Here is a 72,089-nt window from a genome sequence, read left to right as displayed (position 1 = left end):
TTATTTTGAGGTTTGTAGCAACTTTTACTAATTTCTTTCGCATTATTTTGAGGTTTGTAGCAACACTTACTACATGACTGTCAGCATCACTTTGAGTTTATTCGAAAGTTTCACTCCATTACTGTTAGCATCATTTTGAGTTCACTAGCAATTCTTACTACATCACTGTCGCATCATTTTCAGATCAATAGCAATTCTTCCGACATCACTGTCGAATTATTTTGAGGTTCGTAGCAACTCTTAGTACATGACTGTCAGCATCACTTTGAGGTTATTCGAAACGTTCACTCCATGACTGTTAGCATCATTTTGAGTTCAGTAGCAATTCTTACTAAATCACTGTCGCAATATTTTGAGGTTCGTAGCAACTTTTACTACATTACTGTCGCATTATATTGAGTTTCGTGGCAACTCTTACGACATTATTGTTGTATTATTTTAAGGTTCGTAGCAACTCTTACTACATTACTGTCAGCATCACTTTGAGGTTATTCGAAACACTTACTACATTACTGTTAGCATCATGTTGAGTTCATTAGCAATTCTTACGACATCACTGTCCCATCAGTTTGAGATCGTTACCAATTATTCTGACATCATTGTCGCATTATTTTGAGGTTCAAAGCAACTCTTACTATATAACTGTAAGCATCACTGAGTTTATTAGCATCTATCACTACGTTACTGTTAGCATCATTTTGATATCATTACCAATTCTTCTGACATCACTGTCGCATCATTTTGAGATCTTTAGCAATTCTTCTGACATCACTGTCGTATTATTTTGAGGTTCGTAGCAACTCTTACTACATGAGTGTCAGCATCACTTTGAGGTTGTTCGAAACACTTACTACATGACTGGAAGCATCACTTACTTGATTAGCAACTATCACTACATTACTGTTAGCGTCATTTTGAGTTCATTAGCAATTCTTACTCCATCACTGTCACATTATTTTGAGGTTCGTAGCAACTCTTACTACATTATTTTTGCATTATTTTAAGGTTCGAAGCAACTCTTACTACATGACTGTCAGCATCACTTTGAGTTTATTAGCAAATATCACTACATTACTGTTAGCATCATTTTGAGTTCATTAGCAATTCTTCCGACATCACTGTCGCAATATTTTGAGATTTGTAGCAACTTTTACTACATTTCTTTCGCATTATTTTGAGGTTTGTAGCAACACTTACTAGATGACTTTCAGCATCACTTTGAGGTTTTCGAAAGTTTCACTCCATTACTGTTAGCATCATTTTGAGTTCATTAGCAATTCTTACTACATCACTGTCGCATCATTTTCAGATCATTAGCAATTCTTCCGACATCACTGTCGAATTATTTTGAGGTTCGTAGCAACTCTTAGTACATGACTGTCAGCATCATTTTGAGGTTATTCGAAACGTTCACTCCATTACTGTTAGCATCATTTTGAGTTCATTAGCAATTCTTACTAAATCACTGTCGCATCATTTTGAGATCTTTAGCAATTCTTCTGACATCACTGTCGGATTATTTTGAGGTTCGTAGCAACTCTTACTACATGACTGTCACCATCACTTTGAGGTTATTCGAAACACTTACTACATTACTGTTAGCATCACTGAGTTGATTAGCAACTATCACTACATTACTGTGAGCATTATTTTGAGGTTCAAAGCAACTCTTACTAGATGACTTTCAGCATCACTTTGAGGTTTTCGAAAGTTTCACTCCATTACTCTTAGCATCATTTTGAGTTCATTAGCAATTCTTACGACATCACTGTCGCATCATTTTCAGATCATTAGCAATTCTTCCGACATCACTGTTGAATTATTTTGAGGTTCGTAGCAACTCTTAGTCCATGACTGTCAGCATCACTTTGAGGTTATTCGAAACGTTCACTCCATTACTGTTAGCATCATTTTGAGTTCATTAGCAATTCTTACGAAATCACTGTCGCATCATTTTGAGATCTTTAGCAATTCTTCTGACATCACTGTCGGATTATTTTGAGGTTCGTAGCAACTCTTACTACATGACTGTCACCATCACTTTGAGGTTATTCGAAACACTTACTACATTACTGTTAGCATCACTGAGTTTATTAGCATCTATCACTTCATTACTGTTAGCATCATCTTGAGTTCATTCGCGATTCTTCCGACATCACTGTCGCAATATTTTGAGGTTCTTAATAACTTTCACTCCATTACTGTCGCATTATTTCGAGGTTCGTCGCAACTTTTACTACATTACTTTCGCATTATTTTGAGGTTTGTAGCAACACTTACTACATGACTGTCAGCATCACTTTGAGGTTATTCGAAAGTTTCACTCCATTACTGTTAGCATCATTTTGAGTTCATTAGCAATTCTTACTAAATCACTGTCACCATCACTTTGAGGTTATTCGAAACACTTAGTACATTTCTGTTAGCATCATTTTAAGTTCATTAGCAATTCTTCCGACATCACTGTCGCAATATTTTAAGGTTTGTAGCAACTTTTACTACATTACTGTCGCATTATATCGAGTTTCGTGGCAACTCTTACTACATTATTGTTGCATTATTTTAAGGTTCGTAGCAACTCTTACTACATTACTGTCAGCATCACTGAGTTTCTTCGCAACTTTCACTACATTACTGTTAGCATCATCTTGAGTTCATTCGCAATTCTTCCGACATCACTCTCGCATTATTTTGAGGTTCGTAGCAACTCTTAGTACATGACTGTCAGCATCACTTTGAGGTTATTCGAAACTTTCACTCCATTACTGTGAGCATCATTTTGAGTTCATTAGCAATTCTTCCGACATCACTGTCGCAATATTTTGAGGTTCGTAGCAACTCTTACGACATGACTGTCAGCATCACTTTGAGGTTATTCGAAACGTTCACTCCATTACTGTTAGCATCATTTTGAGTTCATTAGCAAATCTTACTAAATCACTGTCGAATCATTTTGAGATCATTCGCAATTCTTCTGACTTCACTGTCACATTATTTTGAGGTTCGTAGCAACTCTTAGTACATGACTGTCAGCATCACTGTGAGTTTATTAGCAACTATCACTACATTACTGTTAGCATCATTTTGAGTTTATGAGCAATTCTCACGACATCACTGTAGCATCATTTCTGAGTTCATTAGCAATTCTTATTAAATCACTGTCGCATCATTTTGAGATCTTTAGTAATTCTTCTGACATCACTGTCGCATTATTTTGAGGTTCGTAGCAACTCTTAGTACATGACTGTCAGCATCACTTTGAGGTTTTCCGAAACACTTACTACATTACTGTTAGCATCATGTTGAGTTCATTAGCAATTCTTACGACATCACTGTCCCATCAGTTTGAGATCATTACCAAGTCTTCTGACATCACTGTCGCATTATTTTGAGGTTCAAAGCAACTCTTACTACATGACTGTCATCATCACTTTGAGGTTGTTCGAAACACTTACTACATTACTGTAAGCATCACTGAGTTTATTAGCATCTATCACTACGTTACTGTTAGCATCATTTTGAGATCATTACCATTTCTTCTGACATCACTGTCGCATCATTTTGAGATCTTTAGCAATTCTTCTGACATCACTGTCGCATTATTTTGAGGTTAGTAGCAACCCTTACTACATTAGTGTCAGCATCACTTTTAGGTTGTTCGAAACACTTACTACATTAATGGAAGCATCACTGACTTTATTAGCAACTATCATTACATTACTGTTAGCATCATTTTGAGTTCATTAGCAATTCTTACTACATCACTGTCGCATCATTTTTAGATCATTAGCAATTCTTCTGACATCACTGTCACATTATTTTGAGGTTCGTAGCAACTCTTACTACATTATTGTTGCATTATTTTAAGGTTCGTAGCAACTCTTACTACATTACTGTCAGCATCACTTTGAGTTTATTAGCAACTATCAGTACATTACTGTTAGCATCATTTTGAGTTCATGAGCAATTCTCACGACATCACTGTAGCATTGAATTGAGGTCATTAGCAACTCTCACTAAATGACTGTCAGCATAACTTTGAGGTTGTTCGAAACTCTTACTACATTACTGTAAGCATCACTGAGTTTCTTGGCAACTAACATGACATTACTGTTAGCATCTTCTTGAGTTCATTAGCAATTCTTCCGACATCACTGTCGCAATATTTTGAGATTTGTCGCAACTTTTACGACATTTCTTTCGAAATATTTTGAGGTTTGTAGCAACACTTACTACATGACTGTCAGCATCACGTTGAGGTTATTCGAAATTTTCACTCCATTACTGTTAGCATCATTTTGAGTTCATTAGCAATTCTTACGACATCACTGTCGCATCATTTTCAGATCATTAGCAATTCTTCCGACATCACTGTCGAATTATTTTTAGGTTCGTAGCAACTCTTAGTACATGACTGTCACCATCACTTTGAGGTTATTCGAAACACTTACTACGTTACTGTTAGCATCATTTTAAGTTCATTAGCAATTCTTCCGACATCACTGTCGCAATATTTTGAGGTTCGTAGCAACTTTTACTACATTACTGTCGCATTATATTGAGTTTCGTGGCAACTCTTACTCCATTATTGTTGCATTATTTTAAGGTTCGTAGCAACTCTTACTACATTACTGTCACCATCACTGAGTTTCTTCGCAACTATCACTACATTACTGTTAGCATCATCTTGAGTTCATTCACAATTCTTCCGACATCACTGTCGCATTATTTTGAGGTTCGTAGCAACTCTTAGTACATGACTGTCAGCATCACATTGAGGTTGTTCGAAACACTTACTACATTACTGTTAGCATCATGTTGAGTTCATTAGCAATTCTTCTGACATCACTGTCGCATTATTTTGAGGTTCAAAGCAACTCTTACGACATTACTGTAAGCATCACTGAGTTTATTAGCATCTATCACGCCGTTACTGTTAGCATCATTTTGAGATCATTACCAATTCTTCTGACATCACTGTCGCATCATTTTGAGATCTTTAGCAATTCTTCTGACATCACTGTCGCATTATTTTGAGGTTCGTAGCAACTCTTACTACATGAGTGTCAGCATCACTTTGAGGTTGTTAGAAACACTTACTACATTACTGTTAGCATCATGTTGAGTTCATCAGCAATTCTTAAGACATCACTGTCCCATCAGTTTGAGATCATTACCAAGTCTTCTGACATCACTGTCGCATTATTTTGAGGTTCAAAGCAACTCTTACTACATGACTGTCATCATCACTTTGAGGTTGTTCGAAACACTTACTACATTACTGTAAGCATCACTGAGTTTATTAGCATCTATCACTACGTTACTGTTAGCATCATTTTGAGATCATTACCAATTCTTCTGACATCACTGTCGCATCATTTTCAGATCTTTAGCAATTCTTCTGACATTACTGTCGCATTATTTCGAGGTTCGTAGCAACTTTTACTACATTACTTTCGCATTATTTTAAGGTTCGTAGCAACTCTTACTACATGACTGTAAGCATCACTGAGTTTATTAGCATCTATCACTACGTTACTGTTAGCATCATTTTGAGATCATTACCAATTCTTCTGACATCACTGTCGCATCATTTTGAGATCTTTAGCAATTCTTCTAACATAACTGTCTCATTATTTTGAGGTTCGTAGCAACTCTTACTACATTACTGTAAGCATCACTGAGTTTATTAGCATCTATCACTACGTTACTGTTAGCATCATTTTGATAACATTACCAATTCTTCTGACATCACTGTCGCATCATTTTGAGATCTTTAGCAATTCTTCTAACATCACTGTCTCATTATTTTGAGGTTCGTAGCAACTCTTACTACATTACTGTCAGCATCACTGAGTTTATTAGCATCTATCACTACGTTACTGTTAGCATCATTTTGATAACATTACCAATTCTTCTGACATCACTGTCGCATCATTTTGAGATCTTTAGCAATTCTTCTGACATCACTGTCGCATTATTTTGAGGTTCGTAGCAACTCTTACTACATGAGTGTCAGCATCACTTTGAGGTTGTTAGAAACACTTACTACATTACTGGAAGCATCACTGAGTTGATTAGCAACTATCACTAAATTACTGTTCGCATCATTTTAAGTTCATTAGCAATTCTTCCGACATCACTGTCGCAATATTTTAAGGTTTGTAGCAACTTTTACTACATTACTGTCGCATTATATCGAGTTTCGTGGCAACTCTTACTACATTATTGTTGCATTATTTTAAGGTTCGTAGCAACTCTTACTACATGACTGTCAGCATCACTGAGTTTCTTCGCAACTATCACGACATTACTGTTAGCATCATCTTGAGTTCATTCGCAATTCTTCCGACATCACTGTCGCAATATTTTGAGGTTCGTAGCAACTCTTACTACATGACTGTCAGCATCACTTTGAGGTTATTCGAAAGTTTCACTCCATTACTGTTAGCATCATTTTGAGTTCATTAGCAATTCTTACTAAATGACTGTCAGCATCACTTTGAGGTTGTTCGAAACTCTTACTACATTACTGTCAGCATCACTGAGTTGATTAGCAACTATCACTACATTACTGTTAGCATCATCTTGAGTTCATTAGCAATTATTCAGACATCACTGTCGCAATATTTTGAGGTTCGTAGCAACTTTTACTACATTACTGTCGCATTATTTTGAGGTTTGTAGCAACACTTACTACATGACTGTCAGCATCACTTTGAGGTTATTCGAAAGTTTCACTCCATTACTGTTAGCATCATTTTGAGTTCATTAGCAATTCTTACTAAATCACTGTCGCATCATTTTCATATCATTAGCAATTCTTCCGACATCACTGTCGCAATATTTTGAGGTTCGTAGCAACTTTTGCTACATTACTGTCGCATTATATTTAGTTTCGTAGCAACTCTTACTACATTATTGTTGCATTATTTTAAGGTTCGTAGCAACTCTTACTACATTACTGTCAGCATCACTGAGTTTCTTAGCAACGATCACTACATTACTGTTAGCATCATCTTGAGTTCATTAGCAATTCTTCCGACATCACTGTCGCAATATTTTTAGGTTCGTAGCAATTCTTCTGACATCACTGTCGCATTATTTTGAGGTTCGTAGCAACTCTTAGTACATGACTGTCAGCATCACTTTGAGGTTATTCGAAACGTTCACTCCATTACTGTTAGCATCATTTTGAGTTCATTAGCAATTCTTAATAAATCACTGTCGCATCATTTTGAGATCTTTAGCAATTCTTCTGACATCACTGTCGCATTATTTTGAGGTTCGTAGCAACTCTTACTACATTATTGTTGCATTATTTTAAGGTTCGTAGCAACTCTTACTACATGACTGTCAGCATCACTTTGAGGTTGTTCGAAACTCTTACTACATTACTGTAAGCATCACTGAGTTAATGAGCAACTATCACTACATTACTGTTAGCGTCATTTTGAGTTCATTAGCAATTCTTCCGACATCACTGTCGCAATATTTTGAGGTTCGTAGCAACTCTTACTACATGACTGTCAGCATCACTTTGAGGTTATTCGAAACTTTCACTCCATTACTGTTAGCATCATTTTGAGTTCATTTGCAATTCTTACTACATCACTGTCGCATCATTTTGAGATCATTAGCAATTCTTCTGACATCACTGTCACATTATTTTGAGCTTCGTAGCAACTCTTACTACATGACTGTCAGCATCACTTTGAGGTTGTTCGAAACACTTACTACATTATTCTAAGTATCACTGAGTTAATTAGCAACTATCACTACATTACTGTTAGCATCATTTTGAGTTCATTAGCAATTCTTACGACATCACTGTCGCATTATTTTGAGGTTCGAAGCAACTTTTACTACTTTACTGTTGCATTATTTTGAGGTTCATAGCAACTCCTACTACATGACTGTCAGCATCACTGAGTTTATTAGAAACTATCACTACATTACTGTTAGCATCATTTTGAGGTTAGAAGCAACTGTCACTACATCAGTGTCAGCATCACTTTGAGCTTGTTCGAAACTCTTACTACATTACTGTAAGCATCACTGAGTTAATTAGCAACTATCACTCCATTACTGTTAGCATCATTTTGAGTTCATGAGCAATTCTTCCGACATCACTGTCGCAATATTTTGAGTTTCGTAGCAACTCTTACTACATTATTGTTGCATTATTTTAAGGTTCGTTGCAACTCTTCCTACATTACTGTCAGCATCACTTTGAGTTTATTCGCAACTATCACTACATTACTGTTAGCATCATTTTGAGTTTATTACCAATTCTTACGACATCACTGAAGCATTAAATTGAGTTCATTAGCAACTCTTACTAAATGACTGTCAGCATCACTATGAGGTTGTTCGAAACTCTTACTACATTACTGTAAGCATCACTGAGTTGATTAGCAACTATCACTACATTACTGTTAGCATCATGTTGAGTTCATTAGCAATTCTTCTGACATCACTGTTGCATTATTTTGAGGTTCAAAGCAACTCTTACTACTTTACTGTTGCATTATTTTAAGTTTCGTAGCAACACTTACTACATTACTGTCAGCATCACTTTGAGGTTATTTGAAAGTTTCACTCCATTACTGTTAGCATCATTTTGAGTTCATTAGCAATTCTTACTAAATCACTGTCGCATCATTTGCAGATCATTAGCAATTCTTCCGACATCACTGTCGCATTATTTTGAGGTTCGTAGCAACTCTTACTACATGACTGTCACCATCCCTTTGAGGTTTTTCGAAACACTTACTACATTACTGTTAGCATCATTTTAAGTTCATTCGCAATTCTTCCGACATCACTGTCGCAATATTTTGAGGTTCGTAGCAACTTTTACTACATTACTGTCGCATTATATTGAGTTTCGTAGCAACTCTTACTACATTATTGTTGCATTATTTTAAGGTTCGTAGCAACTCTTACTACATCACTGTCAGCATCACTGAGTTTCTTCGCAACTATCACTACATTACTGTTCGCATCATCTTGAGTTCATTAGCCATTCTTCCGACATCACTGTCGCAATATTTTTAGGTTCGTAGCAACTTTTATTACATTACTGTCGCATTATTTTGAGGTTCGTAGCAACTCTTAGTACATGACTGTCAGCATCACTTTTAGGTTATTCGAAACGTTCGCTCCATTACTGTTAGCATCATTTTGAGTTCATTAGCAATTCTTACTACATCACTGTCGCATCATTTTGAGATCTTTAGCAATTCTTCTGACATCACTGTCGCATTATTTTGAGGTTCGTAGCAACTCTGACTACATGACTGTCAGCATCACTTTGAGGTTATTCGAAACTTTCACTCCATGACTGTTAGCATAATTTTGAGTTCATTAGCAATTCTTACTACGTCACTGTCGCATCATTTTGAGATCATTAGCAATTCTTCTGACATCACTGTCACATTATTTTGAGGTTCGTAGCAACTCTTACTACATTATTGTTGCATTATTTTAAGGTTCGTAGCAACTCTTACTACATGACTGTCAGCATCACTTTGAGGTTGTTCGAAACACTTACTACATTGCTGTTAGCATCACTGAGTTAATGAGCAACTATCACTACATTACTGTTAGCATCACTGAGTTAATGAGCAACTATCACTACATTACTGTTAGCATCATTTTGAGTTCATTAGCAATTCTTCCGACATCACTGTCGCAATATTTTGAGGTTCATTAGCAACTCTTACTACATGATTGTCAGCATCACTTTGAGGTTGTTCGAAACACTTACTACATTACTGTAAGCATCACTGAGTTAATTAGCAACTATCACTACATTACTGTTAGCATCATTTTGAGTTCATTAGCAATTCTTACGACATCACTGTCCCATCAGTTTGAGATCATTACCAATTCTTCTGACATCACTGTCACATTATTTTGAGGTTCGAAACAACTTTTACTACTTTACTGTTGCATTATTTTGAGGTTCATAGCAACTCCTACTACATGACTTTCAGCATCACTTTAGGTTGTTCGAAACTCTTACTACATTACTGTCAGCATCACTGAGTTTATTAGAAACTATCACTACATTACTGTTAGCATCATTTTGAGGTTAGAAGCAACTGTCACGACATGAGTGTCAGCATCACTTTGAGGTTGTTCGAAACTCTTACTACATGACTGTCAGCATCACTGAGTTTATTAGCAACTATCACTACATTACTGTTAGCATCATTTTGAGTTCATTAGCAATTCTTCCGACATCACTTTCGCAATATTTTGAGGTTCGTAGCAACTTTTACTACATTACTGTCGCATTATTTTGAGGTTCGTAGCAACACTTAATACATGACTGTCAGCATCACTTTGAGGTTATTCGAAAGTTTCACTCCATTACTGTTAGCATCATTTTGAGTTCATTAGCAATTCTTACTAAATCACTGTCGCATCATTTTCATATCATTAGCAATTCTTCCGACATCACTGTCGCATTATTTTGAGGTTCGTAGCAACTCTTACTACATGACTTTCACCATCCCTTTGAGGTTATTCGAAACACTTACTACATTACTGTTAGCATCATTTTAAGTTCATTAGCAATTCTTCCGACATCACTGTCGCAATATTTTGAGGTTCGTAGCAACTTTTGCTACATTACTGTCGCATTATATTTAGTTTCGTAGCAACTCTTACTACATTATTGTTGCATTATTTTAAGGTTCGTAGCAACTCTTACTACATTACTGTCAGCATCACTGAGTTTCTTAGCAACTATCACTACATTACTGTTAGCATCATCTTGAGTTCATTAGCAATTCTTCCGACATCACTGTCGCAATATTTTTAGGTTCGTAGCAATTCTTCTGACATCACTGTCGCATTATTTTGAGGTTCGTAGCAACTCTTAGTACATGACTGTCAGCATCACTTTGAGGTTATTCGAAACGTTCACTCCATTACTGTTAGCATCATTTTGAGTTCATTAGCAATTCTTAATAAATCACTGTCGCATCATTTTGAGATCTTTAGCAATTCTTCTGACATCACTGTCGCATTATTTTGAGGTTCGTAGCAACTCTTACTACATTACTGTTGCATTATTTTAAGGTTCGTTGCAACTCTTCCTACATTACTGTCAGCATCACTTTGAGTTTATTAGCAACTATCACTACATTACTGTTAGCATCATTTTGAGTTTATTAGCAATTCTTACGACATCACTGTAGCATTAAATTGAGTTCATTAGCAACTCTTACTAAATGACTGTCAGCATCACTATGAGCTGGTTCGAAACTCTTACTACATTACTGTAAGCATCACTGAGTTGATTAGCAACTATCACTACATTACTGTTAGCATCATGTTGAGTTCATTAGCAATTCTTCTGACATCACTGTCGCATTATTTTGAGGTTCAAAGCAACTCTTACTACTTTACTGTTGCATTATTTTAAGTTTCGTAGCAACACTTACTACATTACTGTCAGCATCACTTTGAGGTTATTTGAAAGTTTCACTCCATTACTGTTAGCATCATTTTAAGTTCATTAGCAATTCTTACTAAATCACTGTCGCATCATTTGCAGATCATTAGCAATTCTTCCGACATCACTGTCGCATTATTTTGAGGTTCGTAGCAACTCTTACTACATGACTGTCACCATCCCTTTGAGGTTTTTCGAAACACTTACTACATTACTGTTAGCATCATTTTAAGTTCATTAGCAATTCTTCCGACATCACTGTCGCAATATTTTGAGGTTCGTAGCAACTTTTACTACATTACTGTCGCATTATATTGAGTTTCGTAGCAACTCTTATTACATTATTGTTGCATTATTTTAAGGTTCGTAGCAACTCTTACTACATCACTGTCAGCATCACTGAGTTTCTTCGCAACTATCACTACATTACTGTTCGCATCATCTTGAGTTCATTCGCAATTCTTCCGACATCACTGTCGCAATATTTTTAGGTTCGTAGCAACTTTTATTACATTACTGTCGCATTATTTTGAGGTTCGTAGCAACTCTTAGTACATGACTGTCAGCATCACTTTTAGGTTATTCGAAACGTTCGCTCCATTACTGTTAGCATCATTTTGAGTTCATTAGCAATTCTTACTACATCACTGTCGCATCATTTTGAGATCTTTAGCAATTCTTCTGACATCACTGTCGCATTATTTTGAGGTTCGTAGCAACTCTTACTACATGACTGTCAGCATCACTTTGAGGTTATTCGAAACTTTCACTCCATGACTGTTAGCATAATTTTGAGTTCATTAGCAATTCTTACTACGTCACTGTCGCATCATTTTGAGATCATTAGCAATTCTTCCGACATCACTGTCGCAATATTTTGAGGTTCATCGCGACTTTTACTACATTACTGTCGCATTATATTGAGGTTCGAAGCAACGCTTACTACATGACTGTCAGCATCACTTTGAGGTTATTCGAAAGTTTCACTCCATTACTGTTAGCATCATTTTGAGTTCATTAGCAATTCTTTCTACATCACTGTCGCAATATTTTGAGGTTCGTAGCAACTTTTACTACATTACTGTCGCATTATTTTTAGGTTCGTAGCAACTCTTAGTACATGACTGTCAGCATTACTTTGAGGTTATTCGAAACGTTCACTCCATTACTTTTAGCATCATTTTGAGTTCATTAGCAATTCTTACTAAATCACTGTCGCATCATTTTGAGATCATTAGCAATTCTTCCGACATCACTGTCACATTATTTTGAGGTTCGTAGCAACTCTTACTACATTATTGTTGCATTATTTTAAGGTTCGTAGCAACTCTTACTACATTATTGTTGCATTATTTTAAGGTTCGTAGCAACTCTTACTACATGACTGTCAGCATCACTTTGAGGTTATTCGAAACACTTACTACATTACTGTAAGCATCACTGAGTTTATTAGCAACTATCACTCCATTACTGTTAGCATCATTTTGAGTTCATGAGCAATTCTTCCGACATGACTGTCGCAATATTTTGAGGTTCGTAGCAACTTTTACTACATCAATGTCACATTATTTTGAGGTTCGTAGCAACTCTTACTACATTACTGTCAGCATCACTTTGAGGTTATTCGAAAGTTTCACTCCATTACTGTTAGCATCATTTTGAGTTCATTAGCAATTCTTACGACATCAGTGTCGCATCATTTTGAGATCATTAGCAATTCTTCCGACATCACTTTCACATTATTTTGAGGTTCGTAGCAACTCTTCCTACATGACTGTCAGTATCACTTTGAGGTTATTCAAAACACTTACTATATTACTGTAAGCATCACTGAGTTGATTTGCAACTACCACTACATTACTGTTAGCATCATTTTAAGTTCATTAGCAATTCTTCCGACATCACTGTCGCAATATTTTGAGGTTCGTAGCGACTTTTACTACATTACTGTCGCATTATATTGAGGTTCGAAGCAACGCTTACTACATGACTGTCAGCATCACTTTGAGGTTATTTGAAACACTTACTACATTACTGTAAGCATCACTGAGTTTCTTAGCAACTATCACTACATTACTGTTAGCATCATTTTGAGTTCATTAGCAATTCTTCCGACATCACTGTCGCAATATTTTGAGGTTCGTAGCAACTTTTACTACATTACTGTCGCATTATTTTGAGTTTCGTAGCAACTCTTACTACATGACTGTCAGCATCACTTTGAGGTTATTCGAAACTTTCACTCCATTACTGTTAGCATCATTTTGAGTTCATTAGCAATTCTTACTACATCACTGTCGCATCATTTTGAGATCATTAGCAATTCTTCTGACATCACTGTCACATTATTTTGAGGTTTGTAGCAACTCTTACTACATTACTGTCAGCATCACTTTGAGTTTTTTAGCAACTATCACTACATTACTGTTAGCATCATTTTGAGTTCATTTGCAATTCTTCCGACATCACTGTCGCAATATTTTGAGGTTCGTAGCAACTTTTACTACATTACTGTCGCATTATTTTGAGTTTCGTAGCAACTCTTACTAAATGACTGTCAGCATCACTTTGAGGTTGTTCGAAACTCTTACTACATTACTGTAAGCATCACTGAGTTTCTTAGCAACTATCACTACATTACTGTTCGCATCATCTTGAGTTCATTAGCAATTCTTCCGACATCACTGTCGCATTATTTTGAGGTTCGTAGCAACACTTACTACATGACTGTCAGCATCACTTTGAGGTTATTAGAAAGTTTCACTCCATTACTGTTAGCATTATTTTGAGTTGTTGAGCAATTCTCACGACATCACTGTAGCATTAAATTGAGTTCATTAGCAACTTTACTAAATGACTGACAGCATCACTTTTAGGTTGTTCGAAACACTTACTACATTACTTTAAGCATCACTGAGTTTCTGAGCAACTATCACTACATTACTGTTAGCATCATCTTGAGTTCATGAGCAATTCTTCCGACATCACTGTCGCAATATTTTGACGTTCGTAGCAACTTTTACTACATTACTGTCGCAATATTTTGACGTTCGTAGCAACTTTTACTACATTACTGTCGCATTATTTTGAGGTTCGTAGCAACTCTTACGACACAACTGTCAGCATCACTTTGAGGTTATTCGAAATTTTCACTCCATTACTGTTAGCATCATTTTGAGTTCATTAGCAATTCTTACTACATCACTGTCGCATCATTTTGAGATCATTAGCAATTCTTCTGACATCACTGTTAAATTATTTTGAGGTTCGTAGCAACTCTTAGTACATTGCTGTCAGCATCACTTTGAGTTTTTCAGCAATTATTACTACATTACTGTTCGCATCATTTTGAGTTTATGAGCAATTCTCACGACATCACTGTAGAATCATTTTGAGTTCATGAGCAATTCTTACGACATCACTGTCGCATCATTTTGAGATCATTAGCAATTCTTCCGACATCACTGTCGCATTTTATTGAGGTTCGTAGCAACTCTTACGACACAACTGTCAGCATCACTTTGAGGTTATTCGAAACACTTACTACATGACTGTAAGCATCACTGACTTGATTAGCAACTATCACTCCATTACTGTTAGCATCATCTTGAGTTCTTTAGCAATTCTTCCGACATCACTGTCGCAATATTTTGACGTTCGTAGCAACTTTTACTACATTACTGTCGCAATATTTTGACGTTCGTAGCAACTTTTACTACATTACTGTCGCATTATTTTGAGGTTCGTAGCAACTCTTACGACACAACTGTCAGCATCACTTTGAGGTTATTCGAAATTTTCACTCCATTACTGTTAGCATCATTTTGAGTTCATTAGCAATTCTTACTACATCACTGTCGCATCATTTTGAGATCATTAGCAATTCTTCTGACATCACTGTTAAATTATTTTGAGGTTCGTAGCAACTCTTAGTACATTGCTGTCAGCATCACTTTGAGTTTTTCAGCAATTATTACTACATTACTGTTCGCATCATTTTGAGTTTATGAGCAATTCTCACGACATCACTGTAGAATCATTTTGAGTTCATGAGCAATTCTTACGACATCACTGTCGCATCATTTTGAGATCATTAGCAATTCTTCCGACATCACTGTCGCATTTTATTGAGGTTCGTAGCAACTCTTACGACACAACTGTCAGCATCACTTTGAGGTTATTCGAAACACTTACTACATTACTGTAAGCATCACTGACTTGATTAGCAACTATCACTACATTACTTTTTGCATCATTTTGAGTTCATTAGCAATTCTTCTGACATCACTGTCGCAATATTTTGAGGTTCGTAGCAATTTTTACTCCATTACTGTCGCATTATTTTGAGGTTCGTAGCAACTCTTACTACATGACTGTCAGCATCACTTTGAGGTTATTCGAAACTTTCACTCCATTACTGTTAGCATCATTTTGAGTTCATTAGCAATTCTTACTACATCACTGTCGCATCATTTTGAGATCATTAGCAATTCTTCTGACATCACTGTCGCATTATTTTGAGGTTCGTAGAAACTCTTACTACATTACTGTCGCATTATTTTGAGGTTCGTAGCAACTCTTAGTACATGACTGTCACCATCACTTTGAGGTTATTCGAAACGTTCACTCCATTACTGTTAGCATCATTTTGAGTTCATGAGCAATTCTTACTACATCACTGTCGCATCATTTTGAGATCTTTAGCAATTCCTCCGACATCACTGTCGCACTATTTTGAGGTTCGTAGCAACTCTTCCTACATGACTGTCAGCATCACTTTCAGTTCATTAGCAACTATCACGACATTACTGTCAGCATCACTTTGAGGTTGTTCGAAACACTTACTACATTACTGTAAGCATCACTGACTTGATTAGGAACTATCACTACATTACTGTTCGCATCATTTTGAGTTCATTAGCAATTCTTCCGACATCACTGTCGCAATATTTTGAGGTTCGTAGCAACTTTTACTACATTACTGTCGCATTATTTTGAGGTTCGTAGCAACACTTACTACATGACTGTCAGCATCACTTTGAGGTTATTCGAAACAATTACGACATTACTGTTAGCATCATCTTTAGTTCATCAGCAATTCTTACTACATCACTGTCGCATCATTTTGAGTTCATTAGCAATTCTTACTACATCACTGTCTCATCATTTTGAGATCATTAGCAATTCTTCGGACATCACTGTCACATTATTTTGAGGTTCGTAGCAACTCTTACTACATTATTGTTGCATTATTTTAAGGTTCGTAGCAACTCTTACTACATTACTGTCAGCATCACTTTGAGTTTATTAGCAGCTATCACTACATTACTGTTAGCATCATTTTGAGTTGTTGAGCAATTCTCACAACATCACTTTAGCATTAAATTGAGTTCATGAGCAACTCTTACTAAATGACTGACAGCATCAGTTTTAGGTTGTTCGAAACACTTTCTACATTACTGTAAGCATCACTGAGTTAATTAGCAACTATCACTACATTACTGTTAGCATCATTTTGAGTTCATTAGCAATTCTTCCGACATCACTGTCGCAATATTTTGAGGTTCGTAGCAACACTTACTACATGACTGTCAGCATCACTTTGAGGTTATTCGAAACATTCACTCCATTACTGTTAGCATCATTCAGAGTTCATGAGCAATTCTCACGACATCACTGCAGCATTAAATTCAGTTCATTAGCAACTCTTACTAAATGACCGTCAGCATCACTTTGAGGTTGTTCGAAACTCTGCCTACATTACTTTTAGCATCACTGAGTTTCTTAGCAACTATCACTACATTACTGTTAGCATCATTTTGAGATCCTTAGCAATTCTTCCGACATCACTGTCGCAATATTTTGATGTTCGAAGCAACTTTTACAACATTACTGTCGCATTATTTTGAGGTTCGTTGCAACTCTTACTACATGACTGTCAGCATCACTTTGAGGTTATTCGAAATTTTCACTCCATTACTGTTAGCATCATTTTGAGTTCATTAGCAATTCTTACTACATCACTGTCGCATCATTTTGAGATCATTAGCAATTCTTCTGACATCACTGTCACATTATTTTGAGGTTCGTAGCAACTCTTACTACATTACTGTCAGCATCACTTTGAGTTTTTTAGCAACTATCACTACATTACTGTTCGCATTATTTTGATTTGTTGAGCAATTCTCATGACATCACTGTAGCATTAAATTGAGTTCATTAGCAACTCTTACTAAATGACTGACAGCATCACTTTTAGGTTGTTCGAAACACTTACTACATGACTGTAAGCATCACTGAGTTAATTAGCAACTATCACTACATTACTGTTAGCATCATTTTGAGTTCATTAGCAATTCTTACTACATCACTGTCGCATCATTTTGAGATCATTAGCAATTCTTCTGACATCACTGTCACATTATTTTGAGGTTCGTAGCAACTCTTACTACAGTACTGTCAGCATCACTTTGAGTTTTTTAGCAACTATCACTACATTACTGTTAGCATCATTTTGAGTTCATTTGCAATTCTTCCGACATCACTGTCGCAATATTTTGAGGTTCGTAGCAACTTTTACTACATTACTGTCGCATTATTTTGAGTTTCGTAGCAACTCTTACTAAATGACTGTCAGCATCACTTTGAGGTTGTTCGAAACTCTTACTACATTACTGTAAGCATCACTGAGTTTCTTAGCAACTATCACTACATTACTGTTCGCATCATCTTGAGTTCATTAGCAATTCTTCCGACATCACTGTCGCATTATTTTGAGGTTCGTAGCAACTTTTACGACAATACTGTCGCATTATTTTGAGGTTCGTAGCAACACTTACTACATGACTGTCAGCATCACTTTGAGGTTATTAGAAAGTTTCACTCCATTACTGTTAGCATTATTTTGAGTTGTTGAGCAATTCTCACGACATCACTGTAGCATTAAATTGAGTTCATTAGCAACTTTACTAAATGACTGACAGCATCACTTTTAGGTTGTTCGAAACACTTACTACATTACTTTAAGCATCACTGAGTTTCTGAGCAACTATCACTACATTACTGTTAGCATCATCTTGAGTTCATTAGCAATTCTTCCGACATCACTGTCGCAATATTTTGACGTTCGTAGCAACTTTTACTACATTACTGTCGCAATATTTTGACGTTCGTAGCAACTTTTACTACATTACTGTCGCATTATTTTGAGGTTCGTAGCAACTCTTACGACACAACTGTCAGCATCACTTTGAGGTTATTCGAAATTTTCACTCCATTACTGTGAGCATCATTTTGAGTTCATTAGCAATTCTTACTACATCACTGTCGCATCATTTTGAGATCATTAGCAATTCTTCTGACATCACTGTTAAATTATTTTGAGGTTCGTAGCAACTCTTAGTACATTGCTGTCAGCATCACTTTGAGTTTTTCAGCAATTATCACTACATTACTGTTCGCATAATTTTGAGTTTATGAGCAATTCTCACGACATCACTGTAGAATCATTTTGAGTTCATGAGCAATTCTTACGACATCACTGTCGCATCATTTTGAGATCATTAGCAATTCTTCCGACATCACTGTCGCATTTTATTGAGGTTCGTAGCAACTCTTACGACACAACTGTCAGCATCACTTTGAGGTTATTCGAAACACTTACTACATTACTGTAAGCATCACTGACTTGATTAGCAACTATCACTACATTACTTTTTGCATCATTTTGAGTTCATTAGCAATTCTTCTGACATCACTGTCGCAATATTTTGAGGTTCGTAGCAATTTTTACTACATTACTGTCGCATTATTTTGAGGTTCGTAGCAACTCTTACTACATGACTGTCAGCATCACTTTGAGGTTATTCGAAACTTTCACTCCATTACTGTTAGCATCATTTTGAGTTCATGAGCAATTCTTACTACATCACTGTCGCATCATTTTGAGATCATTAGCAATTCTTCTGACATCACTGTCGCATTATTTTGAGGTTCGTAGAAACTCTTACTACATTACTGTCGCATTATTTTGAGGTTCGTAGCAACTCTTAGTACATGACTGTCACCATCACTTTGAGGTTATTCGAAACGTTCACTCCATTACTGTTAGCATCATTTTGAGTTCATGAGCAATTCTTACTACATCACTGTCGCATCATTTTGAGATCTTTAGCAATTCCTCCGACATCACTGTCGCACTATTTTGAGGTTCGTAGCAACTCTTCCTACATTACTGTCAGCATCACTTTGAGGTTATTCGAAACACTTACTACATTACTGTAAGCATCACTGACTTGATTAGGAACTATCACTACATTACTGTTCGCATCATTTTGAGTTCATTAGCAATTCTTCCGACATCACTGTCGCAATATTTTGAGGTTCGTAGCAACTTTTACTACATTACTGTCGCATTATTTTGAGGTTCGTAGCAACACTTACTACATGACTGTCAGCATCACTTTGAGGTTATTCGAAACAATTACGACATTACTGTTAGCATCATCTTTAGTTCATCAGCAATTCTTACTACATCACTGTCGCATCATTTTGAGTTCATTAGCAATTCTTACTACATCACTGTCTCATCATTTTGAGATCATTAGCAATTCTTCGGACATCACTGTCACATTATTTTGAGGTTCGTAGCAACTCTTACTACATTATTGTTGCATTATTTTAAGGTTCGTAGCAACTCTTACTACATTACTGTCAGCATCACTTTGAGTTTTTTAGCAACTATCACTACATTACTGTTAGCATCATTTTGAGTTGTTGAGCAATTCTCACAACATCACTTTAGCATTAAATTGAGTTCATGAGCAACTCTTACTAAATGACTGACAGCATCAGTTTTAGGTTGTTCGAAACACTTTCTACATTACTGTAAGCATCACTGAGTTAATTAGCAACTATCACTACATTACTGTTAGCATCATTTTGAGTTCATTAGCAATTCTTCCGACATCACTGTCGCAATATTTTGAGGTTCGTAGCAACACTTACTACATGACTGTCAGCATCACTTTGAGGTTATTCGAAACATTCACTCCATTACTGTTAGCATCATTTTGAGTTCATGAGCAATTCTCACGACATCACTGCAGCATTAAATTGAGTTCATTAGCAACTCTTACTAAATGACCGTCAGCATCACTTTGAGGTTGTTCGAAACTCTGCCTACATTACTTTTAGCATCACTGAGTTTCTTAGCAACTATCACTACATTACTGTTCGCATCATTTTGAGATCCTTAGCAATTCTTCCGACATCACTGTCGCAATATTTTGATGTTCGTAGCAACTTTTACTACATTACTGTCGCATTATTTTGAGGTTCGTTGCAACTCTTACTACATGACTGTCAGCATCACTTTGAGGTTATTCGAAATTTTCACTCCATTACTGTTAGCATCATTTTGAGTTCATTAGCAATTCTTACTACATCACTGTCGCATCATTTTGAGATCATTAGCAATTCTTCTGACATCACTGTCACATTATTTTGAGGTTCGTAGCAACTCTTACTACATTACTGTCAGCATCACTTTGAGTTTTTTAGCAACTATCACTACATTACTGTTAGCATCATTTTGATTTGTTGAGCAATTCTCATGACATCACTGTAGCATTAAATTGAGTTCATTAGCAACTCTTACTAAATGACTGACAGCATCACTTTTAGGTTTTTCGAAACACTTACTACATGACTGTAAGCATCACTGAGTTAATTAGCAACTATCACTACATTACTGTTAGCATCATTTTGAGTTCATTAGCAATTCTTCCGACATCACTGTCGCAATATTTTGAGGTTCGTAGCAACTTTTACTACATTACTGTCGCATTATTTTGAGTTTCGTAGCAACTCTTACTAAATGACTGTCAGCATCACTTTGAGGTTGTTCGAAACTCTTACTACATTACTGTAAGCATCACTGAGTTTCTTAGCAACTATCACTACATAACTGTTAGCATCATCTTGAGTTCATTAGCAATTCTTCCGACATCACTGTCGCAATATTTTGAGGTTCGTAGCAACTTTTACTACATTACTGTCGCATTATTTTGAGATTCGTAGCAACACTTACTACATGACTGTCAGCATCACTTTGAGGTTATTAGAAAGTTTCACTCCATTACTGTTAGCATTATTTTTAGTTGTTGAGAAATTCTCATGACATCACTGTAGCATTAAATTGAGTTCATTCGCTACTCTTACTAAATGACTGACAGCATCACTTTTAGGTTTTTCGAAACACTTACTACATTACTTTAAGCATCACTGAGTTTCTTAGCAACTATCACTACATTACTGTTAGCATCATCTTGAGTTCATTAGCAATTCTTCCGACATCACTGTCGCAATATTTTGACGTTCGTAGCAACTTTTACTACATTACTGTCGCATTATTTTGAGGTTCGTAGCATCTCTTACGACATGACTGTCAGCATCACTTTGAGGTTATTCGAAACTTTCACTCCATTACATTTAGCATCATCTTGAGTTCATTAGCAATTCTTCCGACATCACTGTCGGAATATTTTGAGGTTCGTAGCAACTTTTACTACATTACTTTCGCAATATTTTGACGTTCGTAGCAACTTTTACTACATTACTGTCGCAATATTTTGAGGTTCGTAGCAACTCTTACTACATGACTGTCAGCATCACTTTGAGGTTATTCGAAATTTTCACTCCATTACTGTTAGCATCATTTTGAGTTCATTAGCAATTCTTACTACATCAATGTCGCATCATTTTGAGATCATTAGCAATTCTTCTGACATCACTGTCGCATTATTTTGAGGTTCGTAGCAACTCTTAGTACATTACTGTCTGCATCACTTTGAGTTTTTTAGCAACTATCACTACATTACTGTTCGCATCATTTTGAGTTAATGAGCAATTCTCACGACATCACTGTAGCATCATTTTGAGTTCATTAGCAATTCTTACGACATCACTGTCGCATCATTTTGAGATCATTAGCAATTCTTCCAACATCACTGTCGCATTTTATTGAGGTTCGTAGCAACTCTTACGACACAACTGTCAGCATCACTTTGAGGTTATACATTACTGTAAGCATCACTGACTTGATTAGCAACTATCACTACATTACTTTTTGCATCATTTTGAGTTCATTAGCAATTCTTCCGACATCACTGTCGCAATATTTTGAGGTTCGTAGCAACTCTCACTTCATCACTTTCAGCATCATTTTGAGGATAGTAGCAACTCTCACGACATCACTGTAAGCATCATTTTTAGGTTAGTAGCAACTCTCACGACATCACTCTTGCATCATTTTGAGGTCGGTAACAACTCTCACCACATCACTGTAGCATCATTTCTTAGGTACATAGCAACTTTCACAACATCAGTTTAGCATCATTTTGAGATTAGGAGCAACTATCACTACATCACAGTGGCATCATTTCTTAGGTTTTTAGCAACTCTCACCACATCACTGTAGCATCATTTTGAGGTTCGTAGAAACTCTCACGACATCACTTTCAGCATCATTTTGAGATTAGTAGCAACTCTCACCATATAACTTTAGCATCATTTTGAGGATAGTAGCAACTCTCACGACATTACTGGAGCCTCATTTTTAGGTTTTTAGCAACTATCACTACATCACTGTGGCATCATTTCTTAGGTTTGTAGCAACTCTCATTACATCACTTTAGCATCATTTTGAGGTTCGAAGAAACTCTCACGACATCACTGTCAGTATCATTTTAAGGTTAGCAGCAAGTCTCACTACATGACTGTCACCATCATTTTGAGGTTAGTAGCAACTCTCACCACATCACTGTAGCATCATTTCTTAGGTTAGTAGCAACTCTCACTACATCACTTTAGCATCATTTTGAGATTAGTAGCAACTCTCACCCCATTACTGTGGCATCATTTCTTAGGTTAGTAGCAACTCTCATTACATCACTGTAGCATCATTTTTTTAGGTTAGTAGCAACTCTCACCACATCACTGTGGCATCATTTTAAGGTTTTAAGCAACTCTTACTGCATCACTGGAGGATCATTTTGAGATTTGAAGCAACTCTCAACACATCACTTTAGCATCATTTCTTAGATTAGTAGCAACTCTCACTACATCACTGCAGCATCATTTTGAGGTTTTTCGCAACTCTTCCTACATCACTGTAGCATCATTTTGAGGATAGTAGCAAATCTCACTTCATGACTGTCAGCATCATTTTGAGGTTCGTAGCAACTCTTACTACATCACTGGAGCATCATTTAGAGTTTTTTGAAACTATTACCACATCACTGTCACATCATTTTGAGATTTTTAGCAACTGTAACGACATCACTGTAGCATCATTTGGAGGATAGTAGCAACTGTCACTACATGACTGTCAGCATCATTTTTAAAGGTTTTAAGCAACTCTTACTGCATCACTGGAGCATCATTTTGAGGTTTTTAGTCAACCGAATACATTACTGTAGGCTCATTTTGAGGATCGTAGCAACTCTCACTACATCACTGTAGCATCATTTTGAGGTTTTTAGCAACCTAATACATTACTGTAGCATCATTTTGAGGATCATAGCAACTCTCTCTACATCACTGTAGAATCATTTTGAGGTTCGTAGCAACTCTCACCACATCACTGTAGCATCATTTTGAGGTTCTTAACAACTGTCACTACATTACTGTCAGCATCATTTTGAGGTTTTAAGCAACTCTTACTGCATCACTGGAGCATCATTTTGAGGTCCGTAGCAACTCTTACTACATCACTGTCGCATCATTTTGAGATTTTAAGCAACTCTCACAACATCACTGTAGCATCATTTGGAGGATAGTAGCAACTCTCACCATATCACTGTCGCATCATTTTAAGATTTTAAGAAACTCTCACCACATCACTGTAGCATCATTTTGAGATTTGAAGCAACTCTCACTACATCACTTCAGCATCATTTCTTCGATGAGTAGCAACTCTCACTGTATCACTGTAGCATCATTTTGAGGTTTTTAGCAACTCTCACTCCATCACTGTAGCATCATTTTGAGGGTCGCAGCAACTCTCACTACATTACTGACAGCATCATTTTGATTTTTTTTTTCAACTCTCACCACATCACTTTAGCATCATTTTGAGATTTTTAGCAACTCTTACCACATTACTGTCGCATCATTTTTAGGTTCGGAGCAACTCTCACTACATTACTGGTGCATCATTTTGAGGTTCGTGGCAACTCTCACTACATAACTGTAGCATCATTTTGAGGATTTTAGCAACTCTCACCACATCACTTTAGCATCATTTTGAGATTTTTAGCAACACTTACAACATTACTGTAGCATTATTGAGGTTCGTAGCAACTCTCACTACATCACTGTAGCATCATTTTGAGGTTTTAGCAACCTAATACCTTACTGTAGCATCATTTTGAGGATCGTAGCAACTCTCTCTACATCACTGTTGCATCATTTGAGATTTTAAGCAACTCTCACTACATCACTGTAGCATCATTTGGAGGATAGTAGCAACTCTCACCACATCACTGGAGCATCATTTTGAGGTTCGTAGCAACTCTCACTATATCACTTTAGCATCATTTTGAGATTTTTAGCAACTCTCACCACATTACTGTCAGCATCATTTTGAGGTCTTTCGCAACTCTTACCACATCACTGTCGCATCATTTTGAGATTTTAAGAAACTCTCACCACATCACTGTAGAATCATTTTGAGGTTTTAAGCAACTCTTACTGCATCACTGGAGCATCATTTTCAGATCCGTAGCAACTCTCACTACATCACTGTAGCATCATTTTGAGGTTTTAAGCAACTCTCACCACATTACTGTTGCATCATTTTGAGCTTCGTAGCAACTCTCACTACATTACTGAAGCATCATTTTGAGGTTCGTGGCAACTCTCACTACATCCTGTAGCATCATTTTGAGGATTTTAGCAACTCTCCCCCCATCACTTCAGCATCATTTTTAGATTTTTAGTAACTCCTACTACATTACTGTAGTATCATTTTGAGGTTCGTAGCAACTCTCACTACATCACTGGAGCATCATTTTGAGGTTCGTAGCAACTCTCACTACATTACTGACAGCATCATTTGAGGTTTTGAGCAACTCTCATCACATCACTTTCGCATCATTATGAGATTTTTAGCAATTCTCACCACATCACTGTAGCATCATTTTGAGGATAGTAGCAAATCTCACTTCATGACTGTCAGCATCATTTGAGGTTCGTAGCAACTCTGACTACATCACTGGAGCATCATTTTGAGTTTTTTGAAACTATTACCACATCACTGTCACATCATTTTGAGATTTTAAGCAACTCTCACTACATCATTGTAGCATCATTTGAAGGATAGTAGCAACTCTCACCACATCACTGTCGCATCATTTTGAGATTTTAAGCAACTCTCACTACATGACTGTCAGCATCATTTTAAGGTTTTAAGCAACTCTTACTGCATCACTTTAGCATCATTTTGAGATTAGTAGCAACTCTCACCCCATCACTGTGGCATCATTTCTTAGGTTAGTAGCAACTCTCATTACATCACTGTCAGCATCATTTTGAGGTTTTTAGCAACTCTCACTACATGACTGTTGCATCATTTTTTAGGTTAGTAGCAACTCTCACCACATCACTGTGGCATCATTTTAAGGTTTTAAGCAACTCTTACTGCATCACTGGAGCATCACTTTGAGGTTTTTAGTCAACCTAATACATTACTGTAGCATCATTTTGAGGATCGTAGCAACTCTCACTCCATCACTGTAGCATCATTTTGAGGTTTTTAGCAACCTAATACATTACTGTAGCATCATTTTGAGGATCGTAGCAACTCTCACTACATCACTGTAGAATCATTTTGAGGTTCGTAGCAACTCTCACCACATTACTGTAGCATCATTTTGAGGTTCGTAGCAACTCTCACCACATCACTGTAGCATCATTTCTTAAGTAAGTAGCCACTCTCATTACATCACTTTGGCATGATTTTGAAATTACTATCAACTCTCACCACATCACTGTAGCATCATTTTGATGTCATGAGCAACTCTTACTACATCACTGTAGCATCATTTTGAGGTTATTAGCAACTCTCATTACATCACTTTAGCATCATTTTGACATTAGTTGCAACTCTCACTACAACACTGTAGCATCATTTCTTAGGTTCGTAGCATCTCTCATTACATCACTTGATTATCATTTCTTATGTGAGAAGAAACTCTCACTACATCACTGTAGCTTTATTTTCAGTTAAGAAGAAACTCTCACTACATCACTGTAGCTTTATTTTCAGTTAAGAAGAAACTCTCACTACATTACTGTAGCTTTATTTTCAGTTAAGAAGAAACTCTCACTACATTACTGTAAGCATCAATTTGAGGATAGTGTCAACTCTTACTTCATCACTGCATCATTTTGAGGTTCGTAGCAACTCTCACTCCATGACTTTAGCATCAATTTTTAGGTTTTAAGCAACTCTCACTACATTACTGTCAGCATCATTTTGAGCATCCTAGTAACTCTCACTACATCACTGTTGCATCATTTCTTAGGTTCGGAGCAACTCTCATGACATCACTTTAGCATCATTTTTAAATTAGTAGCAACTGTCATTACATCACTTGAGCATCATTTTGAGGTTCGTAGAACTCTCACCACATCAGTGTAACATCATTTTGAGGTTAGTAGCAACTCTCACTACATCACTGAAGAATCATTTTGAGAATAGTTGAAACTCTCACTACATCACTGTAGCCTTATTTTGAGTTTAGCAGAAACTCTCACTACATTACTGTCAGCATCATTTTGAGGTTTTTAGCAACTCTCACCACATCACTGGAGCATCATTTCTTAAGTAAGTAGCCACTCTCATTACATCACTTTGGCATGATTTTGAGGATAGTAGTAACTCTTACTACACCACTGTCGAATCATTTAAAGGTTCGTAGCAATTCTCATTACATCACTTCAGCATCATTTTGAGGTTCGTAGCAACTCTCATGACATCACTATCAGCATCATTTTGAGGTTAGTCGCAACTCTCACTACATTATTGTGGCATCATTTTGAGGTTTTTCGCAACTCTCACTACATCACTGTAGCATCATTTGTTTGGTTAGTGGCAATTCTTATTACATCACTGTAGCATTATTTGAGCATCGTAGCAACTCTCACGACATTACTGTTGCATCATCTTGCGGATTTTAGCAACTCTCACCACATCACTGTAGCATCATTTTTAGGTGAGTTGCAACTCTCAATACATTACTGTAATCATCATTTTGAGGTTTTTAGCAACTCTCACCACATCACTGGAGCATCATTTCTTAGGTTAGTAGCAACTCTCATTACATCACTGTCAGCATCATTTTGAGATTAGTAGCAACTCTCACTACATCACTGTAGCATCAGTTTGAGGTTTTTAGCAACTGTCACAACATTACTGATAGCATCATTTTGAGATTTTTAGCAACTCTCACTACATCACGATCAGCATCATTTTGAGGTTGGTCGCAACTCTCACTACATCACTGTAGCATTATTTTGAGTTAACAGAAACTCACACTACATTACTGTCAGTATCATTTTTACGTTTTTAGCAACTCTCACTAAATGACTTTAGCATCATTTTGAGGTTCGTAGCAGCTCTCATGACATCACTTTGGCATCATTTTGAGGTTTGTAGCAACTCTCACTACATTACTGTAGCTTTATTTTGAGTTAAGCAGAAACTGTCACTACACTACTGTCAGTATCATTTTTAGGGTTTTAGCAACTCTCACTACATCACTGTAGCATTATTTTGAGATAAGTAGCAACTCTCACTACATCACTGAAGCATAATTTTGAGATTTTTAGCAACTCACCACATCACTGTAGCATCATTCATAGATTTTAAGCAACTCTCACTACATAACTGTAGCATCATTTTGAGGATAGTAGCAACTCTCACTACATCACTGTAGCATCATTTGGAGGATAGTAGCAACTCTCACTACATCACTGTAGCATCATTTGGAGGATAGTAGCAACTCTCACTAAATGACTGTCAGCATCATTTTAAGGTTTCAAGCAACTCTTACTGCATCACTGGAGCATGATTTTGAGGTTAGTAGCAACTCTCACTACATCACTGTAGCATCATTTTGAGGTTTTTAGCAACTCTCACTACATTACTGTAGCATCATTTTGAGGTTTTTCGCAACTCTCACCACATCACTGTAGCATCATTTTGAGGTTCGTAGCAACTCTCACTACATTACTGTTAGCATCATTTTGAGGTTTTTCGCAACTCTCACCACATCACTGTAGCATCATTTTGAGGTTCGTTGCAACTCTCACTACATTACTGACAGCATCATTTTGAGGTTTTTAGCAATTCTCACTACATCACTGTAGCATCATTTTGAGGTTTTTAGCAACTCTCACCATGTCACTGAAGAATCATTTTGAGATTTTTCGCAACTCTTACTACATCACTGTAGCATCATTTTGAGGAAAGTAGCAACTCTCACTTCATGACTGTCAGCATCATTTTAAGGTTTGAAGCAACTCTCACTACATCACTGGAGCATCATTTTGAGGTTTTTAGCAACTCTCACTACATCACTGTAGCATCATTTTGAGGTTTTAAGCAACTCTCACTAAATCACTGTTGCATCATTTCTTAGGTTTGTAGCAATTCTTTTTACATCACTGGAGCATCATTTCTTAGATTAGTAGCAACTCTCACTACATTACTGGAGCATCATATTGAGGTTCGTAGTGTCACGTCCCCATGGTCACGGGCATGGGGGCGTTGCATTATTTTTGACATCCTTCCCTTCTCAGGTTCGAGCTTCATGGGGCGGAGCTGCTGACTAATTGGGAGCACCTGGGCCCGGCGTCTCCCAGCTATAAAGCAGGCGATCAACCTGGCCGGTTGTCTCTCGCTCACTCCTTCTGGCCCACGTCGGAGCGATGGTTGTGTTTCTTGAGTTATGTCTTGTTTAGTTCTCTGCATCCATCACACCGCACACATACACCCCCTGTACACTCATGCACACACCCGCACTCACCACTGACACTACTGATAACCACACTCCACTGTACGTTATGGTTTGCCTTGTGTTGATTTTGCGTTACTAATAATAAATTATTAGTTGTGTTTCACGTTTAGTCTGCGTCTCCCTCCTTCGATGTCACGATTTCTGAGCCGGGTCGTGACAGAAGCAACTCTCACCACATCACTGTTGCATTATTTTGAGATTTTAAGCAACTCTCAGTACATCACTGGAGCATCATTTTGAGGTTCATCGAAACTCTCACTACATCACTGTAGCATCATTTGGAGGATAGTAGCAACTCTCACTACATGACTGTCAGCATCATTTTAAGGTTTTAAGCAACTCTCAGTACATCACTGGAGCATCATTTTGAGGTTCATCGAAACTCTCACTACATCACTGTAGCATCATTTTGAGGATAGTAGCAACTCTCACCACATCACTTTCGCATCATTTATTAGGTTAGAAGCAACTCTCATGACATCACTTTCGCATCTTTTTGAAATTAGTAGATACTCTCATTACATTACTGTCAGCATCATTTTGAGTTCATTATTATCATTGAGGTTATTCGAATCTTTCACTGCATTACTGTTAGCATTATTTTGATTTCATTAGCAATTCTTACTACATCTCTGTCGCATTATTTTGAGGTTATTAGCAACTCTTCCTACATCCCTGTAGCATTGTTTTTGAGGTCGTTAGCAACTCTTCCTACATCACTGTAGCATTTTTTTGAGGTTATTCGCAAATCTTACGACATCACTCTCAGCATCATTTTGAGATCATTAGTAACTTTAATTACATCACTGTAGCATCGTTTTGAGGTTCGTAGCAAATATTACTAAAAGACTGTCAGCATCACTTTGAGGTTATTCGAAACTTTCACTACATTACTGTCAGCATCACTTTCAGTTTGTTAGCAATCCTTAGAACATCACGGTAGCATCATTTTGAGGTTCGTCGCAACTATTACTACAATAATGTCAGTATTATTTTGAGTTTATTAGCAATTCTTACGACATCACTTTCGCATTATTTTGAGTTTTTTAGCAACTCTTACTAGATTACCGTCAGCATCATTTTGAGTTCATTTGCAATTCTTCTGACATCACTGTCGCATCATTTTGAGTTCATTAGCAATTCTTACGACATCACTGTCGCATCATTTTGAGGTTATTAGCAACTATTACTACATTACTGTCAGCATCACTGAGTTTCTTAGCATCTATCACCACGTGACTGTTTGCATCGTTTTGAGTTCAATAGCAATCCTTACGACATCACTGTCATCATCATTTTTAGGTTACTCGCAGCTCTAACCACATGACTGTCAGCATCACTTTGAGGTCATTCGAAACTTTCACTACATTACTGTTAGTATCATTTTGAGTTTATTAGCAATTCTTACGACATTAGAGTAGCATTATTTTGAGTTTCGTAGCAACTCTTACTCCATGACTGTCAGCATCACTTTGAGGTTATTCGAAACACTTACTACATTGCTGTAAGCATCACTGAGTTGATTAGCAACTATCACTACATTACAGTTAGCATCATTTTAAGTTCATTAGCAATTCTTCCGACATCACTTTCAGCATCATTTTGAGGTTATTACCAATTCTTCTGACATTACTGTTGCATTATTTTAAGCAACTCTTTCTAACTGACTGTCAGCATCACTTTGAGGTTGTTCGAAACACTGACTACATGACTGTAAGCATCACTGAGTTGATTAGCAACTATCACTACATTACTGTTAACATCATTTTGAGTTCATTAGCAATTCTTCCGACATCACTGTCGCAATATTTTGAGGTTCGTAGCAACTTTTACTACATTACTGTCAGCATCACTTTTAGATTACTAAAAACTTTCACTCCATTACTGTTAGCATCATTTTGAGTTCATTAGCAATTCTTACTACATCACTGTCGCATCATTTTGAGATCATTAGCAATTCTTCCGACATCACTATCGCATTATTTTGAGGTTCGTAGCAACTCTTTCTACTTTACTGTTGCATTATTTTGACGTTATTAGCAGCTCTCACTAGATTACTGTCAGCATCATTTTGAGTTCATTAGCAACTCTTACTACATGACTGTCAGCATCACTTTGAGGTTGTTTGAAACACTTACTACATTACTGTAAGCATCACTGAGTTTATTAGCAACTATCACTACATTACTGTTAGCATCATTTTGAGTTTATTAGCAATTCTTACGACATCACTGTATTATCAATTTGAGGTTAGTTTCAACTTTTCCAAAATTACCGTCAGCATCATTTTGAGTTCATTAGCAATTCTTCCGACATCACTGTCGCATTATTTTGAGATTATTAGCAATTCTTCCGACATCATTGTCGCATTATTTTGAAGTTCATAAAAACTCTTACTACATGACTGTCAGCATTACTTTGAGGTTATTCGAAACTTTCACAACATTACTTTTAGCATCATTTTGAGTTCATTTGCAATTCTAATGCGGCTCGAGGCCACGCTGGTTCACCGAGCGACAAGGTGAGCCTTGAAAACGGCATCGGCCGAGCTTCCCGGGCTTTGGATACCCTGGTGAATTCCCCAAATGTGGGAATCTCAACTGCATAATTTCTGACAGTGGGGGACTGCGTCCGCGCTCTCCCCTGTGATCGTGTGAAAAAAGGAAAGAAAGAAAGAAAGGCCGACCACGGCGGCAACAACAACAACGGTGACCGCCTGTCCCGGCCAGTTGGCGGTCTCCTCTTGTGCTGGCCAGCCTGAGGAGACCGCGGAGGACGTAGCCTCGATGAGCTCCCAGTATCTCTCACATCTTCCAGCCCTAAATGAAGAGGGCAGGGTTTCTGCCACATTTAGTTGAGGGTCATGGTATCTGACAAGCCCTGGGCTCAGGACAATACATCCACGGCTCGTCTTCGCAGTAAGTGGAATGATACCAGAGAATTCATGCGTGGGAGGAGATCAACTTGGAAAACCCCGACTCCAGGATGAGTCGCTGGCTTGTGGCTTTGAACACCGCTTTGTTTTACTTTGAGTCGCCCCACTAGCATAGCAGGGTGAAGGCACCGATTGCCTTTGCTTTGGATAGCAGTGGGGACAACCAGTGTGCCAGATGTAGTGTTTATGGCACTGCATTTTGTGTCGCCACCCAAAATGTTGCAGTTCCTGCCCACAGCCGCGGCCGGGATTGGCTGTACCGGGGGTGCTGGCTCTCACGTCGGGTGGCTGACAGGCATCGCTCCTCGGCCTTTTGGCTAAGATCAAGTGTAGTATCTGTTCTTATCAGTTTAATATCTGGTACGTTCCCTATCCGGGAACCATATGTTAAATTGCTTTTTAGAACAGGGTGATGCATCGGGAGCTTGCTCCGTCCTTTCCACGCATCAACCTGGTATTGCAGTGTTTCCAGGAGTGGTGCAATGCCACGCATTTCTCGTCGGAAATAAAACAAGCCTCCGCCAAGCACTCGCTCACCTGCTCCACCCAAAGCCGGACCAGGGTTCTCCTCCTGCACTGCAGCTTTTCCTCAGCCTGCGGCCGCAATGGCCTTCCAGGAACAGTGCGGGCCCCTCCCCTTTTGTCAGGAGCAAATCCCGTGCTCTTCAGGCCAACTCTCGAGTGCTGCACATGAGGCCGGGGCTGGATTTCCGCCCGCGCTGCCGCTGGGCGTCAAGTTGTGGCTCCGTTTGCACTCCAGATAAGGATGGAGGTCCGCTGACGGCACTGCTCTCGGAGCCTTTCCCAAAAGGCTTTGGAATGCACTCTGAAAGACCTGAACCTTCAATGTGCCTGAGCTTCCCGGGCTTGGGATATCCGACATCCGGCATCGTTGTGAGAAACAAAGGGGGCTGCGCACGCGGCAGATTGGCACAAGGTAGGAAAGATCAGGCGCTGTGTCGGCCTCCCTGCCTGTCAGTCAGAAGGCTGTGTCCCTGGAGCTCATGTCTGTTCCTAAGCTCAGCGAGTCATACTTACCTGGCAGGGGAGATACCATGATCAGCAAGGTGGTTCTCCCCGGGTGAGGCTCAGCCATTGCACTGGGGCTGTGCTGACCCTGGTGAATTCCCCAAATGTGGGAATCTCAACTGCAGAATTTCTGACAGTGGGGGACTGCGTCCGCGCTCTCCCCTGTGATCGTGTGAAAAAAGGAAAGAAAGAAAGAAAGGCCGACCACGGCGGCAACAACAACAACGGTGACCGCCTGTCCCGGCCAGTTGGCGGTCTCCTCTTGTGCTGGCCAGCCTGAGGAGACCGCGGAGGACGTAGCCTCGATGAGCTCCCAGTATCTCTCACATCTTCCAGCCCTAAATGAAGAGGGCAGGGTTTCTGCCACATTTAGTTGAGGGTCATGGTATCTGACAAGCCCTGGGCTCAGGACAATACATCCACGGCTCGTCTTCGCAGTAAGTGGAATGATACCAGAGAATTCATGCGTGGGAGGAGATCAACTTGGAAAACCCCGACTCCAGGATGAGTCGCTGGCTTGTGGCTTTGAACACCGCTTTGTTTTACTTTGAGTCGCCCCACTAGCATAGCAGGGTGAAGGCACCGATTGCCTTTGCTTTGGATAGCAGTGGGGACAACCAGTGTGCCAGATGTAGTGTTTATGGCACTGCATTTTGTGTCGCCACCCAAAATGTTGCAGTTCCTGCCCACAGCCGCGGCCGGGATTGGCTGTACCGGGGGTGCTGGCTCTCACGTCGGGTGGCTGACGGGCATCGCTTCTCGGCCTTTTGGCTAAGATCAAGTGTAGTATCTGTTCTTATCAGTATAATATCTGGTACGTTCCCTATCCGGGAACCATATATTAAATTGCTTTTTAGAACAGGGAGACGGAACGGGAGCTTGCTCCGTCCTTTCCACTCATCAACCTGGTATTGCAGTGTTTCCAGGAGTGGTGCAATGCCCCGCATTTCTCGTCGGAAATAAAACAAGCCTCCGCCAGGCACTCGCTCACCTGCTCCACCCAAAGCCGGACCAGGGTTCTCCTCCTGCACTGCAGCTTTTCCTCAGCCTGCGGCCGCAATGGCCTTCCAGGAACAGTGCGGGCCCCTCCCCTTTTGTCAGGAGCAAATCCCGTGCTCTTCAGGCCAACTCTCGAGTGCTGCACATGAGGCCGGGGCTGGATTTCCGCCCGCGCTGCCGCTGGGCGTCAAGTTGTGGCTCCGTTTGCACTCCAGATAAAGATGGAGGTCCGCTGACGGCACTGCTCTCGGAGCCTTTCCCAAAAGGCTTTGGAATGCACTCTGAAAGACCTGAACCTTCAATGTGCCTGAGCTTCCCGGGCTTGGGATATCCGACATCCGGCATCGTTGTGAGAAACAAAGGGGGCTGCGCACGCGGCAGATTGGCACAAGGTAGGAAAGATCAGGCGCTGTGTCGGCCTCCCTGCCTGTCAGTCAGAAGGCTGTGTCCCTGGAGCTCATGTCTGTTCCTAAGCTCAGCGAGTCATACTTACCTGGCAGGGGAGATACCATGATCAGCAAGGTGGTTCTCCCCGGGTGAGGCTCAGCCATTGCACTGGGGCTGTGCTGACCCTGGTGAATTCCCCAAATGTGGGAATCTCAACTGCAGAATTTCTGACAGTGGGGGACTGCGTCCGCGCTCTCCCCTGTGATCGTGTGAAAAAAGGAAAGAAAGAAAGAAAGGCCGACCACGGCGGCGACAACAACAACGGTGACCGCCTGTCCCGGCCAGTTGGCGGTCTCCTCTTGTGCTGGCCAGCCTGAGGAGACCGCGGAGGACGTAGCCTCGATGAGCTCCCAGTATCTCTCACACCTTCCAGCCCTAAATGAAGAGGGCAGGGTTTCTGCCACATTTAGTTGAGGGTCATGGTATCTGACAAGCCCTGAGCTCAGGACAATACATCCACGGCTCGTCTTCGCAGTAAGTGGAATGATACCAGAGAATTCATGCGTGGGAGGAGATCAACTTGGAAAACCCCGACTCTCAATTCTGACGACATCACTGTCGCATCATTTTGAGATCATTAGCAATTCTTCTTACATCACTGTCGCATTATTTTTAGTTTCATAGCAACTCTTACTACATTACTGTGTCATTATTTTAAGGTTTTTAGCAACTCTTCATAAATTACTGTCAGCATCACTTTGAGTTTATTAGCAACTATCACTACATTACTGTCAGCATCATTCTTGAATTCATTAGCAATTCTTCCGGCATCACTGTCGCATCATTTTGAGATCATTAGCAATTCTTACTACATCACTGTCACATCATGTTGATATCATTAGCAATTCTTACGACATCACCGAAGTATTATTTTGAGGTTAGTAGCAACTCTTACTACATGACTGTCAGCATCACTTTGAGGTTGTTCGAAACACTTACTACGTTACTGTAAGCATAACTGAGTTTATTAGCAACAATCACTACATGACTGTCAGCATCACTTTGAGTTCATTAACAATTCTTCGGACATCACTGTAGCATTATTTTGAGGTTATTAGCAACTCTTACTACATTACTCTCAGCATCATTTTTAGGTTACTCGCAACTCTAACCAGGTGACTGTCAGCATCACTTTGAGGTTATTCGAAACTTTCACTACATCACTGTCGCATCATTTTGAGATCATTAGCAATTCTTACAACATCACTGTAGCATCATTTTGAGATCATGAGCAGCTCTTACTAGATTTCCGTCAGCATCATTTTGAGTTTATTAGCAATTCTTCTGACATCGATTTCGCATTATTTTGAGTTTTGTAGCAACTCTTACTATATGACTGTCAGCATCACTTTGAAGCCATTCGAAACTTTCATTCCATTGCAGTTAGCATCATTTTGAGTTCATTAGCAATTCTTGCTACATCACTGTCGCATCATTTTGAGACCATTAGCAATTCTTCCAACATCACTGTCGCATTATTTTGAGGTTCGTAGCAACTCTGACTACATGACTGTCAGCATCACTTTGAGGTAGTTCGAAACACTTACTACATTACTGTTAGCATCATTTTGAGTCTATTAGCAATTCTTATGACAACAGTGTAGCATCATTTTAACGTTAGTTTCAACTCTTCCTACATTACCGTCAGCATCATTTTTAGTTTTTTAGCATCTCTTACTACATCACTGAAGCATCATTTTGAGTTCATTAGCAACTCTTCCGACATCACTGTCGCATTATTTTGAGTTTAGTAGCAACTCTTACTACATGACTGTCAGCATCATTTTGAGGGAGTTTGAAACTCTTACTACATTATTGTAAGTATCACTGAGTTTATTAGCAACTATCACTATGTTACTGTTAGCATCATTTTGAGTTCATTAGAAATTCTTCTGAAATCACTGTCGCATTATTTTGAGGTTATTAGCAACTCTTAATACATTACTGTCCGCATCATTTTTAGGTTACTCGAAACTCTAACCACATGACAGTCAGCATCACTTTGAGGTTATTCGAAACTTTCACTACATTACTGTTAGCATCATTTTGAATTTATTAGCAGCTCTTACTAGATTACCGTCGCATCATTTTGAGATCATGAGCAATTCTTCCGACATCACAGTCGCATTATTTTGTGGTTTTTAGCAACTCTTACTACATGACTGTAAGCATCACTGAGTTTATTAGCAACTATCACTACATTACTGTTTGCATCGTTTTGAGTTTATTAGCAATTCTTACGACATCACTGTCGCATCATTTTGAGATCATTAGCAATTCTTCTGAAATCATTGTCGCATTACTTTGAGGTTCGAAGCAACTCTTACTACATTACTGTCAGCATCACTTTGAGGTTAATCGAAACTCTAACCACATGACTGTCAGCATCACTTAGTTTATTAGCAACTATCACTACATTACGTTTAGCATCATTTTGAGTTCATTAGCAATGTGGGGCTTTGATTGGGAATTGTAAGAAAAATCACTGAATGAACAACACAAACACAGACTGTGTCTGAAATTCCACACCTGCACCCGACTCAGAATGAAAAACCAGTGTGGAATCAATTGTATCCACTGTCAATCCTGATTCTGGAGAAATTTCTTTGTGTGTTTTGATGGACGCGAGCCAAGCAGAAATTTCCCACAATGCAATAGGGCGGCGTTTGGTCAGTGTTGAGCAGGCGTCAGTCTGACAATGATGTCATATTATTGTGTCATCACTTGACCAGACCCAAAAGTAGGCTCAGGTATCAGTTTCTTCTCAATGCTAATGTCTGCTAGCTTAGTCTGCTACTTTGATGGCTCTGCCTGCTCAAAGGTCCAGACCCCTGGATGTGGTGGTTCCTACCTGAACGTAGATTCTGTCAGCTCATGTTGTTAAATCAACTCACCAGGAACACCAGTAGATTTCAATGGACTGACAATGAGTCTCATTGAATGGGTGTCTCGTCCAATGAGAAACAATCAGTCTCAGGTTGAAGCTCATCAATGAGGTCTTGTGGATCAGTGGCTTGCATGAATGAATGAGTTGGAAGACTTCTTGGAAATTAAAGAGGATTTAATACAATTAAGAAAACACTTAAGACAGAGTGATAATTCCAGCAGAGTAATTAAGGCCCATATTGAGTAGCAGGTATGAATTAGCCTGGATTTATCTGAGCTTCAAGTAGACGGCTAAGAGGCAGGTGGAAAGGTGTGTAGGATGAACGATAGTGACCTCCAACCAAATGAAGAGGACTGAGTGGAGGCTGACCAGCTCTACGGAGTCAGGCGGAGTTTGGCAGCGAGACAGGAGTCCAGGCCTGAATCGGTGAAAACCAACGTAACCGGCTTACGTTCTCAGCTGGATTCTCCCATCGATGTACGACGCCTCTCCAACGAACTGGTGGGAGGACGGCCTCCAAAGCCTCCACCTCGTCGACCGTGGCTCCCGCTGAGATTCGCTCGATGAAGAAGGGAAGCGCGTTGATTGGCTACCCTCTGGTCTCAGGCTGCTGGCTGCCTGGACTAAGCTGCTCTTCTCCAACACAAAGGTGGCTTCTCTCTCTTCAAGGCTCACAGGAGGTCAAGAGTGTAGCGACCGTGAGCCGAGATCGATGATGAATTACAAAAATAGAAAATCAAAAAATAAATTAGAGGAATAGAAAAGAAAAGGGGGGGGGGGGCGGACCAGCTGCTCTAGGAGCTCACACACAAAGGGCAGAAACAAGAAGCACTGAAGAGAGCGCCAGCAGTGGATGGTGCCACCACTGTTACAGTAAACTGGTCCGCCTCAGAGCAGTGACCTTTGACCTGTGAGGGGTTGTTGGCCAATCAGCACACTTTGCTGTCTTCAGTCCTTCTCAGATATCAACAAATGAAGCTGGTTGAACAGACAGCAATCATCATCACTCAGAGACATCACCTGGAGAGGAAGACTGCTCCGAGTTCTGACAATGACAGTGAAGAGGCAAGGAGAGCTGGACAACCACAGACAGTGAAACATTCGGAACATCATGTTGATACACGTGTGTGTGTGTGTGTGTGTGTGTGTGTGTGTGTGTGTGTGTGTGTGTGTGTCAGAATCGGAATCAGAATCTTTTATTTTCGTTGTAGGGGGGGGGTACAGTGACAATAGTTAGAGCGCTCTTCCAGAGCCACCGTGCACCACAGAATGCAGATACAAAGAAAAGATAGAAAAGATAAAAGCAAGATAAAAGACACTGTTAGAACAGAAAGATCCATCAACCCACCAACCAGAGGTGTGTCTGGTACAGATGTGGAATTATTGGCTCACACAATGTTGAGGCAACTGGAAGAAGACAAACAAAAAAGGCTGGTGTGATCCAGACCTTCATCAAAAATGGTCCTGGAGAACTGTTCAATGTGTCAGGACTTCTGTCCATTGTCTTCTGCTTATCCTGTTCAGGGTCATGAGGGGGTGGAGCCTATCCCAGCATCTTTTGGGCGACAGGCCGTGTTCACCCTGGACAGGTCACCAGTCCATCACAGGGTCAACACATCCACAGACAAACATTCCAAGCCAGACTCAGGAGGATCTCTCCACCCTACAGACTGTAAAGGAACCATCAAAGATGGCAGTTGGAGTTCTGTGGATCTGTGCTGGATTCCTCGTCCTCACGGACCAGAAGTCTGTCTGAAATACTGCACTGATTGATGATCTTTTCATGAATCTGGAAAAGCTTCTAAAATGAAAGGAAAACAATCCTATCTTCTTCATGTCTCAAGCCAAATCAAACCAAGAGTTCTTTTATCATATTTTTTTAACCGGACGTCTGCTTTGACTGGTTGGTTGTTGAAAGAGAGCAGGACAGGACAGACAGCAGAAGACAAATACAGAGAAGGAAAGACAAAAGACAGAGAGAAAGGAGGGAGAGAATGACAAAAAGATGGGAACAAGATGAGGGTGAAAGACAAGCAGAGAGAAAGACAGAGGGACAGGGGGATGGAAGACAGACACACAACCAACAACAGCAGCAGCAATAATAGTAAACTAGCTGCCAATGATAACGTCTCCTGGTCGCTGAAGCAATCAACTTCATAATAGGAGGATTGAAGAGCCAGGAAATAAAATATTAGCACAATACTGATGTGAATGTTCGTGCAATACTGAGAACACTGATATGTAGACGACTAGTAGGGGCGGCACGGTGGTGCAAGAAGACAAACAAAAAAGGCTGGTGTGATCCAGACCTTCATCAAAAATGGTCCTGGAGAACTGTTCAATGTGTCAGGACTTCAGAAGCTCCAATCCTCTCTAAGGTCCAGTGAGAGTGGAAGAGATTATAAATGAGAGAAGCAGGGCCCTCACTCAGAACTGAACCAGCTCAGTTGGGAGAGCCTTAGACTGAAGATCTAAAGGTCCCTGGTCCGATCCCAGGTTTCAGCAGAGGAGCAGCATTGACTTTACTTTCCAGTGGAGGAACTGCAGACATGAAGGAAACGAACATCTTGTCCTGTGCATTCTTGTGACATTCAGGACATTTTTGGAGCCTCTTGTTGGATTTTGCCACAGAGAATCAGAGCCAATCAAAAGCCTGGTGGACTTCAACATGGAGGACTGAACAAGTCAAGAAAGCATCAGTTTGACCTTCACAGGTGTTTCTGTTCCTGTCTCAATGCTGTAGAAAGAGCCTGAGGAGCTCAGACGGTAGAGCATCAGACTTTTAATGTGAGGGTCCAGGGTTCAAGTCCCTGTTCAGGTGCTGTGGAGGTTCCAGTGTTTGACAACATGGTACTGGATGAAGTTTAGTGTTGAACAAACTGTCATCATCAAAAGTAGAAGTGTTCTTGTCTTGCCACTGTGAGACAGTCGCTAGAAAACTGACCAACAATAATTTCATGTGGCATGCAATTAACAAAAGACCTACATTGATGGTCGAGGGGGGGGCTGGAGCCTATCCCAGCATCTACAGGCCAGAGGCGGGGTTCACCCTGGACAGGTCACCAGTCCATCACAGGGTCAGCATACAGAGACGAACAACCATTCACACTCACATTCATACCTACGATCAATTTAGAGTGTCCAATCAGCCTCGTCCCCAATTACATGTCTTTGGACAGTGGGAAGGAGCCGGAGTACCAGAGAGAACCCACGCATTCATGGGGAGAACATACAGGCTCTACACAGAAAGATTCCCCACCCGAGCCTGGACTCAAACCAGAACCTTCTTGCTGTGAGGCCACAGTGCTCACCACTGCACCATCATGCTGCCATGCTCTCTTCTACTTTCCTCAATTGTCTTTCTTTCATGTCCTCCTGAGATCAAAGACAGAATTCTAGCTATTGTCAAAGCCCTGATGACATCATCAGGAATTCTGACTTTGATCTGGAGACTCTTGCTTTAATCTGAATTTGACCTGACTAATGTTTTAGTTTAGGTTGCATGATACCGACCACCTGATTTCTCCTGATGGACTGGTGACCTGTCCAGGGTGAACCCTGCCTCTTGCCCAATGTCACCTGCGATCGCCCCCCCCCCCCTCCATGACCCTTAAAGGATAAGAACAGAAAGTGGATGGAGGGATGGACTCAACACTGAAATCAGCTGATCTGATCCACATTCTAATGTTTCCTGTCCCTCTTTAGGAGTCAGTGAGAATAGTAGTGTATATAATAATGTATATCCAACCTTGTAGTATCTTTCCAAAGCTTTTAGTATTTCTTCTTGTTTCTGCTTGTAGTTTTAGTGTCTGGATCTTTTCTTTTGATGTCCTGCTGTCTGCTCTTTGCTTTTGACAACCCAGTCTCATGTCAAAACGTAAAAAGGCTCCGTTTGTCCACAGGTCAAAACCTATCAGTTCTACGTTAAAGGCCTAAAAATTGTGAAATGTATACGTTTTTTTCCCCTCTTCTTTTCTATTGGAGCGCTGGTAGGTCATGTGACTCTTTCATGCGGGCCTCTCAAAACAAAAACATGGCCGCCGCTCCTGTCATTTTCGGAGGAAAGTGCCTTCTTCCAAGATAGTTTTGATTTAATAAAGCATTCTGATGACATTTCTAGAGAGAAATATGCATTTTGTTTTCATAATCTTTGCTCAGTTCTTGTGTTTAATCTTTGGTTTGTTCGTTATTACGGTGAATCTTTCACCTCTCGGAAGAGAGTCGTTACAGTGTCACATTTCTACTGTTGCTATGTTGGTTGCTAAGGACGCCATTACGGACGAGTGTCATTTCAAGATAGGTTTGATTTTTAAAAAGCATTTTAAGGACATTTCTGGCGAGAAATATACATTTTATTTCCATAATGTTCGCTGTTCAATAAAAATAATATGAAATGGATTTTAGTGCCCCAGGAATTACAAACATCTGCTTCCGTGGAAGTCGGCCCCCGTTCTTCTGTGAGAAAATCCGGTAGTTGTCGCTCACTCCGAGGAAAAAAAACAAATATTTTTAATACTTCATCTTTTGATTAATAAGACAATCTACAAATTCATTTAATTTCTGGATGTTTATTCTACCTACGAAGTCCATTTGTCACCATTATAGATCGACCAATCAGCATAAAGAATATAAACAATGACTCAAACGAATGGCGGTCTGCTGACGTCACATCCGTCACAGAGGCTCACTCCTGCACTCAGAGGTGGCCTTTTAGTTCCATCACTTCACGCTGTATTTACAGATTTATGATTGAGGGGAACAAACCACTCTGATGTCTGGGTTCATCAAGGATATCATTAAAGAAATCCTAACTATCTGGCCAGTTAAATTGATCCTAACTGTTCTTCAGATGTTGTGCTGGTAATGTCATGTAGTTTCTTTTCCAATGTAACTTTGTCGTTCTGATGTGTGTATTTTTACTGCTCCAACAAATCTGTTCCTCTTCTGGGGAAATCAATCATTCAGGCAATCAATAACTGAGTGTCTCTGATGCTGTACTGTAGTATTGCAGTACAACAACACTCTGATCCTTCCTTTTCAAATGTTTTTATTGTGTTTCTCTCATCAGGTGTTCACAATGATGACAATAAAAATCAATAATTGATATTCAGCTTTGTTTCAACAATAATAACTGATCAGAAATGAGGCCTGATGGCTGCAATAGCAGCTTTGTGCTGTTCAGTGACTCCTGCTATAAAAAGGAGTCAAGGCCGTCTTAAAGATGTGAAAATGTTCCAAAGATCCTTCTTCATGTTGGTCCTGAACAAGATTGGTGACAGGCCTTTTTTCAAAGGAGCTCCAAAAGGCTCACTTAACCCTTTGAGGCCTGGCTGAGACACGAGGCCTGTTGACCTTTGACCCTGTTGCTCTTTTGCTCTCATTGGCCTCTCCAGTGGATACAGACCTGAAACTTTATGAAATCCTAATCTGGTGGAATAATTCTAGAACCCCCTCCCAAACAGGAAGTAGCTTCAGGAAGGAGGTGGGGCTTCAAAATTTTAAATATTGGTTTCTGGCAGAGGTGTGAACTCCTCCCAGAAATCTCGTCTCATTTGGAGCAACTTTGACCAGTTATGATGCTTCATTGAAAGACTTTACTGGACTTTGCCTCACCCTTTACGGACAGCAGAAAGGACTTAGGGGGGTCAAACCACCACAGATGCGATCCTTCGAGAACAGAACAACACACTCAAATTTCAACTTCCTAGGTTCAAAGAGAAAAAACTATCCCCTTGTGAAACTGGGCAAAATCAGGGTCTGGGACTTCTGCACTCCGAGAGCCTTTTGGAGCAGAATTGAGGATCAAATCTGGGTTCTGGTGTTTCTACTTGGGCTACATCCACCAAACTTTACACACATAGTGTGATGCCCCAGAGTAGCATGTGCTGGGAATTTCAGCCATCTAGGTGCTAAGGGGCCCAAGCACGGTCCCGGGGCATCCACTAACCCTAAGGGGCTCCTCAAAGTCTGGCCCCTCTTCCCTGGTTTCATTTGAGCTGAAGCCACCAAAAGTCACACCAATGGTTGATGTCAGTGAGAGGACTGATTCTGACATTTTCAGCCATCCAGAAGTTACAGAGCTGAAACACAAGACCCCAAAGCCCCTTCCATGTTTGTTGCCAGAGATATCGTAGTCATGACAGTGCACCTCCTTTATGAAGAAAAACAAAACAACTACTGCTTTGGGGCTTGTGTTCAGGGTTATTATATTATATTATTATATTATATTATGTGTGTAAAGTTTGGTGGATGTAGCCGGATGGGCCGGTGTGAGCAGGCATTTCAAAATATACAGTATATTTCTGGTAAAAACGCAGAAACAGCGGTTAGTTTGTTTTGTGTTAAAATGAGAAATAGACCCATTCAGTTGTAGTGCCACCACTCAGCGGCCACCTTGCAGTCAGAAGCCATGAAGAATTTTGCCCAGTAAGAGAAAGGAGAAAGGAGGAGCCGAAAAAGAGACACTCCGGAAAAGAAAAGCAGCCGAATTTCCAAAACTCGACGCGTTCTTCCAGGGCTGGACTGGGAAGAAGAGACGTCAGGTGTTGGAACGTGTAGTGGAAGAAGAAGGTCTCTGAGTAGTGAAAGAGTATCACTCTTTTAACATGGTTACTGTCTTCCATGTAGAATACTGCACTTTATTTTAATTTTTGAAACTTCAAAATGTGCGCATACACCCTCTGGTATGGCGTGTGCTTACACATATCGTGTAAATAACCATGGAGGGCTGCCAGGGATGAAAAATGCCAGGGCCATTTTTTGGTCCCAGTCCAGCCCTGCTTCTTAACCTGCTCACGGTGTCCTGTCAGCTGTCTTCCCTCAAGGAGGTGGCCAGTCTTGCTCTGGAGCAGTTTCAAAAATAGGCCTCAGCACACTGCCTCTGTGCCATGCCTCTCTCATGCTCCTCTACTCTTTGGTGCACATGTCTCCAGTCTGTCAGGCCTCTAATGAAGACACTTGGATCACTGGGCTTGCTAAAAGCAGGGCAAACAAAACAAAACAAAGCATGACGTTGACCACAATAAGTCAGCCATTTCCATGTCGTGCCGTCCGTTCTAACGAAGAGCCTCTGGACAACAGGGTTTATGGAATCTTGTTGAGGATGAAACTTTAAAAAATCAGTCCTCTGTGTGGAAGAAGGGCGACTAAAATAGTCTCCAACTGTCTGATCTGACTCCTCCACTTCCATTGCAACAGCATGGCTTGACTAAGAGAAAGAGAGAGAGCTGAGAGATTTCATTGGACGAGCCCAATGTCCTTCAAGAAAATCAACCAATGGGCCGCGTTTCGCGTCTCCGATACCGTTACGGTCGATTAAAAACTATACACTTTTGAAAAAAAAATTATGACAGTTATGGGCCGGCCCAAAGATGTGCATCGGCCAGGTGGCCAGTCCAGCCCTGGCTTCACCCTTGATGGGTCACCAGTCCATCCCAGGACCAACACACACAGACAGACAACCATTCACACTCACAGTCATTTAGAGTGTCCAGGTAACCACTACCCTCTTGATGTCTTTGGACTGTGGGAGGAAGCTGGAGTACCAGAGAGAACCCACACAGAGACAGGGAGAACCTGCAGGAGGGGTGGAGATCGATGAGTCCTGGAGACGTTCAATAATGTCCACAACTTTGGCACCAGGAAGACAGCAGGTGATGGCACCTGGGAGTTCAACAGACCTGATGATTGAACCACCAACCACAAGGATTTCAGCCTCCATTGTAAACAGAGAGTTTAGATGAGAGAGAACCTGCTGTCAGCCTCACCAGTCAGGGCAGTGGCAGAGGCAGCAGAGTTGAATGAAGCAGGACCACCTGGCAGGTCTCAGCTGGAGGTGATGACATCACTGGCCTCAGTCCTCACCAGTGCTCTGCCTAGCAACAGGGACGATGGAGAGAAACCAGTAGAAGCACTCTGAGAGTTGGAGACAGCAGGAGAGAGACCACGACAGTGTCACCCATGGGAAACTGTTGGATCCACTCAGGACAGGCTGGACAGACACAGATCAAAGACAGAATTGATGATGATGTCATCAGGAGGCTTTGATAGTGTTTTTATTTGTACCTAGAATTCAGTCTTTGATCTCAGGAGGACATGAAAGAAACCCAACTGAGGAAAGTAGAGGAGAACATTCAGCTTCATTAGAAACACTTGAACTGTTGAACAGTAGAATTTGTTTGAAACAGTTTACAACACTGAGTGACAGGATTGAAGAGGGAAGAGTTTTGTATTTTCAGTTTAATTCTAACTTAAAACTGGGCATGAACATTTTTAGTCGTTCATATTCTAACATACAGAGGAAGTCATGACATTCCCTTTTTTTTAACCTGTCCTGTTCAGGAAATGGAAATGGAAATTTAGCTGCTATGTTGAATCAGAAAAACCTTTTGAAGTGTACTTTTGCTTCAGTCAGAAAGTGGACTGTTGTTAACTCACAATGGTTGGTGATTGTGGAGGAAGAAAAAATCCTGATGAACCTCTTTTTAACAGACACACATTTCTAAAGACACTGGTTCATTTTATTTTTCTTCTTTTAGCAGAGGATGGTTTTGATCCATCGACCTCGGGGTTCTGGGCCCAGCACGCTTCCTCTGCACCACTCTGCTCTACCATTGATGGTGCCAGGAGGCCTAAAAACACAAAACACCAACTCAATCCAGGACCTTGGATCCTAAACTGAAACTCCATCACACGGTGGCTCTGCTGGGGCTCCCACAGGTGAGTGAGGCTGAGCTCCAGTCTGCTCTGAGGAGGCAGCAGACATCTGCACCACTTAGAGGTTTGGTTGGTGGCTTTGACAAAATCCCAACAAACTAAAATCCTGTTGAAGCAGGAAGTTCTAGTTGAACTCTCATCCACGTCACATGACCAAGAAAACCTCCTCTTTCATTCAGACCAGAACAGACAAACATAGAAACATTGTTTCAGCTTCTGATCAAACAATAACAAGTTCTTGATTGTTTGTCATGTTCTATTAATCAGACTGATGATCTCTGGATGTTCTAGGAGGGGGGTCTGTTTCTGATGAAGCCTGTTTGGTCTGGGGGGGTTAAGATGGTGGGGCTGTTTCAGTTCTAGTGCTGAAGGCTTTCACCATGACAGTCAGACTCTCCTCTGTCCTTCATGGTCCCTCAAATGTGCAGTGTGGACCTCACACACTGAAATTTAGCCTGAAAAGTCTTCATGAAAAGCAGTGACTCAGAGTCTCTGTGGCGCAATCGGTCAGCGCGCTCGGCTGTTAACCGAGAGGCTGGTGGTTCGAGCCCACCCAGGGACGGTGAACAGGCTCTACTAGTGCTTAGGAGTCGCTGTGTTAATGATCTGAATGTGGACGGACAGATTGACCCTCCACAGCAGACTCATGTCACAGATCTCTGGATGAGACGCTTCAGTGTTAAATTTAGTCGTCGTGTGTCATGCAATGTTGAGGAGGCCTGCTGGCTGTGGGTAAAGTGGGGGCTCAGAGTTTGTGGAGTCGGCTCTGGAGTGAAGGGGGTCACTGTTTGGTTCTCAGATGCTACAGCTCAGGTTAGCGAGGTGGTGGAGAAACCAGTGAGAGCTCTGCCAGCTGGAGCCTCTTGGGTCCCGGGAGGCTTCACTCCTGGAGGTGGAAATGATGAGGAGTTTTAAAATCTGCTCCTCTTTCACGCTGACTTGTTTTCTTGGGTTCCCTCTTTCATTCATGTGTGATTTTAGTCTCAGCTCTCTAAACCTGAATGGAGCCAGAACCCATTTTAAAAGAGCTGCTCTTTTAAACTCCTGGAGATCAAGAGGATCCTGCCATGTTTGTCCAGGAGACCCACAGCACAACAGTCAGTGAATGGGGATGCAGGCAGGCTTTTAATGGGGGTCATTTGAAGTCCCAAGTCCAGTTGGAGCAGAGGCTGGAGTTTGATTCTCCAGGAGGTTTTTGTTGTTGTTTTTTTACCAGTTTCTTTTGATTTGGAGGAAATCATTCCAGGTGTTTGAAAGAAGGTGAGAGCAACTTTGGAAAATGTTCAACTGGTGTTTTTAAATGTCTTTGCACCAACAAATGGTGGACAGGACAGCTTTTGAGACATTTTAATGCCACCGTTCAACAGTGAATCTGCTGGTTTCCTGTTTTTAGGAGCTGATGGGAGCTGCACAGAGAAGCTCTTTGAGACAGGAACCATTCAGAGCTCCACCCTGCTTCTTCCAGCAGGATCCACAGATCCACCAACACACCAGCTGTTTGATGTGTGGAGGCTTTTGACCAGGATTCCTAGACAGCACAGCTGGACTCACGCAACAGCTAACTTGTTAGCACCGACTAGACAGGAGCGCTTCTATGGTTTTACTCAGTGGTTCAATTTTTTAAAAGATGTCCCATTCAGCCTGTGGGTTTGAGTGATCACTCTTCAGTCTCCTGTTCTGTTTTATTAAAATATTCATTTAAAAGCTCCTGAGAGAGAGAGAGGGAGAGGGAGGGAGAGAGAGAGAGGGAGAGAGAGACAGAGAGAGAGAGAGAGGGAGAGAGAGAGAGAGAGGGCGGGAGGGAGGGAGAGAGAGAGAGAGAGGATCAAACTGATCTCAAACTTGACTTCAAAATTCTCAGATTATAATCATTTGTACTCCTTGATAGATTCATCACTACAGTGTCATAGAGGGTCCATTACTATTGCAGTATATTGAAGAATATAAGAACGAGGTTACCATCCATGGAAATATAGTATTTCATGTATTGCAGTATATTTTCAAAGATATAACACTTTAATTTTTTTTAATAAGAGAGGCTTTAATGTCTGTCTTTGATGTCTAAACTCTGACTCTGATGTCATTGGTGGTGACTGAATTCTACCCCCTGACAGACTGGGAAGGCTCCTATTGGTGATGTCATCATAAATACATGAAGGTCTTGTTTCAATGTTTTAACATTAAAGCTCATCTTGGTAAAACAATCAAGTTACCTGAACTAAGTTCTTTAAAAAAATGACTGTCACTGACTTAAATAAATCAAATCTACTTCAAAGTTCCTTCTGTTGTCATAAGTCGGCCATTTTAAGTGTACTTGTAGTTCCAGAACATTCCAAGAGGAGATGATATGAATCATGTTGTTAGATGAACTCTGTTCCTCTGCTTTGATGTTGGTGGACTGAGGGGAGTTTGCCTGAACCTGCTTGGACCTGCTGGCTCCTGCTCAGTCCCTCACTCAGCCTCACTCAGCCTCAGCAGCACCGCTCCACTGAGGACTGATTCAGGTTCCTAGCAACCAAATAGGAGGAGAGCTGAACCTTCTTGCTGGGAGGCCACAGTGCTGACCACTGCACCATTGTGTCCCCTGAAAATGCCACCACCTTGTTGGGCTTTTCTGTAACAGCAAGGACACATGAACACAGCAGCTTCTTCACAGGGCTGGTGGTGCAATGGATAACGCGTCTGACTACGGATCAGAAGATTCTAGGTTCAACTCCTGGCCAGCTCGCTTTGAACTTTATACTGAGAAGATGAAGTGAGAACCACTGATCAAAGTCACTGAAGTCCTCCCAGGTTCCCTCCTTGTCTGCTGGAAACATGAACACATGAATGATCCTGCTACCTCTCATGTTAAGCTGCACTTGACAGTGACAGCAGGAGAACAAAAATCCCAGTGTGTCATCAACATTTCCTGTCAAATCAATGATAGAAGCTGTTGAGTTTCTGGATCAGAACAAGGAGAAACCCACCCCTCACAGCCAGAAAAGCAATCTGGTATACGCTGTCAGATGCAGTGAGGCCTGCACGGATCTCTACATAGGGGAAACCAAACAGCCCCTCAACAAGCGCATGGCCCAACATAGAAGAGCCAACTCTGGAGGACAGGACTCAGCGGTTTTCCTCCACCTCAAGGAGGAAAGCCACTCCTTCCAGGACGACCATGTCCAAATACTCGACAGAGAGGACAGATGGTTTGAAAGAGGAGTTAAAGAAGCCATCCACGTCAGGATAGAGAAACCATCTTTGAACAGAGGAGGTGGACTGCGACATTTCCTTTCACCTATTTACAACCAAGTCCTTTCAAAGCTTCCCCAAAGAGCTCAGCTGAAAGACCCATGTGGAACGGCTGATGCCAGCACAGCCCATTAGCATCTGAGTGGTCGGTGAAACTCCCTAACGACCACCCCTGAAACTCCCTGACACCTCACAACGACTGTCGTTTGGGGAGGCCAGGTGAGTCTCGGGAGGGTCGTTTCCACCACAATAGCACTGACCACTCCCAAATAGGTTTATAAGCTGGAGCTTCCACACTCTTCACTAGAACTGAAGAAGCCTCTCGGATGAGAGGTGAAACGTCTTCAAGATAAACTTACGTCCAGTTGACCAGATTTTACTTCGCTTCGATCTACGATGACCTGGATGAATGAGAACCTACACATACATTACTGTCAGCATCACTTTGAGTTTATTAGCAACTATCACTACATTACTGTTAGCATCATTTTGAGTTTATTAGCAATTCTTACGACATCACTGTAGCATTAAATTGAGTTCATTAGCAACTCTTACTAAATGACTGCCAGCATCACTGTGAGGTTGTTCGAAACTCTTACTACATTACTGTAAGCATCACTGAGTTGATTAGCAACTATCACTACATTACTGTTAGCATCATGTTGAGTTCATTAGCAATTCTTACGACATCACTGTCCCATCAGTTTGAGATCATTACCATTTCTTCTGACATCACTGTCGCATTATTTTGAGGTTCAAAGCAACTCTTACTACTTTACTGTTGCATTATTTTAAGTTTCGTAGCACCCTTACGACATGACTGTCAGCATCACTTTGAGTTTGTTCGAAACACTTACTACATTACTGTCAGCATCACTTTAACTTTATTAGCAACGATCACTACATTACTATTAGCATCATTTTGAGGTTAGTAGCAACTCTTACTACATGACTGTCAGCATCACTTTGAGGTTATTCGAAACTTTCACTCCATTACTGGTAGCATCAATTTGAGTTCATTAGCAATTCTAACTACATCAGTGTCGCAACATTTTGAGATCATTAGCAATTCTTCTGACATCACTGTCGCATTATTTTGAGGTTCGTAGCAACTCTTACTACATTACTGTTGCATTATTTAAAGGTTTGTAGCAACTCTTACTACATTACTGTCAGCATCACTTTGAGTTGATTAGCAACTATCACTACATTACTGTTAGCATCATTTTGAGTTTATTAGCAATTCTTACGACATCACTGTAGCATTAAATTGAGGTTCGTAGCAACTCTTACTCAATGACTCTCAGCATCACTTTGAGGTTGTTCGAAACTCTTACTACATTACTGTAAGCATCACTGAGTTTATTAGCAACTATCACTACATTACTGTTAGCATCATTTAGAGTTCATTAGCAATTGTTACGACATCACTCTCGCACTATTTTGAGGTTCGTAGCAACTCTTACTACATTACTGTTGCATTATTTAAAGGTTCGTAGCAACTCTTACTACATTACTGTCAGCATCACTGAGTTTCTTCGCAACTATCACTACATTACTGTTAGCATCATCTTGAGTTCATTAGCAATTCTTCCGACATCACTGTCGCAATATTTTTAGGTTCGTAGCAACTTTTATTACATTACTGTCGCATCATTTTGAGTTCATTAGCAATTCTTACTAAATCACTGTCGCATCATTTTGAGATCTTTAGCAATTCTTCTGACATCACTGTCGCATTATTTTGAGGTTCGTAGCAACTTTTACTACATGACTGTCAGCATTACTTTGAGGTTATTCGAAACTTTCACTCCATTACTGTTAGCATCATTTTGAGTTCATTAGCAATTCTTACTACATCACTGTCGCATCATTTTGAGATCATTAGCAATTCTTCTGACATCACTGTCACATTATTTTGAGGTTCGTAGAAACTCTTACTACATGACTGTCAGCATCACTTTGAGGTTGTTCAAAACACTTACTACATTACTGTAAGCATCACTGAGTTAATTAGCAACTATCACTACATTACTGTTAGCATTTTTTTGAGTTCATTAGCAATACTTACGACATCACTGTCCCATCAGTTTGAGATCATTACCAATTCTTCTGACATCACTGACGCATTATTTTGAGGTTCGAAGCAACTTTTACTACTTTACTGTTGCATTATTTTGAGGTTCATAGCAACTCCTACTACATGACTGTCAGCATCACTGAGTTTATTAGAAACTATCACTACATTACTGTTAGCATCATTTTGAGGTTAGAAGCCACTGTCACTACATGAGTGTCAGCATCACTTTGAGGTTGTTCAAAACTCTTACTACGGATCTAACAGTAATGGAGTGAAACTTTCGAATAACCTCAAAGTGATGCTGACAGTCATGTACTAAGTGTTGCTACAAACCTCAAAATAATGCGACAGTAATGTAGTAAAAGTTGCTCCGAACCTCAAAATATTGCGACAGTGATGTCGGAATAATTGCTAATGAACTCAAAATGAGGCTAACAGTAATGTAGTGATAATTACTAATCAACTCGGTGATGCTTAATGTAATGTAGTAAGTGTTTCAAATAACCTCAAAGTGATGGTGACAGTCATGTAGTAAGAGTTGCTACGAACCTCAAAATAATGCGACAGTGATGTCGGAAGAATTGCTAATGATCTCAAGATTATTTCTAAAAGTAATGTAGTGATAGTTGCTAAGAAACTCAGTGAAGCTTACAGTAATGTAGTAAGTGTTTCGAACAACCTCAAAGTGATGCTGACGGTCATTTAGTAAGAGTTGCTAATGAACTCAATTTAATGCTACAGTGATGTTGTGAGAATTGCTCAACAACTCAAAATGATGCTAACAGTAATGTAGTGATAGTTGCTAATAAACTCAAAGTAATGCTGACAGTAATGTAGTAAGAGTTGCTACGAACCTCAAAATATTGCAACAGTGATGTCGGAAGAATTGCTAATGATCTCAAAATGATGCGACAGTCATGTAGTAAGAATTGCTAATGAACTCAAAATGATGCTAACAGTAATGGAGTGAAACTTTCGAATAACCTCAAAGTGATGCTGACAGTCATGTAGTAAGTGTTGCTACAAACCTCAAAATAATGCGACAGTCATGTAGTACAAGTTGCTTCGAACCTCAAAATATTGCGACAGTGATGTCGGAAGAATTGCTAATGAACTCAAGATGATGCTAACAGTAATGTAGTGATAGTTGCTAAGAAACTCAGTGATGCTTCCAGTAATTTAGTGATACTTGCAAAAAAAATCAAAGTGATGCTGACAGTAATGTAGTAAGAGTTGCTACGAACCTTAAAATAATGCGACAGTAATGTAGTAAAAGTTGCTACGAACCTCAAAATATTGCGACAGTGATGTCGGAAGAATTGCTAATGAACTCAAAATGATGCTAACAGTAATGTAGTGATAGTTGCTAATCAACTCAGTGATGCTTACAGTAATGTAGCAAGTGTTTTGAATAACCTCAAAGTGATGCTGACAGTCATATAGTAAGAGTTGCTACGAACCTCAAAATAATGCGACAGTAATGTAGTAAAAGTTGCTCCGAACCTCAAAATATTGCGACAGTGATGTCGGAAGAATTGCTAATGAACTCAAAATGATGCTAACAGTAATGTAGTGATACTTGCTAATCAACTCAGTGATGCTTACAGTAATGTAGTAAGTGTTTCGAATAACCTCAAAGTGATGCTGACAGTCATGAAGTAAGAGTTGCTACGAAACTCAATATAATGCGACAGTAATGTAGTAAAAGTCGCTACGAACCTCAAAATATTGCGACAGTGATGTCGGAAGAATTGCTAATGAACTTGAAATGATGCTAACAGTAATGTAGTGATAGTTGCTAATCAAGTCAGTGATGCTTACAGTAATGTAGTAAGTGTTTCGAATAACCTCAAAGTGATGGTGACAGTCATTAGGAAGAGTTGCTACGAACCTCAAAATAATGCGACAGTGATGTCAGAAGAATTGCTAAAGATCTCAAAATGATGCGACAGTGATTTAGTAAGAATTGCTCATGAACTCAAAATGATGCTAACAGTAATGGAGTGAAGGTTTCGAATAACCTCAAAGCGATGCTGACAGTCATGTACTAAGAGTTGCTACGAACCTCAAAATAATGCGACAGTGATGTCGGAAGAATTGCTAATGAACTCAAGATGATGCTAACAGTAATGTAGTGATAGTTGCTAAGAAACTCAGTGATGCTTACAGTAATGTAGTAAGAGTTTCGAACAACCTCAAAGTGATGCTGACAGTCATTTAGTAAGAGTTGCTAATGAACTCAATTCAATGCTACAGTGATGTCGTGAGACTTGCTCATAAACTCAAAATGATGCTAACAGTAATGTAGTGATAGTTGCTAATAAACTCAAAGTGATGCTGACAGTAATGTAGTAAGAGTTGCTACGAACCTTAAAATAATGCAACAATAATGTTTTAAGAGTTGCTACGAACCTCAAAATAATGTGACAGTGATGTCAGAAGAATTGCTAATGATCTCAAAATGATGCGACAGTGATTTATTTATAATTGCTAATGAACTCAAAATGATGCTAACAGTAATGGAGTGAAAGTTTCGAATAACCTCAAAGTGATGCTGACAGTCATGTACTAGGAGTTGCTACGAACCTCAAAATAATGCGACAGTAATGTCAGAAGAATTGCTAATGATCTCAAAATGATGCGACAGTGATGTAGTAAGAATTGCTAATGAACTCAAAATGATGCTAACAGTAATGGAGTGAAACTTTCGAATAACCTCAAAGTGATGCTGAAAGTTATTTAGTAAGAGTTGCTACTAACCTCAAAATAATGCTACAGTGATGTTGAAGAATTGCTAATGAACTCAAAATGATGCTAAAAGTAATGTAGTGATAGTTGCTAGTAAACTCAGTGATGCTTACAGTAATGTAGTAAGAGTTTCGAACAACCTCAAAGTGATGCTGACAGTCATGTAGTAAGAGTTGCTACGAACCTCCAAATAAAGCAACAGGAATGTAGTAAAAGTTGCTACGAACCTCAAAATAATGCTACAGTGATGTCGTAAGAATTGCTAATGAACTCAAAATGATGTTGACAGTAATGTAAGAAGAGTTTAAACTAACCTCAAAATGATGCGACAGTGATGTAGTAAGAATTGCTAATGAACTCAAAATAATGCTAACTGTAATGTAGATATAGTTGCTAATAAACTCAAAGTGATGCTGACAGTAATGTAGAAAGTGTTTCGAACAACCTCAAAGTGATGCTGACAGTCATGTAGTAAGAGTTGCTACGAACCTCAAAATGAGTCTGACAGGAATGTAGTAAGTCTGCTAATAACCTTAAAATAATGCGACAGTGATGTCGGAAGAATTGCTAATGAACTCAAAATGATGCTTACAGTAATGTAGTGATAGTTGCTAATAAACTCAGTGATGCTTACAGTAATGTTGTAAGTGTTTCGAACAACCTCAAAGTGATGCTGAAAGTCATGTCGTCAGAGTTGCGACGAACCTCAAAATAATGCGACAGTGATGTCAGAAGAATTGCTAAAGATCTCAAAATGATGCGACAGCGATTTAATAAGAATTGCTAATGAACTCAAAATGATGCTAACAGTAATGGAGTAAACGTTTCGAACAACCTCAAAGGGATGCTGACAGTAACGTAGTAAGAGTTGCTCCGAACCTCAAAATAATGCGAAAGTGATGTCGGAAGAATTGCTAATGATCTCAAAATGATGCGACAGTGATGTCGTAAGAATTGTTGTTAAACTCAAAATCATGCTAACAGTAATGTAGTGATAGTTGCTAATAAACTCAGTGATGCTTACAGTAATGTAGTAAGTGTTTCGAACAACCTCAAAGTGATGCTGACTGTCATGTAGTAAGAGTCGCTACTAACCTCCAAATAATGCTACAGTGATGTCGGAAGAAATGCTAATGATCTCAAAATGATGCGACAGTGATGTAGTAAGAATTGCTAATGAACTCAAAATGATGCTAACAGTAATGGAGTGAAAGTTTCGAATAACCTCAAAGTGATGCTGACAGTCATGTGGTTAGAGTTGCGAGTAACCTAAAAATGATGCTGACGGTGATGTCGTAAGAATTGCTATTAAAATCAAAACGATGCTAACAGTAATTTAGTGATAGTTGCTAATAAACTCAGTGATGCTTACAGTAATGTAGTAAGTGTTTCGAACAACCTCAAAGTGATGCTGACAGTCATGTAGTAAGAGTTGCTACGAACCTCCAAATAATGCGACAGTGATTTAGTAAGAATTGCTAATAAACTCAACATGATGCTAACAGTAATGTAGCGATAGTTGCTAATAAACTCAAAGTGATGCTGACAGTAATGTAGTAAGAGTTGCTATGAACCTTAAAATAATGCGACAGTGATGTCAGATGAATTGGTAATGATCTCAAAATATTGCGACAGTGATGTCCTAAGAATTGCGAATCAACTCAAAATGATGCTAACAGTAATGTAGTAAGAGTTTCGAACAACCTCAAAGTGATGCTGACAGTCTTGTCGTAAGAGTTGCTACTACCCTCAAAATAATGCTACAGTGATGTAGTGGGAGTTTCAACTGTTCTCAAAAGGATGCTTCAGTGATGTAGTGAGATTTGCTACTAACCTCAAAATGATGCTACAGTAATGCAATGAGAGTTGCTATTGACCTAACAAATGATGCTACTGTGATGTGGTGAGAGTTGCGAAAAACCTCAAACATGCTGACAATAATGTAGAAAGAGTTGCTAAAAATCTCAAAATGATGCCACAGAAATGTCGTGAGAGTTGCTCCTAATTTAAAAATGATGCTTACAGTAATGTCGTGAGAGTTGCTACGAACCTCAAAATGATGCTACAGTGATGTGGTGAGAGTTGCTACGAACCTCAAAATGATGCTACAGTGATGTGGTGAGAGTTGCTACGAACCTCAAAATGATGCTACAATGATGTGGTGAGAGTTGCGACTAACATTAAAATGATGCTCCAGTGATGTAGTGAGAGTTGCAAAAACCTCAAAATGATGCTACAGTCATGTAGTGAGAGTTGCTACTATCATCAGATTGATGCTACAGTAATGTCGTGAGAGTTCTCCTCACCTCAAAATAATGCTGACAGTAATGTAGTGAGAATTGCTAGGAACCTTTAAATGATTCGACAGTGGTGTCGTAAGAGTTACTACTATCCTCAAAACGATGCTCCAGTGATGTAGTAAGAGTTGCTACTACCCTCAGAAATGATGCTCTCGTGATGTGGTGAGAGTTGCTAAAAACCTCAAAATGATGCTACACTGATGTGGTGAGAGTTCTACGAACCTCAAAATGATGCTAGAGTGATGTGACAGTTGCTACTAATTTAAAAATGATGCTAAAGTGATGTAATGAGAGTTGCTACGAACCTAAGAAATTATGCGACAGTGATGTAGTGAGAGTTGCTACTAATGTTAAAATGATGCTACAGTGATGTAATGAGAGTTGCGACGAACCTCAAAATGATGCTTGCAGTGATATAATGAGAGTTGTTAGGAACCTCAAAATGATGCGAACGTGATGTAATGAGAGTTGCTATTAACCTAAGAAATGATGCGACAGTGATGTCGTGAGATTCGCTACGAATCTCAAAATGATGCTAAAGTGATGCAATGAGAGTTGCTACGAACCTAAGAATGATTTTACACTGATGTAGTGAGAGTTGCTCCTATTTTCAAAGTGATGCTTCAGTGATGTAATGAGAGTCGCTACTAACCTAAGAAATGATGCTACAGTGATGTGGTGAGAGTTTCAACTAACCTCAAAATGATGTTACAGTCATGTGGTGAGAGTTGCTACTAATCTCAAAATGATGTTACAGTGATGTAATTAGAGTTGCTACTAACCTAAGAAATGATGCGACAGTGATGTAGTGAGAGTTGCTGGGATGCTCAAAATAATGCTGACAGTCATGGAGTGAGAGTTACTACGAACCTCAAAATGATGCTGCAGTGATGAAGTAAGAGTTGACACTATCCTCAAAATGATGCTTACAGTCATGTAGTGAGAGTTTCTGCTTAACTGAAAATAGAGCAACAGTGATGTAGTGAGAGTTGCTACTCATCTAAAAATTATGCGACAGTCATGCAATAAGAGTTTCTTCTCAAATAAGAAATGATAATCAAGTAATGCAATGAGAGATGCTACTCACCAAAGAAATTATGCTACAGTGATGTAATGAGAGTTGCGACAAACCTCAAAATGATGATTACAGTGATGTAGTGAGAGTTGCTACTAATCTCAAAATGATGCTAAAGTTATGCAATAAAAGTTGCTACTAATCTAAGAAATGATGCTACAGTGATGTAGTGAGAGTTGCTACTAATCTCAAAATGATGCTAAAGTTATGCAATAAAAGTTGCTACTAATCTAAGAAATGATGCTACAGTGATGTAGTGAGAGTTGCTCCTAATGTCAAAATGATGCTGACAGTGATGTAATGAAAGTTGCGACAAACCTCAAAATGATGATTACAGTGATGTAGTGAGAGTTGCTACTAATCTAAGAAATGATGCTACAGTGATATAGTGAGAGTTTCTACGAATCTCAAAATGATGCAGACAGAACAATAGTGAGAGTTTATGCTGACGTCAAAATGATGCTACAGTAATGTAGTGAGAGTTGCAACGAATCTCAAAATGATGCTGACAGTGATGTAGTGAGAGTTGCTACGAATCTCAAAATGATGCTGACAGTGATGTAACGAGAGTTGCTACGAATCTCAAAATGATGCTTAAGTGATGTAGTGAGAGTTGCTACTAATGTCAAAATGATGCTACAGTAATGTAGTGAGAGTTGCTACTAATGTCAAAATGATGCTGACAGTGATGCAATGACAGTTGCTACTAACCTGAGAAATGATGCGACAGTGATGTAGTGAGAGTTGCTTACAAACTCAAAATGATCCTGACAGTCATGTGAGCTTCATAAAGACCCAGGCCACTATTTGGGGTCATGCATCATTGTGGCTGACCAATGGTTCAACTTCATCAGTCAGTCAGTCAGAGACATTAGCATTTGTCGGCCTGGCCTGCCGCCAAAGACTAACTCTGCTTTAGTTGATTTACCTGTGCAGCCATGTCACGCTCCTCTCGGCCACCTCCACGGTCAGACGCCAGGTTAAACCAGCCAATGGCGTAAGAATCACTCTCAGAATCTGAAGCGCTCGTAGCTGCAGGGTTTTTCCACACAGCTTCTGTTGAGAGACAAAGTCCATCACTTGATTAACTCTCACCAACAGAAATGTGCAGTTTTCCACTCAGGACAGCTGCTGCATGCTGCTGTTTGTAAAAAGAAGGTCCAGTGGATCCGTTCAGTTCTACATTATTCAGCAGAGAGATGTCACCATTGAATAATGACCATATTTCCTACAATTATAGCTCAACCACAGAGGGACCAGGCTACTAGAATGACCTCTGTTTACTAGAAGTGCTTCTCCTATGGTGGTGAACTCCTCAGCTGTCAGTGGAGTCAAATCTGTCTTAGAGAGGCCAGAGGTTCCCACACTGGTTCCCTCTCATCATGCAGCCCTGACAGCTGTGTGTGCTGTTCCAGCGTGTTGGCACCTCACTGATGAGTTTCAGGGTTGGCCCTCCCATCTGTTGCTGCACCTGAGCCAGCTTCTCCTTGGCTGTAGTGCTGATCTGAAGGATGTGACAGTGTTCCTGGCTTTGTGTCTGATGATGGAAGTGGGGATCTGATCACAGGATTTTCTGACTCCTAGATTCAGACGATGTGCAGTGCAGACTGAGTGGTGAATTTGGAGCTGTCTAGTGGATGCTGTCATGTTTGGTGCTGCGTCGCTCACAAGACACTTGACTTTGTTGGTGATGGCCCAGTCCTCCATCATGCCTCTTTGGACTGGGGCCAAACTGTCAGCAGGGTGACTTTGTGGAAAGTCTTGCACTCCCAACACATTCATTCTCACGAATGCAGTGACAGGTCAGAGCCAAGGGAGCCTCCATGTCCACAGATGTCCACATGGCAGCTGGACTTCCTTTTTCACTCCTTCCCGTTCCTCCTGGTACTTTTTGGCCACCGTTTGTTTGATGGTCTGAAAATGATACCCAGAGGAAATCAATACATTGAAATTAGAGATGAAATAAACTGGAGATATCAACGACTGCTTTAGATCATTTCCACACAAACCTTTCTGGTTGGCAAACATATGAGGCTCAAGGACCTGAACCAGTTCCCTGAACCCTTCCCTCTCAACAGTGCTGAGGGGCTGGCAGTCCTTCAGGATGAAATTCAGCAGAGCCTCATCCAGCATCTGCTTCCTGGAAGCTGGATGGTTCAAGATGAAGGAGAGAAGAAATGAATAGGAATTAATGATCAATGAAGCAACTGTGAGTCAGTTGGAGAGTGGCTGTATACCTGAGTTCATCCTGGTGGATCTGGGACTTCATTCTCATGCCTGGCCCCATCATGCCTCAGCACTGAAGAGGTGCTTTTGTTGAGATGAGACGCTTCTGTCCAACAAATGCCACATTCAACCTGCAGAAAAGAACATGAGTGCTCAGCTAAAAGTTCCTTTCTTCATGGTGACTGGTGTTTCTTAGTCTTAGACCACCAGGTTTCCAATGAGGTGTATCGGATACGTTGTTGTGTGCCGCTGAAATCCGTCCAATTCCGGCGTTGTTTCCTCATGAAATGTGTTTGCCTTAAAGCTCATTAAAGTGTTGCACCACAATATCGTTCACCATAACTGAGTCAACTTCAAGATAACCTACTTCTACATTCCAGTCCCGGCTGCTCCTGTTCTGCTGCAGTCCAGAAAACAACAACCCGATACAATTGGCGCTCCTTCCCACAGCTCCGGCCCGGATCCGCATGGTTCCGCTGACTGACTGTGAGACCGCTCCCTCCAGAGTGGCACAGCCCGATGGGGGTCCTTATCTGGCACGGGGGCGTAAAACAGGTGCGACTGGAAAGCCTGGTTTATTCTGCGTCGAGGGAACGCGTTGCTCTGCAATACACCGCCAAGCCGCTAGGGGGTGTGGCTTTGTCTTTATTGTTTACGGGGCTCTTGTCGGATTCCTTGGTTTTCTTCCGGTCACAGACAACAATTGTTGGCCATTTGTCAGTCTTTGTAGTGCCGCGAAGAGGCGTTGTAGAGGTGGTCGTACTTGAGCACCTCCTCGATAATCCTTTCTTCAGCTTGGTCCATTTTTTCTTGGAGCTTTCACCACAGAAACTTTGAAAATGGCGGTGTTGCTTTGCCGCGACTGAACCGGAAACAACGTTCTGAGCGGGACCAATCACAGTCCTCGACGTTGACGTCACCACGCGTCGACGCGATGCGTCAGCAGGATTTTTTGGAGGCGCGTTTCAGGCGACGGCGTACGGTCTGCGTCGACGGCGTAGGTACGAATACTACTCGACACAGAAGCATAAATCAGGCTTTATAGTCCAACAGGAAGTTAGCATGTCAGGGATGAGACACGCTTATCGTCCAACAGGAAGTTAGCATGTCAGGGATGAGACACCCTGATCGTCCAACAGGTAGTTAGCATGTCAGGGATGAGACACGCTTATCGTCCAACAGGAAGTTAGCATGTCAGGGATGAGACACGCTTATCGTCCAACAGGAAGTTAGCATGTCAGGGATGAGACATCCATATAGTCCAACAGGAGGTTAGCATGTCAGGGATGAGACACACTTATTGTCCAACAGGAAGTTAGCATGTCAGGGATGAGACACCCTGATAGTCCAACAGGAAGTTAGCATGTCAGGGATGAGACACCCTGATAGTCCAACAGGAAGTTAGCATCTCCATGGTTCCCTTGACCAGAAGCCAGTGGGATCGTTCTGACATCTTGATTGACATTTGTCCTTCTCTTAGCTAAATAGCTGGCAATCATTTGAAAAAAACCTTGATTTACTTTTTGTATTTTGATCTTCAGCTCATTTGCATACTTTTGTTAAAATTCTCCCCTTTTTGTCTTTTTTTTTCTGCTGTTTTTAGCACAAAGTCCACCTGGTGCCTAAAGACCAGTTCAGCATGGACTACGTTGAACCTTCAGTCCGCTGCATCAGCACCCATGGACGGTTCCCCCCTGACAGGTGGATTCTGGTGAGGAACATTAGTGGGACAGCGCTCTTGTTAGAAGGGTTCTGATCCACCTCCCCTCCTCCTGTAGCTCCTCCTGTGTCCCCTCAGCGCTCTTGTTAGAAGGGTTCTGATCCACCTTCCCTCCTCCTGTAGCTCCTCCTGTGTCCCCTCAGCGCTCTTGTTCGAAGGGTTCTGATCCACCTTCCCTCCCCCTGTAGCTCCTCCTGTGTCCCCTCAGCGCTCTTGTTAGGACGGTTCTGATCCACCTTCCCTCCCCCTGTAGCTCCTCCTGTGTCCCCTCAGCGCTCTTGTTAGAACGGTTCTGATCCACCTCCCCTCCCCCTGTAGCTCCTCCTGTGTCCCCTCAGCGCTCTTGTTAGAACGGTTCTGATCCACCTTCCCTCCCCCTGTAGCTCCTCCTGTGTCCCCTCAGCGCTCTTGTTAGAACAGTTCTGATCCACCTTCCCTCCCCCTGTAGCTCCTCCTGTGTCCCCTCACGTTTCCAAACTCCCTCCCACTGGCTGGTGCTGAAGGAGGGCCAGAGCTCCTCCTACAGGAGCCCATCCTGGCCTCCCCCGCTGTAGCTCCTCCACTGCCCTCCCACCAGAGAGATGAGCCCCCTGGTTCAGAGGTGACAGACCACCTCTGGGAGCAGACAACAGAGACCACATCAGGCTGGACTCCGTGCAGGTACGGAGGCTGACGGCTGCTGAGTGAGTGAGTTTACGACGCTCCCACCACTGCTGCTGGATTGATTTAACACATCTGGAATATTTAGATTTATTCTGGGTCAACATCTGCATCTGTTGAAGTCCTCAGTTCCCATGCAGGTGGTGTTGTTCCAGATAAAAGGTCTCAATAACAGCATCACTCCAGGTGAAACCATTCCAAAGAAGGCTAAGTGGAGCTGGCATATCAGCCCCCAATGGAAGCCTGCTGCTGCTGCCAAGCTCTCCATGTCATCATGGAAAAGTTGATTGTTCAACTCAATGTTTTTCCCATTGGGAGGAGATTTGTTGTTCCACCATGAAGTCTTTTCTGGTGATGAGTTTGTGTGTTGTAGTAGCATGAAGATATCTTGTTATCATGATCAACTCATCTGGCCTGGTGGAAGAACGCTGCTGTGTTTGGATTCAGACGAGTCAAATCTGAACCAGGGACTTGTAGTTTTATCCTCTGTCTCTGGACTCATAAAATGGAGACCGGCCCAGTTTGACACTTTTGAACTCCTCCATGATGTTCAAATCTCATGACTGAGATTCGTGATTGGAAACATCGGCGGTTTAGGAAAGAAAACATGTACCATTGAACATCGCTCTCATCCTTCTACTCAGAACGCTGCGGTGGACTCCACCGTGTCCAGGCTTTGGGCAGATACGTCTTCATCCTCCACCACCACCAGCCACTCCACCCCACCCACCCTGTGCAGGTCTACATTACCAGGGTCGGATCTGGCAGGGTGGAGGATCTTTGATTCATCTTAGCTTTCCTGTTCCGGCTGTTTGAGAAACATTCAAATGGAGATGGTTGTTTGTGTCTTTCAGGCCACGCCAACGCCTCCTTCTGTCCCCACGCTTACGGCTGCCGAAACGTGCCGGTGTCTAAAAACCAGATCATTGTGGATGTGCCGGACCACCAGGTCCTACTCACCTGCAGGTTCCTGCAGGCAGAGCCCTGTGGCGGTAGGTTTCCTGCTCCTCTGCTGGACTGATACCCTCTCCCTTTCCCCACACGTATCTGCTGTTTCTACTCTGTGCCTCCTTCTCCTCTGTCAGGCCTGGACTTCTTCCTTCTGTCTCTCCAGGATCACGTCCTGGTGGTGCCTGAGAGCAGCTCCAGCTCCAGCTCCCTGAACCAAGAACCACTGGAGAAATCTGACCACTTCATCAGCAACTGTGGCCTCAACAGCTTTCATGTCAAGTCGGTGTCTCTCAGCCTGAGTTGGTCCCTGTTCTGTATCCCTGAATGTTCTAGAGGAACTAAACTGGGCCTGACTGGGACGCTTCTGTCTGCTCAGATTTGGGTTGTGAATGCATTCAGATGTCATTTACAAGCATTGGAACTAAAGACCTGAGCCTCAAGAATATTTAGTTCTTGATTTACTTTCTCTTGCAGGGTTTCATTTTGTGCTAATTTTCTTTTGAAGATCTTTGTTTTTTTGTTGTCCTTCCATTGAGCAAGTTTGGCTAAGAACCTTTTCCCCACGAAACTAATTTTCCTAAAATGTCTTGCTAATGTTTCCTTTTTCTCTGTCGTCCCTCCTGTCCTCCGTCTCCATTCTGTCTCAGCTCAGCTGTGTCTCTTGGGCTCTCTTCAACAACGGCGCCCTGCCTTGTGCCTGCCATGAGGTTGGAGCTGAGAGTGACACCTGCGAGTCATTTGCTGGTCGGTGCCGCTGCAGGCCCCATGTGATTGGCCGAGACTGCTCCATGTGGGCCGTGGGTTGCTGGGGATTCCCCTCTGCAGACGTGAGTGTCAGATTGGATGAATGATGAGTAATAAGGGCTTTTAATGATGAGTGAGAGGACGGACCAAACCAACCTGTCCAACCATCAGAGGACAGTTTGTTGTTCTAGTTTCAACTCTTACTACATTTCTGTAAGCATCATTTTGAGTTTATTAGCAACTATCACTACATTACTGTCAGCATCATTTTGGGATCTTCAGCAATTCTTACTACATCACTGTCAGCATCATTTTGAGTTTATTGTCAATTCTTACTACATCACTGTCAGCATCATTTTTGAATTCATTAACAATTCTTCCTACATAACTGTAGCATTATTTTGAGGTTTTTAGCAGCTCTTACTAGATTACTGTTAGCATCATTTTGAGGTTATTCGAAAATTTCACTCCATTACTGTTAGCATCATTTTGAGTTCATTAGCAATTATTACTACATCACTGTCATATCATTTTAGATCATAACCAATTCTTCTGATATCACTATAGCATTATTTTGAGGTTCGTAGCAACTCTTACGACATGACTGTCAGCATCACTTTGAGGTTGTTCGAAACACTTACTACATCACTGTCGCATCATTTTGAGATCATTAGCAATTCTTCTGACATCACCGTCCCATCAGTTTGAGATCATTACCAATTCATCCGACATCACTGTCGCAATATTTTGAGGTTCGTAGCAACTTTTACTCCATTAATGTCGCATTATTTTTAGGTTCGTAGCAACACTTACTACATGACTGTCAGCATCACTTTGAGGTTATTCGAAACATTCACTCCATTACTGCTAGCATCATTTTGTGTTCATTAGCAATTCTTACTAAATCACTGTCGCATCATTTTGAGATCTTTAGCAATTCTTCTGACATCACTGTCGCATCATTTTGAGGTTCGTAGCAACTCTTACTACATGACTGTCACCATCACTTTGAGGTTATTCGAAACACTTACTACATTACTGCAAGCATCACTGAGTTGATTAGCAACTATCACTAGATTACTGTTAGCATCATTTTGAGTTCATTAGCAATTCTTACTACATCACTGTCGCATCATTTTGAGATCATTAGCAATTCTTCCGACATCACTGTCGCATTATTTTGAGGTTCGTAGCAACTTTTACTACATTACTGTCGCATTATTTTGAGGTTCGTAGCAACTGTTTGTACATGACTGTCAGCATCACTTTGAGGTTATTCGAAACGTTCACTCCATTACTGTTAGCATCATTTTGAGTTCATTAGCAATTCTTACTCAATCACTGTCGCATCGTTTTGAGATCTTTATCTATTCTACTGACATCACTGTCGCATTATTTTGAGGTTCGTAGCAACTCTTACTACATGACCATCAGCATCATTATGAGGTTATTCGAAACTTTCACTCCATTACTGTTAGCATCATTTTGAGTTCATTAGCAATTCTTACTACATCACTGTCACATCATTTTGACATCATTAGCAAGTCTTCCGAAATCCCTTACGCATTATTTTTAGGTTCGTAGCAACTTTTACGACATTACTGTTGCATTATTTAAAGGTTCGTAGCAACTCTTACTACATTACTGTCAGTATCACTTTGAGTTTATTAGCAACTATCACTACATTACTGTTAGCATCATTTTGAGTTTATTAGCAATTCATAGACATCACTGTAGCATTAAATTGAGGTTAGTAGCAACTCTTACTACATGACTGTCAGCATCACTTTGAGTTAATTAGCAACTATCACTACATTACTGTGAGCATCATTTTGAGTTCATTAGCAATTCTTCCGACATCACTGTTACAATATTTTGAGGTTCGTAGCAACACTTACTACATGACTGTCAGCATCACTTTGAGGTTATTCGAAACTTTCACTCCATTACTGTTAGCATCATTTTTTGTTCATCAGCAATTCTTACTACATCACTGTCACATCATTTTGAGGTTTTTAGCTATTCTACTGACATCACTGTCGCATTATTTTGAGGTTCGTAGCAACTCTTACTACATGACCATCAGCATCATTATGAGGTTATTCGAAACTTTCACTCCATCACTGCTAGCATCATTTTGTGTTCATTAGCAATTCTTACTAAATCACTGCCGCATCATTTTGAGATCTTTAGCAATTCTTCTGACATCACTGTCGCATTATTTTGAGGTTCGTAGCAACTCTTACTACATGACTGTCACCATCACTTTGAGGTTATTCGAAACACTTACTACATTACTGCAAGCATCACTGAGTTGATTAGCAACTATCACTAGATTACTGTTAGCATCATTTTGAGTTCATTAGCAATTCTTACTACATCACTGTCGCATCATTTTGAGATCATTAGCAATTCTTCCGACATCACTGTCGCATTATTTTGAGGTTCGTAGCAACTTTTACTACATTACTGTCGCATTATTTTGAGGTTCGTAGCAACTCTTACTACATGACTGTCAGCATCACTTTAAGGTTATTCGAAACGTTCACTCCATTACTGTTAGCATCATTTTTTGTTCATCAGCAATTCTTACTACATCACTGTCACATCATTTTGAGGTTCGTAGCAACTCTTTCTACATTACTGTGGCATTATTTTGAGGTTCGTAGCAACACTTACTACATGACTGTCAGCATCACTTTGAGGTTATTCGAAAGTTTCACTACATTACTGTTAGCATCATTTTGAGTTCATTCGCAATTCTTCCGACATCACTGTCGCAATATTTTAAGGTTCGTAGCAACTCTTACTACATTATTGTTGCATTATTTTAAGGTTCGTAGCAACTCTTAATACATTACTGTCATCATCACTTTGAGTTGATTAGCAACTATCACTACATTACTGTTAGCATCATTTTGAGTTCATTAGCAATTCTTCCGACATCACTGTCCCAATATTTTGAGGTACGTAGCAACTTTTACTACATTACTGTCGCATTATTTAAAGGTTCGTAGCAACTCTTAGGACATGACTGTCAGCATCACTTTGAGGTTATTCGAAACGTTCACTCCATTACTGTTAGCATCATCTTGAGTTCATTGGCAATTCTTCTGACATCACTGTCGCAATATTTTGAGGTTCGTAGCAACTTTTACTACATTACTGTCGCGTTATTTTGAGGTTCGTAGCAACTGTTTGTACATGACTGTCAGCATCACTTTGAGGTTATTCGAAACGTTCACTCCATTACTGTTAGCATCATTTTGAGTTCATTAGCAATTCTTCCTAAATCACTGTCGCATCTTTTTGAGATCTTTAGCTATTCTACTGACATCACTGTCGCAATATTTTGAGGTTCGTAGCAACTTTTACTATATAACTGTCGCATTATTTTGAGGTTCGTAGCAACTCTTAGTACATGACTGTCAGCATCACTTTGAGGTTATTCGAAACTTTCACTCCATTACTGTTAGCATCATTGTGAGTTCATTAGCAATTCTTACTACATCACTGTTGCATCATTTTGAGATCATTAGCAATTCTTACTACATCACTATCGCATCATTTTGACGTTCGTAGCAACTCTTACTACATTACTGTCATCATCACTTTGAGCTTATTAGCAACTATCACTACATTACTGTTAGCATCACTTTGAGGTTGTTCGAAACTCTTACTAAATGACTGTCAGCATCACTTTGAAGTTGTTCGAAACACTTACTACATGACTGTCAGTATCACTTTGAGGTTGTTCGAAACTCTTACTACATTACTGTAAGCATCACTGAGTTGATTAGCAACTATCACTACATTCCTGTTAGCATCGTTTTGAGTTCAATAGCAATTCTTACGACATCACTTTCAGCATCATTTTGTATTTACTCGCAACTCAAACCACATGACTGTCAGCATCACTTTGAGGTAATTCGAAACTTTCACTCCATTACTGCTAGCACCCTTTTGAGTTCATTAGCAATTCTTACTACATTACTGTCGCATCATTTTGAGTTCATTAGCAATTCTTCCGACATCACTGTCGCAATATTTTGAGGTTCGTAGCAACTTTTACTACATTATTGTCGCATTATTTTGAGGTTCGTTGCAACACTTACTACATGACTGTCAGCATCACTTTGAGGTTATTTGAAACGTTCACTCCAATACTGTTAGCATCATTTTGAGTTCATTAGCAATTCTTTCGACATCACTGTCGCATCATTTTGAGATCTTTAGCAATTCTTCCGACATCACTGTCGCATTATTTTGAGGTTCGTAGCAACTCTTACTACATGACTGTCAGCATCACTTTGAGGTTCTTCGAAACACTTACTACATTACTGTAAGCATTTCTGACTTGATTAGCAACTATCACTACATTACTGTTAGCATCATTTTGAATTCATTAGCAATTCTTCCGACATCACTGTCGCAATATTTTGAGGTTCGTAGCAACATTTACTATATAACTGTCGCATTATTTTGAGGTTCGTAGCAACTCTTAGTACATGACTGTCAGCATCACTTTGAGGTTATTCGAAACTTTCACTCCATTACTGTTAGCATCATTTTGAGTTCATTAGCAATTCTTACTACATCACTGTTGCATCATTTTGAGATCATTAGCAATTCTTACTACATCACTGTCGCATCATTTTGAGGTTCGTAGCAACTCTTACTACATTACTGTCATCATCACTTTGAGTTTATTAGCAACTATCACTACATTACTGTTAGCATCACTTTGAGGTTGTTCGAAACTCTTACTAAATGACTGTCAGCATCACTTTGAAGTTGTTCGAAACACTTACTACATGACTGTCAGTATCACTTTGAGGTTGTTCGAAACTCTTACTACATTACTGTAAGCATCACTGAGTTAATTAGCAACTATCACTACATTACTGTTAGCATCATTTTGAGTTCATTAGCAATTCTTCCGACATCACTGTCGCATCATTTTGAGATCATTAGCAATTCTTCTGACATCACTGTCACATCATTTTGAGGTTCGTAGCAACTATTACTACATTACCGTCAGCATCACTTTAAGGTTGTTCGAAACGTTCACTCCATTACTGTTAGCATCATTTTGAGTTCATTCGCAATTCTTACTAAATCAATGTCGCATCATTTTGAGATCTTTAGCAATTCATCTGACATCTCTGTCGCAATATTTTGAGGTTCGTAGCAACTTTTTCTACATTACTGTCGCATTATTTTGAGGTTCGTAGCAACTCTTACTACATGACCGTCAGCATAACTTTGAGGTTATTCGAAACTTTCACTCCATTACTGTTAGCATCATTTTGAGTTCATTAGCAATTCTTCCGACATCACTGTCGCATTATTTTGAGGTTCGTAGAAACTCTTACTAAATGACTGTCAGCATCACTTTGAGGTTATTTGAAACGTTCACTCCATTACTGTTAGCATCATTTTGAGATCATTTGCAATTCTTACTAAATCACTGTCGCATCATTTTGAGATCTTTAGCAATTCTTCTGACATCACTGTCGCATTATTTTGAGGTTCGTAGAAAGTCTTACTGCATGACTGTCAGCATCACTTTGAGGTTGTTCGAAACACTTACTACATTACTGTAAGCATCACTGAGTTGATTAGCAACTATCACTACATTACTGTTAGCATCATTTTGAGTTCATTAGCAATTCTTCCGACATCACTGTCGCAATATTTTGAGGTTCGTAGCAACTCTTACTACATTACTGTCGCATTATTTTGAGGTTCGTAGCAACTCTTACTTCATGACTGTCAGCATCACTTTGAGGTTATTCGAAACTTTCACTCCATCACTGTTAGCATCACTTTGAGGTTGTTCGAAACTCTTACTACATGACTGTCAGCATCACTTTGAAGTTGTTCGAAACACTTACTACATGACTGTCAGCATCACTTTGAGGTTTTTCGAAACACTTACTACATTACTGAAAGCATCACTGAGTTGATTAGCAACTATCACTACATTACTGTTAGCATCATCTTGAGTTCATTAAAAATTCCTCCGACCTCACTGTCGAAATATTTTGAGGTTCGTAGCAACTTTTACTACATTACTGTCGCATTATTTTGAGGTTCGTAGCAACTCTTACTAAATGACTGTCAGCATCACTTTGAGGTTGTTCGAAACTTTCACTCCATTACTGTTAGCACCCTTTTGAGTTCATTAGCAATTCTTACTACATCACTGTCGCATCATTTTGAGATCATTAGCAATTCTTCCGACATCACTGTCGCAATATTTTGAGGTTCGTATTAACTCTGACTACATGACTGTCAGCATCACTTTGAGGTTATTCGAAACTTTCACTCCATTAATGTTAGCATCATTTTGAGTTCATTAGCAATTCTTACTACATCACTGTCGCATCATTTTGAGATCATTACCAATTCTTCCGACATCACATTTGCATTATTTTGAGGTTCGTAGAAACTCTTACTACATGACTGTCAGCATCACTTTGAGGTTATTTGAAACGTTCACTCCATTACTGTTAGCATCATTTTGAGTTCATTAGCAATTCTTACGACATCACTGTCGCATCATTTTGAGATCATTAGCAATACTTCCGACATCACTGTCGCAATATTTTGAGGTTCGTATTAACTCTTACTACATGTCTGTCAGCATCACTTTGAGGTTATTCGAAACTTTCATTCCATTAATGTTAGCATCATTTTGAGTTCATTAGCAATTCTTACTAAATCACTGTGGCATCATTTTGAGATCATTAGCAATTCTTACTAAATCCTTGTAGCATCATTTTGAGATCATTAGCAACTCTTCTGACATCACTGTCGCATTATTTTTTAGGTTCGAAGCAACTCTTACTAAATGACTGTCAGCATCACTTTGAGGTTGTTCGAAACTTTCACTCCATTACTGTTAGCACCCTTTTGAGTTCATTAGCAATTCTTACTACATCACTGTCGCATCATTTTGAGATCATTAGCAATTCTTCTGACATCACTGTCGCATTATTTTGAGGTTCGTAGCAACTCTTACTACATTAATGTCAGCATCAGTTTGAGGTTGTTCGAAACGTTCACTCCATTAATGTTAGCATCATTTTGAGTTCATTAGCAATTCTCACTAAATCACTGTAGCATCATTTTGAGATCATAAGAAATTCTTACTAAATCACTGTAGCATCATTTTGAGATCATTAGCAATTCTTCTGACATCACAGTCGCATTATTTTTGAGGTTCGTAGCAACTCTTACTACATGACTGTCAGCATCACTTTGAGGTTGTTCGAAACTCTTACTACATTACTGTAAGCATCACTGAGTTGATGAGCAACTATCACTACATTACTGTTAGCATCGTTTAGAGTTCAATAACAATTCTTACGACATCACTGTCGCATTATTTTTTAGGTTCGTAGCAACTCTTACTACATGACTGTCAGCATCACTTTGAGGTTGTTCGAAGTGTTCACTCCATTACTGTTAGCATCATTTTGAGATCATTAGCAATTCTTACTAAATCACTGTCGCATCATTTTGAGATCTTTAGCAATTCTTCCGACATCACTGTCGCAATATTTTGAGGTTCGTATTCACTCTTACTACATGACTGTCAGTATCACTTTGAGGTTATTCGAAACTTTCACTCCATTAATTTTAGCATCATTTTGAGTTCATTAGCAATTCTTACTAAATCACTGTAGCATCATTTTGAGATCATTAGCAATTCTTCTGACATCACTGTCGCATTATTTTGAGGTTCGTAGCAAGTCTTACTACATCACTGTAGCATTAT

General features: G+C 40.1%; 6 non-coding genes across 6 annotated transcripts; all 6 read left to right on the top strand.

The window, feature by feature from the left end:
• The first annotated feature begins 32,785 nt into the window (after positions 1-32,785).
• Positions 32,786-32,976, top strand: LOC147271703 (U2 spliceosomal RNA). The gene has a single exon (XR_015116481.1). It is a non-coding gene; the product is annotated as a U2 spliceosomal RNA (small nuclear RNA).
• A 542-nt stretch (positions 32,977-33,518) lies between these two features.
• On the top strand, positions 33,519-33,682 carry LOC147271702 (U1 spliceosomal RNA). Its single transcript, XR_015116844.1, has one exon. It is a non-coding gene; the product is annotated as a U1 spliceosomal RNA (small nuclear RNA).
• A 586-nt stretch (positions 33,683-34,268) lies between these two features.
• LOC147271701 (U2 spliceosomal RNA) lies at positions 34,269-34,459 on the top strand. The gene has a single exon (XR_015116425.1). It is a non-coding gene; the product is annotated as a U2 spliceosomal RNA (small nuclear RNA).
• A 542-nt stretch (positions 34,460-35,001) lies between these two features.
• LOC147271700 (U1 spliceosomal RNA) lies at positions 35,002-35,165 on the top strand. Its single transcript, XR_015116841.1, has one exon. It is a non-coding gene; the product is annotated as a U1 spliceosomal RNA (small nuclear RNA).
• An 11,888-nt stretch (positions 35,166-47,053) lies between these two features.
• Positions 47,054-47,127, top strand: trnan-guu (transfer RNA asparagine (anticodon GUU)). Its single transcript has one exon. It is a non-coding gene; the product is annotated as a tRNA-Asn (tRNA).
• Positions 47,128-49,220: 2,093 nt separating this feature from the next.
• On the top strand, positions 49,221-49,293 carry trnar-acg (transfer RNA arginine (anticodon ACG)). The gene has a single exon. It is a non-coding gene; the product is annotated as a tRNA-Arg (tRNA).
• Positions 49,294-72,089: the final 22,796 nt, after the last annotated feature.

Source organism: Aulostomus chinensis, chromosome 1, assembly GCF_037954235.1.
Source record: "Aulostomus chinensis isolate RoL2024-O1b breed Wild chromosome 1, RoL_Achi_v1.0, whole genome shotgun sequence".
Taxonomy (NCBI): Eukaryota; Metazoa; Chordata; class Actinopteri; order Syngnathiformes; family Aulostomidae; genus Aulostomus; species Aulostomus chinensis.
Note: the sequence above shows the minus strand (reverse complement) of the source record. Positions and strands in the feature narration are given on the sequence as shown.